The 72,089-nt window shown below is 35.9% G+C and overlaps 4 protein-coding genes and 1 pseudogene across 4 annotated transcripts in view; 1 reads left to right on the top strand and 4 right to left on the bottom strand.

The window, feature by feature from the left end:
• Positions 1-24,331, bottom strand: part of LOC100244815 (cellulose synthase-like protein H1) — a 26,306-nt gene extending 1,975 nt beyond the window's left edge. Inside the window, exons 1-7 of the mRNA XM_019223368.1 lie at positions 24,069-24,331; positions 23,646-23,970; positions 23,248-23,376; positions 22,253-22,369; positions 21,970-22,182; positions 21,717-21,859; positions 21,445-21,658 (exon numbers count right to left, since the gene is read on the bottom strand). Coding sequence (XP_019078913.1) covers positions 21,445-21,658; positions 21,717-21,859; positions 21,970-22,182; positions 22,253-22,369; positions 23,248-23,376; positions 23,646-23,970; positions 24,069-24,331 — 1,404 coding nt within the window. The remainder of the gene's footprint in view (positions 1-21,444; positions 21,659-21,716; positions 21,860-21,969; positions 22,183-22,252; positions 22,370-23,247; positions 23,377-23,645; positions 23,971-24,068) is intronic.
• A 6,137-nt stretch (positions 24,332-30,468) lies between these two features.
• LOC100249951 (putative pentatricopeptide repeat-containing protein At1g10330) lies at positions 30,469-33,501 on the bottom strand (annotated as a pseudogene).
• Positions 33,502-37,880: 4,379 nt separating this feature from the next.
• Positions 37,881-53,870, bottom strand: LOC100255096 (cellulose synthase-like protein H1). The gene is made up of 11 exons (XM_059741292.1): positions 53,608-53,870; positions 53,185-53,509; positions 52,783-52,911; positions 51,783-51,899; positions 51,500-51,712; positions 51,268-51,391; positions 50,977-51,164; positions 39,239-39,313; positions 38,671-39,021; positions 38,085-38,575; positions 37,881-37,920 (listed from the first exon to the last, which is right to left on the bottom strand). Exons 1-11 carry the CDS (start codon positions 53,868-53,870, stop codon positions 37,881-37,883), a joined length of 2,316 nt encoding a protein of 771 aa, XP_059597275.1.
• A 4,670-nt stretch (positions 53,871-58,540) lies between these two features.
• LOC100260189 (putative pentatricopeptide repeat-containing protein At1g10330) lies at positions 58,541-61,632 on the bottom strand. The gene is made up of 2 exons (XM_010658911.3): positions 59,762-61,632; positions 58,541-59,670 (listed from the first exon to the last, which is right to left on the bottom strand). Exon 1 carries the CDS (start codon positions 61,630-61,632, stop codon positions 60,190-60,192), a length of 1,443 nt encoding a protein of 480 aa, XP_010657213.1. The 3' UTR covers positions 58,541-59,670; positions 59,762-60,189.
• LOC100265397 (uncharacterized) lies at positions 61,116-68,744 on the top strand. The gene is made up of 5 exons (XM_059741366.1): positions 61,116-62,220; positions 63,319-63,461; positions 63,590-63,719; positions 67,410-67,601; positions 68,333-68,744. Exons 1-5 carry the CDS (start codon positions 62,047-62,049, stop codon positions 68,540-68,542), a joined length of 849 nt encoding a protein of 282 aa, XP_059597349.1. The 5' UTR covers positions 61,116-62,046; the 3' UTR covers positions 68,543-68,744.
• Positions 68,745-72,089: the final 3,345 nt, after the last annotated feature.

The following is a 72,089-nucleotide window of genomic DNA, read 5'->3' as shown; positions in this document are numbered from 1 at the left end:
TTTTTTTTTTTTTTTTCCACGTGGAGGTTGACCTGGCAGAAAGAGGAGGGCATATTGGGTATTAAAAAATAGTTTTCGATCTCATATTAAAAAATGAAAAGTTGGGTTTTCAATCTCATAATATTGTGATATTACCAGCCCTAAACACAAGTTTCCCTTCACAAAATCACCTCACTCCAAACCAAGGACCTGAAAGAAAGACAACCCACCTAAGACTTGCAGGTCGACTTAACTAATCGATCTACCCCTAAAAAGTCGAGCTCAATCACTCTTGTCCCATGCACCTTAAAGTCAATAAAGCATAACCAAAAGCCTAAAGCATTGACAAAGGGAGAGGCCATATAAAGCCTACACCATGAAGCAAGAAGGAACCATATTTAGCAATCTTTTAAACTTATATAGCTAAATTAATACTAATAATAATAATAATAAAAAGGATAGTGCTAATCATTGCAACTTCAATGACCTTGTTTGTGGAAAAGATGTTGAGAATAGCATCTCAGCATGAGCAAAGAAGCCATGAATGGAGAATTTGCAAATGAGGAAGGAAATCCAAGCACAACCTAGACAAGTTAGATGTTATGCAGAACCAACTATCACAAATCCTTCACGAGCTGGAATGACAACAGTAAGAACACCAACAGCAAATAGAAAATATTCTAATTCGACAAGACGGCCTAATATGCCAATTGCGTTGAAATTTAAACAATGTGTACCTATCAACCTAGAATTGTTGGTGTCGAGCCAACTGGATTCAAGTTTGTCCAACTTCACTAGAGTTAGGTGAACTTCTTCCCTTGTTCGTACTTGTTGAAGAGTTCGTCCAACTTTACTGGAGTCAGACGGACTTTTTCCCTACACAGAAGGATGTCTGAACTAATGGTCCAAGCACACCCCTCCGAAGCTTAAGTTAGATGGGGATAGCTCTAACTATTTTTGTGGGAGAGAATGAGTGTGTGTACTTTATTCATGCTTCTTGAGGGATTTATATAGAGTTGATGCCATCGCCCTTATCTTGTAATGATAATTGTGTGGACTGTCAACGTCGTCATTACTGCGTGGACTGGGCAATAACATCAAGTAAGGGCTTTTGATTGGTGCCATTTGCTGACTGTTGTACCAAAATCTTGGACCGTGTAGCTAACTGTTCATTTAGCTTGCCAATGTTTGGGATTATGTGTTACAATTAATTGACATTGACTTTTGGGTGTAAATGGCGTCTAGTCCAACGCTCAGACATCAACCGGCTAGGTCGGTGCTCAGATATCAAGCATGGTTAACCACACATGTCAAAAATCCTAAGAACTTGACTAGATTGATTTACCCGTCTGAAAAGTCCAACCAACTTGGTCTATCCATTTCATCCGGCATTGCGAACTTGTTTGAAAGGTCAACCAGTTTGGTTTGTCCATTCTGTTTGGCATTATGGAAGAAGGAAAACTTCTTACTTCTAATGCTAGACGGAGCTTAACTTGGTCCAGACAGGTTACACGTTTGCCCTGGTCGACCAAAGGGTCTTGAGTCTGGAAAGGACACGTGGAGGGGAACCCCCCACAAGAATGACCAGGTTTTAGAGAGAAGTGTGATCAGCCGCACGTAGGGCACCTTGACAACCTAGACAACCATTCTTAAGGTTTGACCTATCCAAAAACCAGAGGATCTTGAACGAAAATACAAGAAGTTGGCAACAGAAGTACAAAAAATCAAATTGCAAGCTAATTCACCTGTCAAGGCCACTCGAAGCTAAAGAAATAAACTTAAATCCTTGCATTACATTTGTTCCAAGAAGAATTGTACCCACTACGTCCCACCAAAATTCAACCTCTATGATGGAACCAGTGACACATATATCATTTCCAGTAACTAATGGCCCTTGTGGATGTTCGAGAGGGACTACTCTAACGAGTCTTTCCGACCAGCTTGCATGGGTCATCCCTAACGTGGTTCCATTAGCTTCCACTGCATTCCATAAACAGCTTCACGCAATCGTGTGACCAGTTTATGACCTAATATGCCTACAACGAAAGGAAGTGTAGATTATCTATTCAACCTGAAGCAAGCAACAGCGAAATCATTGCAAAAATTCACCCATTAGTTCATCACTGAAATGGTCCAAGTGGAAAGCAATGACTAGCGGGCGGTAATTGTTGCTTTCAGAAAGACTTTATAGCCTAGAAGCCCTCTACTGTAGTCACTAGCGAAAAGTGGGTTGACTACCATGGAGGAACTCTTAGTGAAAGCAAACCACTACGCCAACAAGGAAGAAGAGCTAAGGGTCGTAGATAAAAAAAGGAAGATCACACTAGTCAAACATACTTTAGATTGAGGAGTTGGACCTAAGAAAAAAAAAAGGTTCAATAAAAATCCTCCCGTTAAGTTCACCTCATCCGTGACCTGAGTAGAATTCACGACCTCACCTCAAGAATTGTTGGCTAAACTAAAAGATGACCCGAACTTCTGATGGCCTCCAACGCCCATCTAGCCTTCTGAATAGCAAGATAGATCCAAGTATTTCCATTATTATCACATTCATGGACATCAAACAAATCATTGTAAGGCCCTACATTGATATCTCGAGAATGTAGTGTGGTGTAAAGGATTACAACAATACGTAAAGAAATATGCACCACGACGACCAACCTCGGTTGAGGCAAAGGAACAAGATGAACTACCATCCCTCAAAATAGATGACAACCTGGGACTAGCTATACATATTATCGACACCTACAATAACAAGACCCAAAATCGATTTGTTATGCATGTTGGCCAAAGAGTCGTCCAACAACAACACCATATTCAACCTACCACATTAATGTGCTCGAGTATTATAGAGTTCAACAGGATATGGGATCCAATGATAGAATTCATTGCACAAAACCTTAGACATGTGTCTCTCCCCCACAGTGACTGACTCATGCCCAATTGGTGTCTCAGCTGATTTGTGTTCAGCTGGTGCTCCTTGATTGAGGAAGTGATCAACAAAATTTATACCTATAACACCATACACTAGGGTAGCAAATACAAAGCTACTATAGTATAGTGGCTCTAAGGATCGTTCACTGGGAATGATTTGCAAGCAATCAAGGATACCAATTCCAAGTGAATTGGTCTTGTTTCATTTCACGGTTAGCTTAAGAAGTAAAACACAAAGTTTGATTGGTAAAGGTTTAGACTTAAACTAACTAACTTAACAGAAGTTTGGAATAATTTAGGAAGAAAAAGCATTCCTTGGAGATTTAGGTTCACTGGGGTGGTTCCTCATGCAAAAGACATAGCTCCGGTCAGATGGTTCATTTCCTCGCATTAGAGATTCAACTTAAAGTCAATTCTCTAATCGGTGATGTACAGAGACTCCTTCAATTAGATTTCACTTTAATTCTCTCACTGATACAACTTGCAATGGTTCATGCCTCTCACGAGCACTTACCATTCAAGGTGATCTTTAACCTTGGACTTCCCTTCACAAACTCGCAAGAGATAACTAATGGATGTCTCCTAGGAGTCCAAAAGCTTACCAAGTGTTGGTAATTCCAGAAAATCCTACCTTGAAGTCACCTACCAGAGGCTCGCAAGGGGTAAACTAGTGCATTTCCATGGTTGGAAATCACTTGCCTTACCAAGTGTTGGCCCAGGTGACTCTAAGGTGTTTTAAGTTAACTAAAAACATTGAAATCACTAAAGGATTTCACTTCCTCTTCATTACTAGCTAAAACCACAGAGTTTTGCATTTTTGCACTTGGAACCTTCCCCGGCAACCTTAGCTCCAAGGAATTGGAGGTTTAGTTACTCATTCTCTGGGGAAAACTCCTCAGAGAATTCATAACTTAGAAATAAAATGAAAATACAAAGTGAGAAGGTAAGGTAGTAGAAAGAAAAAAAACTTTTACTTCCTTACCAAATGGTTACAGAAGGAACTCCTCCTTGAGAACAGGCTCCCGAGAGGTATTTATATCAAAGCAATATAAAACTAATTGTTACAAAGATATTTGGTCTTTTTACTAACTTAAAAACTAAGGAATCATGTAATTGGTGGTTTACAAGGAGTATTTTGGAATTTAGACAACAAAAATCTAATGGAAAATATCTCCCAATGTCGGTAGCAAGCTTCGGGAGGCTTCCGGAGCCATTTCGCAGGAGAAAAGTGGTGTCTGCGAAATTTCGCAGACACCCAAGAGGGCTGCGAAATTATTCCGCAACACCGAGCTATCTTCACCAGGCTGCAAAGTTGGCTTCCATCTTGAAGTTTCCAGCTCCCTTCTCGCGGCATGGTTCGTGCATCGTCAGAAGGAGAAACACCTTACTATACAAAAGTGTTGCGAAATTCTCGCAACAAAAGGCTGATTCCGCAACACTTTAGAGTGACTGGCTTGTAATGGCTGCAACTTCTTCGTTTCAACTCCAAATTGCACACCGTTTGAAGCATTGGATTGTTGACTTCCTGAGCTTTGAAATGGTATATAGCTTGCATCATTTGGACTTCAGAAAGTGCTCCAAAAGTGGCTGCTACGACTGTCATCAAGAATATGCTCCATGACTGATCCTCTTTGCTTTTTCTCCTTGCAATCCGGATTCACTCTTGGCAATTGAATTCTAAGCTTTGCCCATGATTCCTCATAGCTCTCCTCATTCTTGACTTGCTTTGGTGATCAAAATACTAACAAAAACACCAAAACTTACACAAAGTGATCAAAATTGCTTTAAAGGATCCTTAACATGCCAATTGAGTTAAAAGGCCTAAACTACTACTCAAAAGTGTTAAAAAAGATTAATTAAAGGCTATCAAATAGCACTTTTTGAGTAGTAATCACTCCCCCCAACCGACATATTGCTAGTCCCTTAGCAATATAGGAGAGAAAAATGAAAATAAATAGCTAATTATACTAAAATTTACAACATCATGCTAAAGGAAAATAATTCTCAAGTGGCATGATGATCTATTTCTCACATGAATCATTAAAGAAATACAAACCCAAACCTCAACAAGAGTCATAACACTTATGCTAAACACTGTCAATCAAGGGAGTGCATTATGCAAACTGAAGTTTTAAAATCATTTCACTTTCTAAGAACTAAACTTCAATCTTCCACAAAAATCTATGTGTATTGGTTCCTTAGGTTCCGAGAATAATATGCTAATCTCACCCCCCAACCTATCTCTTTTCAACACTTTAGCAAACTGACCAAAATCAATAAGAAAAGAACACACTTTCATCTTTCTTTTTTTTTTTTTTTTTTTTTTTTTTTTTTTTTCAAGGTAGCTTTATGGGGTACTCTTTCTGACTTGTCCATGTAATGGGGGTCCATCGATGACTCCCAACCAATTAAGGTTTAGGGCACCAAGTTTTAAGGATCTTTCAACCACTAACTCCTCGGATTTTTCCCCGGACTTTTAAGAATGAATTTCTAATACCCAAGCATCTACCATATGCTAACTCTACCTATTCACCCTTGTAACGAGCATTGAGGTCGGTGACTCCCAACCAATTAAGGCTTAGGGCACCAGGCTTTAAAGATTTTCACCATATACCCCTCAGACCTTGCTCGGGTTTCAAGGCAAGCAAACAAATTTCTTTATTTCAAAGGCTCATTGGCCTTTTGCAGGGTGTTTCAATTTTTATCAAATGAGGTCAAATATACCAAGTCTCAAAATTATTTTAAGTCAAGAGGGAAATAGTTTTTCATCTTATAATCGGAAACTAATGTGCACAGTGTGTGGATAGCTTAAAGTAGAAGAACTCAATTCAATTTCAGTAGAAGTTTCAACAATTGAACCACTTTAGTAAGCATAATCCATACTCTAAGTCAAGTGAAAAACAACAGTTCAATTTCTCTTGGTTTAATTTGAAAATTTTTCCTCGAAATTCATGGAGAATAGAGTAACAAGAGTAAAAAGTAAAAACTACAACTAATTAACCAATAATTGCAATACCAAAAAGATTTAGCATACTTCCTTCCTCATACCCCCCAACCGAACTGAGCATTGTCCTCAATGTGATTTGAGTGACTGTAATCAAAGGGAGGAAGTGGTATCTCCTTGCTGATATCAAATTCGAATATTGATTGGGGAAAACCACATGTTTCAAAAAGAATAGAATATGTGAGAAAAGGAAATAATAATAACTTAATGTTAACTTTTAACAAGAAATAGTCAACTTGTATTACTTTGAGTTCATTTGATTACAATACTAAAGACAAGTAACACAAGGAATCCCATATATAGTACCAAAATACTGGGATTTCATTTCAACTAAAAAAAAAAAAACAAACAAGCATGCATAAAAACATAAATAGCAAATATATATAATGTCTGATGAGTGGGGTGATGGTGCTAAGCAGAAGGATCTGCTTCCTCAGTAGGTGGATCAGCTGGGGCTTCGGGCTCTGGAGCTTGAGACTCTGAAGGCTGAGAGTGTGGCTCTGGTAGAAATCAGTGACTACCCGAGGATAGAAAAAATCCCTTGGAGCTAACAGATGCTCCATATGATATCTCCTCAGCAGTTGGAAGGATTGGGCAAGCTCTGGCCTCACTCTGAATGCTGCTAAGTCGAAGCACAATTCAGAATGGAATGCCCGAGTTCGACAATCCAAGTTTCCTTCGATTGGGGGCTGAGGCAGCATTGGCCTTCGGATCACTTCTTCCAGAGGTGCTTCAGCTGCAATTTGGGGCTCTGGAATTGGCGCTTGAGGCTCCTGAGCTTTTTCTTGGGGTGCCGGAGATAGTACCGGCGATGGAATTGGAGTTGCTTCTGGTGAGGGAATTGGCGAGGGAACCGGTGACGGCACTGGAATTTGTACCGGTGAAGGATTTGGTGATTTCTCAGGGGATTGCTCAGTCAAATCAATTGGTTCAGAGCTCTCAACCCTGGTTTTCTTCTTCAATGGCTGACCACCTGACCTGGTTAAATATCGCCTTGCCGGTGGCTTTGGTGGCGCCGGCTTCACTGGAGGAGGGTTTGGTCTCGACGGCGAAGGCTTTGGAGTAGGTTCTGGAACAGAACCTGGGCTTGGCTCCTTTCGCAGACTCCTTTTGCGGTTCGAAGGAGATGAAGATTTTGCTCCTCGCGTTCGTGCCATTTTGGAGATATCGATCTTTGGCCGGCGCTGCTAAACGGAGAAGACGACCGGAGGTTCGGACGGCGTGGCTTGGCGAAGAAGATGAAGGGGCTGCGAGAATGGCTCTCTGATTTTTGAAACCCTTTTCGCAGCATTTTTGACCGGTATAAATAGGAAAAACGGAAGCCCAGGGGTCAGTTTAAGTTCCGCAACAAAACGCCAATTTCGCAGCAACTTGCCATTTTCGCAGCAACTTCGCAGTGAGTTTCGCAGCTGCGAAATTGATGTCACTGTGCTGCGAAGTGGCACTCGTGTGCCAAAACCACTTTCGCAATTGCGAAATACTCTGCGGAATAGGACTTTTGGTGCGAAATCACGCTTTTTCATTTCGCAACGCGTTTCGCAGCTGCCAAATTGATGCTACTGTTCTGCGAAGTGGCACTCGTGTGCCAAATCCACTTTCGCAATTGCGAAATACACTCGCAGAGGCTTCTACAGTGCTGCGGAGTGGTTTGGCAACAAAAATCACATTTCGCAGAGGTTTCCTTCACCCTGCGAAATTTCGCAGAGCTCTGTTTTTTCCCCTGTTTTTGCTCTGTTTCGGCTCCAATTTCGGCCCGATTTTTTTTTTTTCAATCCCCTTGAAATTTCTTCCACCTGGGATCATATAAAACGATTAAAACACACCTAAAAACATAATTTAAGATCAAAAACTAAGATCAAAAGCATAGAAACAACTTGAAAATTTACAAAATTTACAAAAATTTTGGACTGTGGTAAAACCACGCCCAGCAAACCCATTTCACTTAGGCTTTTTGAGGTTCAAGGAGGTTGATTGCCTCCTTTTCTGATTTGAATGACTCCATGAACGGCTTAAGACGATATCCATTGACTCTAAAGCTGTCCTTGCCATTGGAATTCAATAAGTCCACCACTCCATTGGAATATACTCGGTGAATAACAAATGGACCAATCCACCTTGACTTGAGCTTCCCAGGAAAGATATGGAGTCTTGTGTCATACATCAAAACTTTTTGCCCTTCCTGATTTAGTTTGCCTGGATCCCATTTGAAGCTTGCATCCTTCACTTGAGACTTGGTTTGAGATGAAGATATTACGACAGGACATTGATTATTTTCTTCAAGATATGTATATTTCAGCTCCACAGGTAAAGGCTTCAGATTGAGTTTTGGAATTTCTTTTTCAACAGCTGCCTCCTCTTCCTCATTGAACAAAGGTAGAATTCCTTCTATCTTTCTCCAACTTTGTAGAGTAGCAAGCCCAATAGGAGATTCAGAAAAACCTTCCTCAATATCCACAAAACTTTCATTCAACTTGTCTTGCATATGCTGATTGCAGTGCTCCTCCACCAAAGTATCAATAATACATAGCTCTTCTGGACCTTCTTCTTCCTCAGGAGTGATTTGCTTTTTAGACATGTAGAAAATATTTAGATCCAGTGTCATATTACCAAAAGTGAGTTGCATAAGCCCATTTCTACAGTTGATGATTGCATTTGAAGTAGCAAGAAATGGCCTTCCAAGGATGATAGGAACTAAATTAGCTTCCTTTACAGTAGGATCAGTATCAAGAACAACAAAATCTACAGGATAGTAGAAATTATCTACTTGAACCAATACATCCTCAATTATTCCTCTTGGAATTTTCACTGATCTATCTGCCAAAGATAAAGTGATTGATGTTGGCTTCAACTCTCCAAGTCCCAGTTGCTTGTAGACAGAGTATGGAAGCAAATTCACACTTGCTCCCAAGTCTAGCAAGGCTTTCTCCACTACCTTTCCTCCAATCATGACTGAAATGGTAGGACTTCCAGGGTCTTTGTACTTCAAAGGAGACTTACACTGTAAGATTGCACTTACTTGCTCAGTCAAGAAGGCTTTCTTGTTTACAGTCAACCCTCTCTTGATAGTACACAAGTCCTTTAGGAATTTTGCATACGTTGGAACTTGTTTGATCATATCCAGCAGTGGAATATTAACTTTCACTTGCCTCAATACTTCTAGGATTTCAGCTGCATTTCTAACCCCCTTTTTCCCCTGTAATGCTTGAGGAAAAGGTGGAAAAGTTGATTTCTTCAGCATTTCTTCCTTCAGAAGCTCTTTCTCTGGAATTGCTTTCATTGTTGCATCAGAGACCTTCTTTTCTTCACTGATCTCACTGCCTTTATCTTCCATTTCCTTCCCTTTCTTTATCTCTTCTTCTTTCTCAACATGTGGCTTGGGTGTTGGCTGCTCAATTTTTTTACCACTCCTTAGAGTGATCAAAGCTTTCACATCTTTCACCTGTGATGATTCTCCCTCAAGGCTTTCCACTTCATGGACACCTTTGGGATTTTGGTTAGGTTGAGAAGGAAATCTTCCTTTTTCTTGCAGTGTATTCAAATTTGTAAGCCTTGAAATTGAATATTGGATGTTATCAAATTTTTGATTCATATCATTTTGCATTCCATCCATTCTTTTGTTCAACATACTCTCCATTCTGTCCATTCTTTGATCCACTCTGTCCATTCTTTGATCCACTCGAGCATTGGTGGCTTCTTGCTTTCCCACTAAATCTGCCACTACCTTGCTGAGATTAGCTATTATTTGTTCAATACTTGAAGATTGCTGAGATGGTGGATCCGGCTGTTGGTATTGAGTTGCTCTGGCCTTCCATGAGAAATTTGGATGATTCCTCCAACTTGAATTGTAGGTATTTCCATAAGGAGCATTGTTATTGGGCCTGAATTGTCCAACAACATTTGCTTGATCTCTATACATTTCCCTTTCAACTGAAATTGCAGGGCACTTCTCCACCAAATGTTCAAACGATTGACAATTGGGACACAGCTTCACTTGCACTGGTGCTTCAGCAACAGCTTGCACTTCATGCATTCTTTTCAGCTCCAGCTCCTCCAATCTTCTTGTCATAGCTGCCAACTTTGCTTTCATGTCATCATCTTCTTTTAAATTATACATCCCAGCTTTTGCATTGTAAGCATTCAACTGAGACTTCATCTTTCCCACTTCTCCTTTAGTTGGTTCATCCCATCCCCTTGAAACATCAGCTACATAGTTCAAAAAATCCATAGCTTCCTCTGGATTTTTGCTCATGAAATCTCCTCCACACATTGTCTCAAGGAGTTGCTTCATTGAGGAGGACATACCATCATAAAAATAGCTCACCAATAGCCAAGTATCAAAGCCATGGTGAGGACAAGCATTTATAGCTTCCATGTATCTTTCCCAACACTCATAGAATTTCTCATTCTCTTTAGCTGAGAAGTTTGAAATTTGCCTTTTCAAGCCATTTGTTCTATGAGTAGGAAAAAATTTCTTGAGGAATTCAGCTTGTAAATCAGTCCAAGAGCGGATACTCCTTGGCCTTAAAGAATTAAGCCAAATTTTGGCCTTATCCTTTAAAGTAAAAGGAAATAACTTAAGCCTCATCAAGTCAATTGAAGCTCCTCCCTCTTGGAATGTATTACAAACATCTTCAAATTCCTTGATGTGTGCATACGGATTCTCACTTTCCATCCCATGGAAAGTTGGTAGAAGTGGAACAAGATATGGTCTGATCACTAGCTGCTCTGTAGGGGGCACTATACATGATGGTGCACTCATACGAGGTGGATGCATACGGTCCCTCATTGATCTGAATTCATTGAGATTGTCTTGACGACCTTGGTGACTATGCTGATCTTCAGGTGCAGCCTCCATGATATTCAAGATTACTTCAAATTCTCCTTTCTGAGGTGTATCACACTTAACAAGCCTACCTCCAATGTCTTGTATCCACTTTGGCATACACAACTAGTATTTAGCTGCAACTAAAAAATGAAAACAGAGGACAACAAGAACAGAGGACTACAATAGCAAAATTAAACTAGACTAAATTTTAAAAAGATAAACTTAGATTGTAAATAAACAAAGAGAGAATGAAAATTAGTAAAGTGAAAGAAACTTTACCAACTTGTGATGAAAATCACAAGTGCTCAAAAATGGTATCACAATGAACTTGACACTCATTCCCCGGCAGCGGCGCCATTTGACTCATGCCCAATTGGTGTCTCAGCTGATTTGTGTTCAGCTGGTGCTCCTTGATTGAGGAAGTGATCAACAAAATTTATACCTATAACACCATACACTAGGGTAGCAAATACAAAGCTACTATAGTATAGTGGCTCTAAGGATCGTTCACTGGGAATGATTTGCAAGCAATCAAGGATACCAATTCCAAGTGAATTGGTCTTGTTTCATTTCACGGTTAGCTTAAGAAGTAAAACACAAAGTTTGATTGGTAAAGGTTTAGACTTAAACTAACTAACTTAACAGAAGTTTGGAATAATTTAGGAAGAAAAAGCATTCCTTGGAGATTTAGGTTCACTGGGGTGGTTCCTCATGCAAAAGACATAGCTCCGGTCAGATGGTTCATTTCCTCGCATTAGAGATTCAACTTAAAGTCAATTCTCTAATCGGTGATGTACAGAGACTCCTTCAATTAGATTTCACTTTAATTCTCTCACTGATACAACTTGCAATGGTTCATGCCTCTCACGAGCACTTACCATTCAAGGTGATCTTTAACCTTGGACTTCCCTTCACAAACTCGCAAGAGATAACTAATGGATGTCTCCTAGGAGTCCAAAAGCTTACCAAGTGTTGGTAATTCCAGAAAATCCTACCTTGAAGTCACCTACCAGAGGCTCGCAAGGGGTAAACTAGTGCATTTCCATGGTTGGAAATCACTTGCCTTACCAAGTGTTGGCCCAGGTGACTCTAAGGTGTTTTAAGTTAACTAAAAACATTGAAATCACTAAAGGATTTCACTTCCTCTTCATTACTAGCTAAAACCACAGAGTTTTGCATTTTTGCACTTGGAACCTTCCCCGGCAACCTTAGCTCCAAGGAATTGGAGGTTTAGTTACTCATTCTCTGGGGAAAACTCCTCAGAGAATTCATAACTTAGAAATAAAATGAAAATACAAAGTGAGAAGGTAAGGCAGTAGAAAGAAAAAAAACTTTTACTTCCTTACCAAATGGTTACAGAAGGAACTCCTCCTTGAGAACAGGCTCCCGAGAGGTATTTATATCAAAGCAATATAAAACTAATTGTTACAAAGATATTTGGTCTTTTTACTAACTTAAAAACTAAGGAATCATGTAATTGGTGGTTTACAAGGAGTATTTTGGAATTTAGACAACAAAAATCTAATGGAAAATATCTCCCAATGTCGGTAGCAAGCTTCGGGAGGCTTCCGGAGCCATTTCGCAGGAGAAAAGTGGTGTCTGCGAAATTTCGCAGACACCCAAGAGGGCTGCGAAATTATTCCGCAACACCGAGCTATCTTCACCAGGCTGCAAAGTTGGCTTCCATCTTGAAGTTTCCAGCTCCCTTCTCGCGGCATGGTTCGTGCATCGTCAGAAGGAGAAACACCTTACTATACAAAAGTGTTGCGAAATTCTCGCAACAAAAGGCTGATTCCGCAACACTTTAGAGTGACTGGCTTGTAATGGCTGCAACTTCTTCGTTTCAACTCCAAATTGCACACCGTTTGAAGCATTGGATTGTTGACTTCCTGAGCTTTGAAATGGTATATAGCTTGCATCATTTGGACTTCAGAAAGTGCTCCAAAAGTGGCTGCTACGACTGTCATCAAGAATATGCTCCATGACTGATCCTCTTTGCTTTTTCTCCTTGCAATCCGGATTCACTCTTGGCAATTGAATTCTAAGCTTTGCCCATGATTCCTCATAGCTCTCCTCATTCTTGACTTGCTTTGGTGATCAAAATACTAACAAAAACACCAAAACTTACACAAAGTGATCAAAATTGCTTTAAAGGATCCTTAACATGCCAATTGAGTTAAAAGGCCTAAACTACTACTCAAAAGTGTTAAAAAAGATTAATTAAAGGCTATCAAATAGCACTTTTTGAGTAGTAATCAGTGACCCATTGGTAGTCACCCTACAGATTAGGTCATACCAAGTCCAAAGGATTCTAGTTGACACTAGGAGTTCCACATCTTTTTCTATGGTTGTTCCCAATTAATGGACCAAGAGCATCAAAAAGTGGAACCAAGTTAGACCATTTTGGTTGGGTTCAATAGAAAAACCACCCAAGCATAGGATAACTAACCTTGGAGGTGGTGATCAAATCAACCAAAAACCCCAACCCACTTCCAAATCGAAATATCTACTTCCTTGTACAACACCATTCTGGGTCGACCTTGGATACATGCCACCCATGCAGTGACCTTGACCTAGCATCAAAAGATTAAGATGCAAACTCCAAAGGGAATACAGAAAGTATTAGGAAACCAGCTCACTGCTTGGCATTTCCATCTAGCTATAATGTATGCAATACTTACAACTGTAAGACCACTACCCTTCGTAACTCCTGACAAATAGCAATTAAAGAAATTCCTCCTCCCCGGCCAAGCCAAAAGAAGATCAAAAGCGGTAGAAGGTAGCAAAGCCCACTTGGGAAATCGTGATATGAAAGCAAAGCAACAATGAAAAGTAATAGATAATGTTTTGCAAGAAAGCCTAGAAGAGTGTTTACGAGCCTATGTGCACGTGTTTTCTTGGCAACCACAGGATATGCTAAGGGTAAATCCACAAGTCTATAGTCACTAACTCAATGTCGAACCCCATTTCCCACCGATATAGCAAAAACAAAGTTGTTTTGCACCATTTAAAAATCAAATCATATGAAAAAAGTTAAAAAAACTACTTGCCATCAAATTCATACGAGAGGTCAAATACCCAACCTAGCTGGGCAATGTTGTGATCGTACCAAAGAAGAACAAGAAATGGGTGATGTGTGTAGATTACACTAACCTCAACAAGGCTTGTCCAAAAGACATTTACTCACTACCTTGTATAGATAAGCTAGTGGATTTCGTCGTTGGGCACAAGGTATTGACCTTCTTAGATTCATACAATGGATGCAACCAAATTCCCATGCACCTTAACAACGTGGAAAAAACTGTCTTCATTATGGAGCAAGGAACATATTGTTACAAGGTAATGCCTTTCAACGTAAAATGGTGTGAGTATTCTAGTAACAAATAGGAAGGGAGGTCAAGGTCTACATGGACGACTTGATGGTAAAAAGTAAAAGAGCCAATGATCATCCCCAACACCTAGCCGAAGTATTGGCCGCTATATTCAAGCATGAGATATGGCTTAATCCAATTAAATGCATCTTTGAAGTTACCAGTGGAAAATATTTAGGGCATTTGGAAACAAGGCAGGGCATTAAGGCAAACCTAGACCAAATCCATGCGATACACAACATGAAGATCCCAACTACACAAAAGGAGGTACAAGAAGCCGAAAAAATAGTAGCCTTATCTCATTTCATATCCTAATTAACTGACAAGTGTAAACCCATTTTTGTTTTGCTAAAAAAAAAAAAATTACGGTAGGACATGAAATGCACTGAAGCCTTCAAACTACTAAAAAAGCACCTATCACACCCGTCAATCCTCTCAATACCCCAACCTCATGAGAAATTATACATCTACCTAAAAATCTCAAGGCAGGTTGTAAGTGTTATCTTGTTTCAAAACCAAAAAAGTAAAAAAAGACCAATCTACTATGTAAGCAAAGCATTGTTGAATACTGAGCTCAGTTATACCCAATTGGAATAGTTAACCCTGGCCTTATTGATTGCTACTCGAAAGCTTCGATCATACTTTCAAGCATTGTTGAACACTAAGATCAGTTATACCCAATTGGAATAGTTAACCCTGGCCTTATTGGTTGCTACTCAAAAGCTTCAATCATGCTTTCAAGTGCATACCATCATCGTATTAACTTCTTACCAATCAGAAACGTCCTCAGCAAACTTAACCCATTTGGAAAGATGCTACAATGATTTGTGGAGTCAAGTGAGTATAACATGAGCTATAAACCACATACTACAATTAAAAGAGCAAGTGTTAGTAGACTTTGTGGTTGAGTTCACAAAAGAAGTTAAACCAGAGACAAACCAAGGCCATAAGAGGTTTACGTTCTCTATGTAGATCGGGCTTCAAACCAACATGGTGTAAGGATTGGAATCCACATGGAAACCCCATTCGTAAGTATAGACAAAAGCATTGTACTTGGATTCGAAGCATCCAAAAATGAATCAAACTATGAAGCCTTACTTCGTGGATTAGAAGTATCTCGACTTTTAGGAGCCCAAAAAATTCAAGTATACTCGGAACTCCAAACTTATGGTATGTCAGGTCCTATCTCAATATGAGGCCAAAGATGATCGAATGGGAGCCTATCTGTCTAGAGTCAATGAAATCAAACAAACCTTCAACAAATTCAATATTGAACAAATTCCGCGGGAGAAAAATGTGATCGCTGACCTATTGGCTAACCTAGCAATACATCTTAGGGTGGACAAGCAACAAAGTGTTAGCTTGGAATATCAAAAGCAACCAAGCATATACAGATGCGAATTGAGTGTAAACTGCAGTAACTCTATCAATGAAGAAGACTGGAGGACACCATTCCTAAAATATCTTAAAAATGAAACGTTGTCAAAGGATAAAAAAAAAATGCACATAAACTCTAAGTTTAGGCCTTGCAATATACAATCATTGATAAATAGTTATATTTACATTCCACACAAGGTCCCTACCTCTAATGTTTATCACACCTTGAATCCTAGTATTTCCTAGCAAAAATACATCAAGGGCAATATGGAAATCACTATGGCAAAAGAATGTTGATGCACCAAGCCCTTAGTCTAGGATACTATTAGCCTTACGTGCAAAAATATGCTATGCAATTTGTCTAGGCTTGTGAGAGGTGTCAAAGGTATGCCCTTCAACAACACCTACCACCATAGAAATATTACCCGACTATTACAACTTGGCTTTTTGTTCATTAAGGGTTAGACTTGATTGGGTCATTACCTATATCAACAGCTCAACAACACTACCTCCTAGTTGCCACTAACAATTTCATAAAATGGATTGAAGCAGAACCATTATCTCAAATAAGAGAGAAGAACATCCACACTTTCCTCTGGAAGAACATCATTTGTTGGTTCAGCATTCCACAAGAGATCACTATCAATAATAGAATGTAGTTTAAATCCTTAGAGTTTAAGGATTTATGCCAAGAATTGGGTATCCAACATCATTTATCAACTCTAGCTTACCCTAAGGTAATGGACATGTAGAAATTAGTAACATAACAATACTTGCAGCACTCAAAAAATGTTTGGAAATATCTAAAGCCAAATGGGTTGAAGAGCTACCGGTAATCCTATGGGCATACCGGGCCACACCTCACATCATGACAACTAAGAAAACTCATACGAAGTGGAGGTTAGTACCAATTAATATAGGAATGTCAACCCTTTGTGTACAATATTATGAAGGGAAAGACAACCAAAGGACTCTAATCGAAACCACCCCTTCTTGGAGGAAAGGCATGAGAAGGTGGTCATTCAAATAGTTGCTTATACCAACAACAACTGTTAAGAGCATACAACCAAAAAGTCCAACATCAACCCATATAAATGGGAATATCTGGTACTCTAAGCTATACATAATCCAAATAGACATGCGGATGAAGGCAAGTTTGTGCCAACTTAGGAAGGTGCCTTCAGGTTATCAAAATGTCTTGAACTGAAACATGTTGGCTAGTACAACCAGATGGGGCACCCCTACCTAAACCTTGGAACTAGATACACCTTAAAAAGTACTATGCATAATTGTATTATGTATTAAATCAATTTGGTTCGCTTTAACTTAATTGTGCAATGTAAGAATGGGAAAAATTGGGTAAGCAACCTCCAAAAAAGCTTAAATACAAGCAAGCATATATGCCGCAACACCATAAATTAGCCAAAAATAAAAATAAAAATGCTTAAATGGTCATTATATAGAGCTTCGACTGTATTTTCCAACCCATGTTGATTGTACCTACCCCTAATAGGACCATACCATAGTTCAACCCTACCTCTTGGTAAAAGGTGAGGGCATTCTACCTACAACACAAACTCATCTATTTCCCAAACTTACACAACACATATAATTGCCAAAAGAAAATTTCATTCTTAGCATATCGTTCACTACAAAAGAAATATCTCATATAGTTTGAAATAGGGCAAACATTTCCAAAACAAAAACAAATGGGAAAAAAAGGGCTAGAACAAAGTGTTGTCAGGTTTCCAACAGTAAAGCAATTTCAAGTCTAAAAGAATCTTTCTCCAACAAAAACCCAGACTCCTTTGAAAAAGTATTAATGTCAATCTCCAAGGTATCACCCTTGATTTGAGAAAAGTTAGTGACTAAGGGAACAGAAAGAGTAGCATTCTTCATTGTCTCATCTTCCTTCGATCTAAAAGCCTCAATAACTACCTCATGAACAACACCCAAGCTCTTTGCAACTACCTTGCTTTTTTCTTGGCTCATTGTGATGTCCACCAACCAACCTAAGCTCCTTGAAACACCAAAATCCTTACAGTCAATAAGATTTCAAAAAACAAAAAAAAGTTCACCTCTAAATCCAATGTAGTAAGACCACCATTCGTACCTAGAAAATGATCATCCATAAGGAATTGGTTGGAAGACCCATTAGATTTACTACCAAAATCAAACTCAAGAGGGTCAAAATACTAAATTCCAAGCTTCAAATACTCCAACCAAAAACGTCCTCCTCATTTTGGTTCTGCTTATCATGGGCCAACAAGTCACTAGTAAGTTGCATGTAAACTTTGTCACAAAATTTTTATCTCTCTTTGTCTCAGTTTTCTTGCAAGTGGAATAGGTCCAATTCGCACATCACCCTGGCTCATCTAATCTCCTCCAAAAGATTGCTCAAGTCATTTTTTTCTTTAGAAAGTGACTTCAAGTGAGACTCCAAGTCCCTAAAACAAACCCTAAGAGGCACAATCTTTTGCTGGAAATTGGTCATAATATTCCACTCAACCTTCAACTTGGATTTAACATGACCAGCTCTTTTGAGATGACCTCCACTTGGGAGGACATACTCTCACTTGGTCCCTCAACCCGACCTAGTTGAGTCGAGACGAAGTAAGACGCTGACAAATAACCAAGTTGAACTATAAGGCCTACATGGATGAGGAAAACACATAAAACATAAACTATAAGCCAACTCAATGACTCACACGGAACATAAAAACATAGGGAAAAGGAAAAGAAAACTTCAATTTGCACCCAATAGGTCAGCCTAATTGATTTATCAACCACCTCACGATTAGAAAAACCCGAAATAAATTTGGCATCACTAGGAAGAGTTGACCACTTAGCTACCTCAACCACCGAAAGTAAATCCCTACCAACAGAAAGCATCTCGAAATCAGAATCTTTTCCCCCTTTAGAACTTAGGTTATGAAGGGTTCCTAATGAAGAGATTTGAGAAAACAAAATAAAATACACTGATTTTAACGTGGTTTGGAAGAATGCCTATGTCCACAAGAATAGGGAAGAAGACTTTCACTGTATCAAAATTAAGGTTACGTAAAAGGGTATTTATACTAACTCTCAGGTATTGAAATTCTAAAAATACCCTTGAAGTGTACACTCCGTTCCACTCCAGCATTTGCCCTTCTCTTTTTTTTTCTCCATATATGTTTTTCACTCAATATGAGTCATATACTACAATAGAGGACGACATGGCCAAAACCTTCCTTATGTCCCTGACATCTAAAGTGTCCTTCTCCATTGCTCCACCTATCATTCTTAGAGCTTTAGATTTAGTCGAATCTTATGCATCTTCAAAACTTACAATGAGATCGATCGAAGTAGAGGAAAATGATGTCTTACTCTTCAAAGTCCCAAAAGAATGGGTTACCCTAACACTTGAATGAGCCTTGCTCTATCCTTTGGGATTGTCAGTGACCCAATAGGCCCCTAGTGGTTGACCCAATGTTTTGAGACTTCCCATCCGAAGAAGATTGTTTCAACAAAGGTTGCTAATGCTTCCTCTTTAGACGATCAACAACTAAAGGAGGTGTGAGAAGTAGGAATTTTTTTTCCAAAGAAGTCACCCGTTCGGATTGATGAAAGAAATGTTGGAGAGAAATCAAACCCAAGGAGATGAAATTGGCATACAATTGGGTTGGCTTCAACAAAACCTTCTAGTCACGAAAACAATGTCAATTTTGAACCACCAGTGATCTCAGCTCGATAGGAATCACTAATCTCTAGAACCTCGGTATCCTCTATCACTACAAGAAAAAGTAAAGGCAAGGCACAATCTACAAAGAAGAAAAGTATGAGTGTTTAGCTAGGTTGGCAATTCTGGACAAAATTCTTATGAGTCACATCCAAGTTTTCCAAGAAAATTTTTAAATGGATTTTCTAAAAAGAAAAAGGGGTTGATTCCTTAAGCATTCATCTCTTATTGTTTGTGAGTTTGTGTAAAAACTCATTTTCTTCTTATGTGAATTCAAGAAGAGGCTGAGATCGAGCTTGGTGTGGACTCCAAGTGTGCTTCTAAAGAAGAATGTGAGAAACTAAAAGTAAAAGATACTAGTTAAATGTTTCGAGAAGGGATTGGTTGGTTTGAGTTAGGTAAAACCTTGTATTCAATTTTTATTCTTTATAGTGGATGTTTTTTTATCAGTTATAGGCCTGTGGTTTTTCATCTCTTCGAAGGTTTTCCACATTAAAATTCTGTGTCAATTATCTCTTTCTCTCATTCCACTCTTTGATTTATTTTCAGTTTTTGATATCATTGGTTACTTGGGCATATATGTTAAATGGAAGATATCTGAGCTGAAATAAGTGTGATTATCCATGAAATGTCTTTAATAATTTTTTTGTTCATTTTAGTTAATGATATCTTGTAGTAAATTGAAATGAGTTAAGAAGGTAATTGTTCTTTTGAATTAATTTTGAGGAGTGTTGAAGCATTTGCATGTTAATTGCATAAATTATTAGGAGAGTATTGGTGCATACATACTTATTTGTAGATTTTATGTTTTATTGAAAAGTTGTTGGAAGAAAAGTTTATTGATATTGAAAAATTCTAAGATTAGGTAATCTTTGTTGGGACATTTTGTTTTTATAGTTCAACAACACCTATTCAACCCCCCTCTAGGTGTAGTCCATTATTAAGATTCACCTCAGAAAGAAAAGAGGAAAGGCAAAACTCAAAACTAAAAACTAATGTGACATGTCATGTGTTATGTGAACCCTAGGAAGGTCATTGGGTTCAAAAGGTCCAAACTTTCATTTAGCCAAAATGGCAACAATACCACAATTCAGGTCTTTATTGGTCGAGGGTGCCCCGGTGATGAAGCCAGTTACACCTAAGCAAGCAAACAAGTACCATTCATGAGGAATGTGAGACTACTTCATAGTATAGACGTACATAACATCCCTCATTGAAATATTCAAACCCCTTAAGTAATCTAACACGATCATTGACATGATCGAACGAATGATGTTAATATATAGTTGGTTCGAGGCAAGTCGAAGATGACACACTAAGCTTCTAAACAATGGAAGAAGTGGAAGTCAAAACCCAGCCTCGAAGTAGCTTTTGGGCAAGAACATCTCACCTTCAACTAGACTCCCTTTGGCCAGGATTACATCCCCATCATCCATGAAGCAAAGTCCCACTAACAGTTGGATATTAAACTTAGCATGAAACTATTCAATCGACCCAGAGGCATTCATCCTTTTTTTTTTCTTCAACATGGCTGGAACAGGAAAATATATAAGAAGAAGAAGAAGAAAACCATAAATGAAGAAAGAAAATGGGAGATATAATACTTATCGACTATTGAAGGAAGAAATAATAATTAGCGTGGGATTTGAAAGAGAAAACCCTCAATTGAGGAAAGGCTAAGGATGCGGCACGTGGACAAATCTCAACCATCAAACATGAGATTAGTGGAAGAAACTGCCTCAAAACGGAGGAAACCAAAATGGGTATACCGCCATTGAAAATTGCACTAGCACTGCCTAAACATCATTAGCACACAACCCAAAAAGAAAAGGCTCTAACCTCTTCCAAGAAAGAAAAACTCAAGGCTGGGAGGGGGGAAGGGGGATATTGAAGGTGCACAAAATCACCTCACCCCAAAGCAAGGACCAAAAAGAAAGACAACCCACCTCGGACCTGTAGGTTGACCTAACTAACCAACCTGCCCCTAAAAAGTTGAGCTCAACGACTCTTTATCACCATGCGTCTTAAAGTCCATAAAGCAGAACCAAAGCCTGAAGCAGTGACAGAGGGAGAGGCTATATAAAGCCTATGCCATGAAGCAAGAGGGGATCATCTTTAGCAATCTTGTAAACTTACAGCTAAATTAATCAAGTAGCAGGGAAGTGCTAATCATTGCAACTTTAGATTTCATTTGAGGTACGTGCTATTCTTGTTGTTCTAAATATTTGCAGCTCACCTTTGTACCCCAGCTAGTTCCATACTCGTAGCTGCAAGTTGCAACTTCTTGTGCTGCCTCAACCCGATTCAAAAGATCATATGGACAATGCGAAATCCCGCTCAACCCGGATAAGATCCTTGCAGCTGTTTTGGTGAATTCCTTTGAATTTCCGAATGTTTTTTGTATTCTCTCATCAGTTAATTTTCCTACCAAGAAGTAGAAAATTGTAATGCTTAGTTTCATATAACATTTTAAGATCCCCCTAAGAAAATTAGAATGATACATAAGACAAATAAATTGACTGCATACCACTTCTTCCTTTGATCTCCATCCTGCCATCTGGCCATAACCCATAGATAACTTTTCTTCTATGAAAACATCCCGTTCCAATGTACGTAGGTCCTTGAAGCCCTGCTATCCCACTTCCCAGATACTGATTCAACAAACATATCAATTAATGAAAAAATAAAATAAAAGAGGCTTCTACTACGTGTGCTCTATAGTATGGAAGAGATCACTCTTCGCTATTGAAATTTGGCATACCTTATACAAAACTACTAGCTGATTTCCAAATGGGTCGTCCTTTAGTCCATCATAGAAGCATTGTGGAGACTGAACAAACCCGCAGTCCTGTTCATTCTTGGAACCGAGGAGCAAACACATTGCATGATGAAAAATCTGTGGATTGTTGGCGTACATATCACAGTCTACGTTCAGCATGAAAGGAGCATTTGTCATAGCTCCAGAGACTCTGGTCTGTTTATCAAGAAACAATCAGAAAAAGAAGGAGATCAGTAGTTATATTAATTCAAGGGAGCTTCCTTACCAGAACATTCATGGCACCGGCTTTGTAATGGTGTGGATGCTTGGGATCCTTCTCCCTGGATACATAGACTAGATGTGGCAGTCCATCAGAGCGGCTCTCCTTGTTCTCCAATATAACCTACAAAGTCACATCCGTGGTTATAGAAATGTTGTCAAATACTTCCTTCACCACAACTCCCTAGCTCTCTCATGTCGCAACCGAATAGTTATAGCTTAAATAAAGCTCATGGCAAGCTTGTTGAATTTAGTATCGTATTGAACTTTTAATCTAACCATACCATTGAACATAAATATAAAGAAATATATTTTAAATACAATAAAGTACAAGTACGAAGAAATAGAGTATAAATCAAAATACAAAGAAATAAAACTTTTTTAAAATTGCATGACTATTTTTTATTAATTAAAGAAAGTTTTTTTATATATAATATAGAAAAGGACAAAAACAAATAACTTTATACTATCATTCTAATCTCCTATGATTAGCTTTAAGTGGTCCTTTGTTCTATATCGATTACAATATGTTCGAGATTGTTTGTTTCTTTTTATCTTTTTATTAATTTTTTATAATATAGAAAATGACAAAAACAATTACTTTATACCATCATTCTAATCTCCTATGATTAGCTTTAAATGGTCCTTTGTTCTATATTGATTGCGACCCATTCCCCATTCGAGATTGTTTGTTTCTTTTTATCTCTACCTACAAAATAAGTTTGAAGCTAAAGTTATAATTTTTAAAAAGTAATATTGATATCATAAGGTTTGTATTAAACATAAAATAACTTTTTGTGTAAACTAAAATAAAGGTTTTATAAGAAATAAGATTTTCATGACTTTTATATTAACCTTTTTCTTAAACCATAAGTATAAAATTAATCAGAAATAAAATCTTTTATTGAACTTAAAATTTTTTTTTTTTAGAAATCAATCCAAATAGACCTAATAATGGTAACAATAAGTAAACAAATCAGCTAGTTATATCTTTAAACATACCTTGATTATAGTTGGATGGCTTCCCTTTTTTATATTTGAGAAAGCGACAAAATCTGCAGTACTAAGCTCATGTGAAATTGACTTCAGGGTTGCGTGTTCAATTCTTCGTCTAAGCTCTTCATATTCGTCCTACAGAGGGATGAAGAAAAAGAAAATTGGACACGAACTTGCTTGATAGTGGATTTTTTTTTTTTTTTTGTTTCTTTAAAGGAGATTTTATATATAAAAAGGATAAATAAAAAAAATAATGATAGTCAATAAATTAAAGGAGAAGAAAATTCTAGATTCAGGATCATCTGCATTCTAATCATTGTTATTAAATAAATAAATAATTGCACTAAGTTGAACTAAAATAATTAAGGACCACTTATGGTTCCTACTAAGAATAGTGCGCGTACCATTATCTTTCTGTATTCTTGTAGGAACTCCGTTGAATTATCATGGGATGGTAACAACTCTCTGGAGAAGTATCTAAAGGGAGCTCTAGTTTGAATACCATACTTCTTACAGAAAGGAACCCAAAGCTTAGCAAACTTGGATGCTTCAAGGAGAGCGTAGAAGGTGAGAGGGGAAGCCCCATCATCGGACACATAGCAAGAAAGCTTGTTAGCTGGATAGTCAACTGCCAGCAAGGAGAGGACAGTGTTTACAGTGATGATAGGGGGTTCCAGCATGGGGTCTGCAGTTGTCACAAACATGTCCACTGGAGGAAGCTCATCAACTCTGTTCAGAAGATCATAAGTATAGTCATATATAAAATTTGAAGGCAGAAAAAAACACCAAAGCACATGAAGAGTTTTACTAAGAGCATTATTGGATACCGATAACATTGTAGAAGACGTTCAGGGTATGTTTTGTAGGACACAGGGTTCCATTTGGTGCTGACGTTAAGAATCCAAATAAAGGTGAACCATGACTCACAGAGGAAGGCGAGGAGCCAAGTGAAGCCATTGTTTTTGAGGGAAAGGAGACGATAAGCAAGGAGAGAGAGAAGAAGGAAGAAGATGGTGAGGTCCAAGGCTCTATGGAATGTGTTTTTCTGGGGAAATTTTTCATGGAGAGGTGAGGAGATTGGTTTGGCCATTGGAAAATGGAGGAGGATACTTGTTGGACAGATGGTGTATGTAGTTTGTGGAGATGTTATTGGACTTAATAGTTGCGCTGGCCATTCCTTGCAAAGCAAACCTAACAGTAGTTTCTCCTCTTGTTTCTTGACTTTTTTCTCATTGGACATACAAGTATCGCCTACACATATATTACTGCTACAATATAAATGTTTTGTCTGATTACAAGAATTTATTCAACACGTATTCATTATTTGTGCCCCATCACGTGTATTAACCGCATGCCATTTGGAGTTTTCTGGGGACAGTCGACAAAATATGATAATTAATACTACTATTAACTTCATATATTTGAAGGTCACATGGGCTGCTATGTGTATGATATATGAAATTCAGGGCTTATTCTTTCCTTCAAACTAGCCACTTCTTGGAAGGCAACCCCATCAATCGGTTTTCCTTGATTTTTTTCATTGAATATTACTATTATTCAATGAATATTACTATTATTACTGAAAAAATATAATTGTGTCTTGTCTTATGCACATGGATTTTATTCAACATACACTGCATGGTTTGGGAGATTTCTCTCTACCACTGAAAAAATAATGTTTCTGCTAATGTTATATAGTTGAAGGTCCTGTGGTAACACAACGACTCAATAGTATTATTTGAAGTGCAAAATAACTTAAAAGTTTGTTTGGGAGTGACTCGGATAGATCAAGTAGACGTAATTTCCTTTTTAAAAATTAGTGTTTGACTAAGTTTAAAAGATTATTGGGAAACTTGTGTTTTGATGAGGCCATTTGGGAAATATATGGTTTTCGGAACCAACTTTATGAAATCTGAAAACCAGTTTTTAATATAGATAGTTATATATTTTTCATGCACTCTGAGTCGGCTGCATATATGAAATTCAGGACTTATTCTTTCCTTCAAGCGATTTTCCTTTTGATTTTTTTCATTGAACGCATATGACCCCTACACAAGAATATTACTATTATTACTACTACAATATAATTGTGTCTTGTCTTATGCACATGGATTTTATTCAACATACACTGCATGGTTTGGGAGATTTCTCTCTACCACTGAAAAAATAATATTTCTGATAATGTTATATGTTTGAAGGTCCTGTGGTAACACAACGACTCAATAGTATTATTTGAAGTGCAAAATAACTTGAAGTTTGTTTGGGAGTGACTCGTATGGATCAAGTAGACGTAATTTCCTTTCTAAAAATAAGTGTTTGACTAAGTTTAAAAGATTATTTTCAGTTAAAAATCTAGAGAAGACTTAATTGATGTTTCTTCTAAAAATCACTTTTTATTATATAAATTGCCAAATACCATTGAAGACTTTTTTTTCGTTTATTTTCAGATACTAAAGATGAATGTTTTCAAAAATAATTTTCAAAAACCATTTTTGAGAATGGTTTTCGAAACTAGGCTTTGATGTTATTTTAAACAAAAGTCTATCTAGAAACTTAGAATATTCTGATAGTGTTTTTTATGTTTCCAAATATTTTATTAAAAAAAATTATTCTTCATATTTGTATAATTCTTTTTTAAAAATAATCTCGAGAAAATAAGTTAAAACAACTTAAAATAATTAAAATATGTTTTCAAAAAACACCTTTTTTTCATAACATGTTTTCAAAAGACCATTTTTTGTCAAAAATTATCAAATGTGTTTTCAAGTTTGAAAAACAATTCTTTATTTTTAAAAACAGTTCTCAAATAGACTTTAAGTTTCCCTAATAGTATTTTTTTTTTATACAAGTTTTACTAATAAAATCACTACAAACTAAAAACCTTTTTAACACAATCACTACTGAATAGATCCTTTGAAAGTAAAAATAGTGAAAATCATCACTTCATATTTAATAAAAGTCAATATTAAATTTAGTATCCATTTGGATATACTTCTTGTTTTTTATTTTTAAAATAAAAAATAATAGTAATTTTTACATAAAATATAAGAGTTCTTTGAGACTTACATTAAAAAAAACAATGATTTTAAAAACCGTGCGAAAAAAAAAAGAAATATCTAAAAATATTTACTACCTCAAATTTTGAAAATTTTTGAAAATTTTAAGTAGATAAGGTGAATCTATACTTTTTATACAAAATATTCTAATTAATTTTAAGGAGAAAAAAGTGTTCGAAAAGTACATGTGGGTGTATATATAGGAGTGCATAAGCTAACGTGAACAATCCTATACTGAAGTAGGAGTACAGCTTTTTAAGCCTCTTGAACTTGTGGAAAAGGAAGTAGAAGCTTTGCATGTCCAAGGGGCCCAAGTCCATCCAGTAGAATCTTAGGTAGTCGAATTCGGAAAACCTTAATAAGTGTTGTCTATCCAACTTCCCGCATACATTCCCAATTCCAACTTCCTTTTACGAAGTTAAAATTAATTCTTTTTGTAAGTTTTTTACTAGGTTCTCCTCAGTTGGAGTCTCAAACCAAATCTTAAGAATGTTAAGAGTCTTGAACCAAGTCTCAAGAACATGTTAGTGGAGTGGAATGAGTAGATGAAAACGTGTTATTTAAATTAATTAATTTAAGTAAATTAGTTTTAGACATTTAGCTTTTATAGGAGTCTCATTAAAACTCTCCCTATAAAAGCCTCCAAGCCCATCCTCCCCACCCCAATCCTCAGAATCTAAGATAGAAAAAATTGTTCCATCCTCTACTCCATTGCCCACTGGTCCCATGCTTTAGACCACCCATCATTGTGTTTTACATCTGACTACATCCAAGCCACTCTACTCCTCTGTTTATTGCAGTTCATCCCATCAGCAACAGTGGCAGTTTTACAGTCTTGTTCTCCTTGTTGTAGTGTTCTATTTGAGTTTTGTTGTTGTAGCCATGCTTAGATCACTCCATTAATTCCCTATCCTTAAACCGTTAGGTTTCATGCAAATCTTCCTGCTCTCTAGATCCTAGCAACAAAAGTAAGTGGACATTTAAAACTTTTGGATCAAGAAGATTAGTGTGTTACCTTAGATTTAGATATTCTCATATTAGATCCAATAGGTGAAGAAGTGTTGAAATCATGGTAGACTTCACAAACCTAAAGATCTTCCACCACAATGTTTTTTTCTCCTTGAATCTAAGCACTAAGGGATGGAATCCTCTCAAAGGATTTATGTCTAGAGCTCTCAACTCTTTGGAGTGAATAAGAAAACAAAAAGGAAGCCCTACCACCCAAAAAGGTTTATATGAACTTCTATTAAGACTTAAGTGACTTGACTATTGGAGCTTTTTTTGCTCATATAGTCAAGTACATATTAATGTGTCACTTAAACTAACATACTTAGGTTCTAATTGATTAATTAATATTAAGCTTCAATTAATCAATTAGCTCAGTCTAAAGAGACCATTCACAAGTTATTGTGCAACATTGTGTATTTACCAAAATGCTTTTATACACACATGTGAATAAAAATTTCAACTAACCCTCATAAATTATGTCATCAAGAAATATAAGTTCAAGTAGAGACTACTGAGATCCATAAACAAATACTAGCTCCCTCAAAATCTAATTCGGAAGTTAACTCAACGTCCCACAATAGAAGGTCAACTACACTCTTGTATCTTGTGTATATTACAATATAATACAAGTGCCCAAGTCTATGACCTACTATCTATAGTCTTCTCATGAACTGGTGCATATAATCTAATAAGATGAATGTTATCAACCTTTCAAGATTACGTTTACAATCCTTAGTCTCAAGTCCTTAGACTGTATAATCAATTGACATACTCTAACTCACAAAGAGAATATGTCAAGTTTCAACCATATAACTACTACAACCATAGATTTCTTGAATGCATGTCCTTAGGATCACCTAATAGGACACATTGTTTCAATCTCATGAGATATCATGGTACCTATATTGAGAATACCTATTGTCACCAACCACCATTAATAATAACTTAATTCATAGGGAATATATGACCAACTAGAATATAACTCGTAGATCAAAGTCACTACATACTTTAAAACAAACTTAGTCTCATTTCAAGGTTGAGAGATCATATAATATAATAGCTTAATAAGATCATAATTACCTGATAGTCAATGTCATGACTTACCATTTGGACTAATTACAAATTGCTTATGTGTGGATGAAATTTATTATTATTATTATTTTAAATTTTTTTCAGCCATCAACCACCAAATTTGATGGCATATTTAAAACAGTTTTTTGTTCTTCAAAATTAAAAATAAAAATAAAAAATACATTTAATAATTAAAATTTAAAAAAAGGGCTAAAATTTCATATTCTCAAATAAATTTTTATTCTCCAAATCAATAGGGAAAATTTTTCAAAAGCTATTTTTTAGAACTATATTCCAAAAAATTATTAAACATAATCTTAAATTTTCTTCCTTTTTCTCTATTCACTAACCATAGTGAAGATTTGGTTTTAGTGTTTTCTTTTTATTTTTATTTTTTACAAATCTATTATTCTTTTGTTTTTTCTTTTAAAAGCAAAATATTTTGCAATTCCAGAATTTTAAATCAAATTTTCAAATTTCCTTCCTTTTCCCCTATTCATTAACCACACGGAATATTTGGTTTTTTTTTTTTTTTTTCATAGTTATGCTAAAAATTGTTTTTTACTCTTTCTTGGAAATGTTTTGCAGGTACCTTGGTTTCTAGACTTCGAGTTGCTTTAAAAAAAAAAAAAAAAAAAAAAAAAAAAGAAAGTGGAAAGAACCGTGGCTTATGCTTTCTTATAAGCCTTTAAGAATTATTATATCTTTTATAAAAATTACTATTTTTTATTTTGAAAAACAAAAAACAGGAGTTATATGCATGCTTACATTTGAACATGCTTTTCTTTTGTTTCCTACATTATCTCAGCTGCAAATTGGAGCATACAACTCTTAATATTTATAGCATAGGATTTGTTACATAATAACAAAAATAGGTAATAAAAAAATAGAATAAGAACATACAAATTTACGTGAAAAACTCTAAACGAGAAAACCTATGGATAAAGGAGAAGGAAATCCACCATATCAAAAGATTGATACAAGAAGGAAGAGATGCGAACAACTACAATAGAAGCATAATCATCATAACCCTAAAAAATACACTCCAAAAAATCTCATAATTATAATTCACATTGCAAGCTTTTTGGGTCGACAAACTCTAACAAGATTCAATCTCACACGTGTTTTCCTCCCATTTTCTCAGCAACCAAATGAGTCCAGTTTGTAACACAAAAAAATAAAGTTCTTACATTCTAAAACTTTCTTTTAGTCCAATGTTTTGGTATGTCCTTAGATTTGGCTCGATGAATCAGACTCTGCAATCACATAATTCAAGGTGAGAACTCCGGCGGCTATCGGCCACGGAACCTCTGACGATCAACCTAGAGAAAGGGTCCACAAATAAAACAAACATTAACCTTATAATTGTATGCTTTTAAAGCCGAGAAGAAATGTTTTTTCCCGTGAAAGTCACTGGTGACTGAAATTCAAGGTCTGAGGTCTCAAAATATTAAAGGAAAAGAAAATTCTTAGTGCAGAATCATCTGCATTTTACCAATTGGAATCAAAAGTAGAAAAGATAAAAAATTGTTCCGACTTTCAATCACTTTCATCTTTCTCTATTCTTGTAGAAACTCCACTGAATTATCACTGAATGATTGAAGCTCACCAGAATAGCGCACTAGCTCTAGTGCGAATACCATACTTCTTTCAGAAAGGAACCGAAAGCTTAGCAAAATTCATTAATGCTTCAAGGAGAGCCTAGAAGCTGAGAGGCGAACAGCCGTCATCAGATACATAGCAAACTAGCTTGTTAGCCGGATAGTCAACTGTCATATTAGGGTTTGATCACCAATTCATCATCATACCACTCTTTTCAACTAAACTAGTAAACTCTAACTATGCTGAGAAGATGCTCCCAATAGCTAAATTAAATTAATAGTTGAGACTTTAACAGGTGATGAAAATCAAATTTATAGAATATCTCTTTGGGGCAATGGAACTAACTAAATGTTGGATTGTATGCTTTCCATTTGAAAATTACTGTGATGCAAGCAAAGGGATAATCAAATTCAAATTGACTAGTGCACAACAGTGGATTGATCTTGATTATCAAAATATCAAATGATTAAGATTTTTATAACTACTAAAGTAGCTGAAATAGCAGGCTGAATGCCATCAAAGGAATGGTAATAAGGGTCACCTAATTGCCATCAATCATCAAGTGGACTAAAGTTGATGAAAGCCTGCAACTTCACTAGCACATAATAAGTCATCTTGAGCTCATCCTTCTTGCTAGCACTTCAGTTCGTTTCCCCCCTTAACAAGAATCAGACACTACACAACCATGAAATTGAAGCATCTTTGATCAAAATCTCTTTATAGTCCATCTCCGAATTTTCTCAAGCCAAATTGTTGTCTTAATGCTCTAGAACTGAGACTTAATGCTTCCTGAAATGCCCGAAGTTGGGGAAGAGACTGGCACTAAATGTTTACATCACATCAATCATACTATAGGCTGGAATTTTACTAATTCCAGCCTCTGTCATTGCTTTCCTCCAATCAGCAGCATGGCCCCATATCTCTCCCCCTGCATAAATATTTGACAATGTCACATATCGACCACAATGATGCGGCTGGAATTCCAACAGCCTTCTACCCACTTCATTTCCCAACTCAATGGCTCCATGAACCTTACAAGCACCCAAAAGAGCCCCCAGAACAGTGGCATCAGGCTCAAAAGGCATGCTTTTGATAAACTCAGTTGCCTCCTCCAATAGCCCAGCCCTGCCCAAAAGATCAACCACGCATCCATAGTGCATCATCCTTGGAACAACCCCAAAGTCGCACCTCATTGACTGGAAAAATCCCAAACCTAACACCACAAATTTGGAACGAGCACAAGCAGTAATAACAGCAACAAAGGTAACTTCATCTGGGCACAGCCCTTTCATCTTCATCTTCTCAAACAAGTCCAAGGCCTGCTTCTCTCTGCCATTACAAGCCAGCGAAGAAATCATTGCATTCCAAGTGCAGACCCCTTTAACCACCATTCCATTAAAAATTTTCATCACATTTTCCAAACACCCCGTCTTCCCATAAAGAGCTATCAATGCTGTACCCATAAACACAGTAAATTCAACCTCATTCCTAATAATATACCCATGTATTTGTTTTCCCTGATGCAAAGCTCCAACCCCATCTAAATTAGTACATGAAGACAGAACACTAACAAATGTAGCTTCATTTGGTTTTACTAAACAACTTCTCACATCCTCATGCCCCATCATCTTCACAAAAAACTGAATTGCCTCCTCAAAGCACCTATTCCTCCCAAAACCATTAATGATACTAGTCCATGAAACCACATCTCTTTCAGGCATGCTCTCAAAGAGAAAGAGCGGACCCCATATCCCCATTCTTGCCTAGGGCATCAAGCATTGCATTGGAAGACACAACACATGGTCTGGAAATTTCCTCAAACACAGGACAAGCATCAGAAACCTTGCAAAGTCGGGCATACAACACAACCAATGACGTCTGTATAAATAGATCATGCCATAACCCGCGCTTGATGACATGGGTGTGAAGGGGTGTGCCTATCATGAAAGCTAAAGAGGGTAAGCAAGAGGCAGCTTTCTTTATGATAGAAGGGAAGGTGAGGTTGTTAGGTCGAGCTTGATGGGCAAGCATGTGGGTGAAGATTAAAAGAGTCTTGTGAGGCTCCACAAAGTTGAGATAGCCTCTGATCAAGGAGTTGTAGAGATGGGCAAGCCACTGTTCCTTTACCTGTTACAATTCATCCAACCAACAATAGTACTTGTTGCCATCTATTATGTTTTAAATTTGTTTATTTTTATTTCCCTTCATGACACTTTGAGAAAATTCTTTCTCCTCTCATAATGCTCTATCTATTGTTTTATCTCTTAAACAACTTGTTTTCATTTTTGTTCAAAGTGTTCATCTGAACTACACTGCTCCAAAAACATCACCTTCCCACTTTTTGTTTTTACTTTATGCATTTCATCATTTTTTTTAATATATTTATCTTTTTAGTTTGCTTTTCTTACGAAGATAAATTTTTCATTGAGGGTGTTCAATTGAACTACAACATAATTAAGTCTACAAAAAAACCTAAATAAGGTTAGTTCTCTATTATAATGATAATCTAAATTATACTATAGTTAAGTTTCATTTAGAAAGAACTTAATTAAGGTTAAGTTTCCCTTTCATCTACAAAGAACTAATTGATTATTATAACCTAAATTGTACTACGATTAAGTTTCATTTAAAAAGAACTTAAATAACATTAATTTTCATTTTATCAATAAATCTTAATTAGAATATTCATTTATTTGATCTCATGTTCAAAACCTAATAAAAACTCAACTACAAGAAAAACCCCATAAAAAAAATTAAAAAAAACTACAAAAAAACTCCTGCCAAAATCCTAACAAAAAACAAAAACAAAATCGCCAACAAAAAATAAATGCAAAAAAACAACTATAAAAACCTCTAGCCAAAAACATCTTAGAAGTTTAAATGAAATTGTAAAAAATCACAATATATATATATATAGAAAACTCTAATAAAAAACAACACTAGAAAAACCCCAACAGAAACAACTACAAACCCTAACAAAAAAAAATAATGCAAAAAATAAAAAGCTACGAAAAAAAACCCAACTAAAAAACAAATGTAAATAAAAAAAAATTGCAATAAAAAATAACTACAAAAAACCTCAACGAAATTTTTTAAAAAAAAATGGAACATGTAACAATCTTGAAAAAGGAAAAAAAAAACATGAAAGAACTCAAATGGAGGATTTGACATTATTAAAGAAGAAAAAAAAAATGAAAGAAACTCTTGCAACTAATTTTGTCCCTTGAGAGAGCTTAAACTTAAAAAAGAAGCTAGGTATAAATTACATATAGTGAAAAAAAAGATTTGAATTAAATTAAAAAGAAAAAAACATAACATCAAGACAGTTATGAATTCTATCATGTTTCCCTTACTTGATCAAACAATCCAAAATTTAGTTAGCTATCAAAATCAATATCAATTGATTGATTTTATCTTTTTATGGTTTAGAGATGACTTCTAAACTCTTTTGGATTACCTTAATAAAGTCAGCATGGGTGGGAAAAGTTGTGGCTAAAGCAATTGTAGCAGCTCCAGCACCCATTGATTTTAATCCTTCTAACATTTAACTTATGCCCGACCTTGCTCCTTCCAAATTGAATCCCTAAAAAGTATTAATTAAAGTGAAGGGTTTTTTCAACCAATAAGGAGTTAGGTCAACTATTCAATCAAATGATATTGAGTATGTTTCTCATATCTTCTCAAAAAAAACAAGGGAAAAGTTTATGTCTCAATGAATCGCATGTAGAGATATTGATAATACGCATAGAGTTAATGTTATTTCATAACTAATTGACTAAGCAACATCTCGTATACCACAGGTACAAATATTTAAATTTGATATTTTTAGATACTTTTTTAAACCCATTGTTGATATTAACTAATAGTCCAAAATTTGCATCCATTATAACAATTATTTACTTGGGATGTTGGGATCTCTTTATTTCATACATATTTGTTTTGAAGTTTTTTGAAATATTCTTTGCCTACCAGATGTCAAGAATTAATTATACCGCATTTCTATATATAGCATGTATATTGTGAAAAATATTATTTGACTTTAACCCTTCTTTGACATCCATTTTAAATATATATCCCATTTTTGTATGGTAGGGTTATGAAAATCGATGAGAAGTGTCTGGATGTATTAATGTATGTGTCCATTGACATTTAACTGAATTTTAAGAAGGTACAATAGGCATTGCTTTGAATTTGGAATGAAATAATGTTGTTGTATTAATAGGTGATGGTTTGAGGGTAATTTGGTATAAAAATGGTTAATTATGAGGGCTTCTTTTGCCCATTTTAACCAAATATTCCTTAATAATAATATAATATAAATTAAAGAACCAAAAAACTCACCTCTGTTAAATCCAGATTTTTAAATTTTCTTTATTTTCCTTCATTCACTAACCAAATGGAATATTTCGTTTTAGTGTTTCCTATATTTTATAAATTTGTTGAAGTTGTCTCTGCAATTCCAAATTTTAAATTTTCTTCCATTTTCTCTATTCTAACCATACGGGAAGATTTGGTTTTAGTGTTTTCTTCTTCTTTATTTTTTTTTTTAAACAAATCTATTAACATTGGTCTTTTGTTTTAATTACCTTCTAGAGGCAAAATATAGTGCAATTCCAGAATTTTTAAATTTTCTTTCTTTTTTTCCTATTCTTTAACTTAACGGATTATTTGGCTTTAGTTTTTTTTTTTTTTTTTCAAAAATATGTTAAAAATTGTTTGCTTTTTAGTTGCTTAAAAACAAGAATGGAAATAACTATGTGTTTGTTGATTTTGTTCTACCAAATAGTTGTCTTAGTAATGGTTGATTAGATCATTTTATTTTCGCTTGCATGAAAATTTTGGTATTAGTTTGGATAAATTTTATATTTTATTATTTTAAAGTCCTAAAAACTTTTATATATAAAAGTAAAATATTTTGTAGGGGGTGGTAATTTGTGTTGGTGGGTCATGTTCATATCGTGTCAAAACTTAAGTATTTTAATATATAACTCAACCCAAACTCGATATAAATAATAATCATATTAAAAACATAAACTTAAATACTACCTAATAATTAAATAGGTAACAAGTTTAACAACCCATTTAACCTATTTAATAATTAGATTGAGTTAAGTTATCTATATGTCTATATGATTAATATTTCAATCAAATATATTTATGACTCAATTGATCTATTTATTTAAAATAAATCAAATATAAGCTAAATAGTTTTAAAATATTATTAAATTAATAGCAAGATTATTAAATGGAACAAATTCATATTATGCAAGTTAATCCAAAAATTACCTATTTATTAAATGGGTTTAACAAATCAATTCAAATTTGATCCAAACCAATGAAAAATCTGTTGGGTTCGTATTGTATTAATGAATCGTATCAAACTTTGTCACCTATAATATTTTGTATAAAAAATATGTATTTAATTTATATAGTTAAAAATCACTTTTAAGAATTTTTAAATTTAAGGTCATAAAAAGATTTTATATTTCAATTTTTTTTAGACTTTTTAAAATCATTGCTTTCCATAAACCTTTAAGAATTATTATATCTTTTATAAAAGTTACTATTTTAAAAAAATAAAATAAAATAGAGAAAACAGGTACCACATAGATTTGAACATGCTTTTCTTTTGTCTCCTAGATTGTCTAAACTGCCAATTGGAGCCTACAACCCTGTTAATATTGACAACATAGGATTCAAAACTGTCTTTCCTGTGTTTTCCTCCCATTTTCTCAACAATCAAACCGAGCCCGGTTTGTAACACAAATATGAAGTTATTGCATTCTAAAACTTTCTTTTAGTTCAATGTTTTGGCTTAATACTATGATTCTTTTTTTGGCTCTCTCTCTTTCCTTGGATTTGGCTCAATTAATCAGTCTTTGCAATCACACAATTCAAGGTGAGACCTCCTGCCCCCATCGACCACAAAACCTCTGATCATCAAGCTAGAGAAAGGGCAAGAGACTCCACAAATAAAACATTGGCCTTAAGAAGAAATGTTTTTGGGCACATATATTTCTAAGTTAGTATTGTTGCCTAAATTTTCTTTGTCTCCTTTTTACCATGAAAGTCACTAGTGCCTAAAATTCAAGGTCTAAGGTATCAAAATATTAATGCCATGTTTGGCTCTCACAAAAATTTGAGGAAAACTGAGAGGAAAAGAAAATAAAGAGGAAAAATAGAAGAAAAAAAAAAGTGAAAGAAAAAAATATATATATCCTAAGTCAATAAATTATTTTTATATCTTATTTCATCCATAACTTGGCACAAAAAACTTGTCAATGAAGCAATCAAATTAGGATTCTTGGGTATCTTTGAAGGTAATTCAATTTTTTTTTATCAATTATATATATTAATGACTTGGGATGATGTTAAATACATTTATTTTTCTCTCTCCCTACACTTGCTCTTTCTTTTTTATTTTTCTCAATAAAGTAGCTAGGTGTGAAGAGAGGAACAATGGATGTGTCTACTAACCCTCAACCTAAATCAAATAGGAAAATGTTTTTACATGTTTTACTCCAAGTCAATTATTATCATGCTTAGATAAAGCATTACCAAAATAGAATATCATTTCACATTTTGCAGGGTAGTGATTGTAGGGTTTCAAAGATGAACCACATGAAACAATATTCATTACACGACAATAACTATGGCAACTGCAATTGCACAAGGAGGTTGATTTCTATCTCTCTATACATACATATATATAGGATTAACTACACACCTGAGCTTTTTTATCAATTGTTAAAAATCAAGTCTGATACCACTTGATCTTAATCCTTGTCGGTGATTTTTAAAGCCAAATTTCTTTTCTAAAAGATAATATCAAAAATCCTTATAGGATTAACTACACACTTGACCTTTTTATCATAGGAGGGAACTAATTTCTTCCCACATGAGCTTGTTGATTTGTTAGATTTAGTTGGCAATTTTGTTATATTTTTTATTGATTGGATGTGACATATTTCTTTACGTCTTATAACCTTCTATTTAACTTCGGACTACTTTAAGGCTAACCTCAAACCGTTTCAAAATCAATGGTTTTCTTAGGTGTGTATGCATCTAAAGTTGATAAAAACTTATGGAATGACTAAAATATGAAATTAGGATGAAAAGAATGGAGAAAAACTTGAAATATTGCAAAAATAAAGAGATAATTAAGGGCATTAAGAATGGAGAAAAACTTGAAATATTGCAAAAAATAAAGAGATAATTAAGGGCAAGCATTCAAATGTCCTAAGAGGCAACCTTAGGTGTTACCACCATGAACCACACCCATCCCCTCCCACCCCGTTATTCATGAGCATTCAAATATCTTGTTGATGATTTTTTTTTGTCACTCACATCATTTCTAATTTTAAAAACTCACAACAGCTAAATATGAACAAATTAACAATATATAGTTTTAACCGAATAAAAAAACCTAAATATTTTGACCTTTTTTATTTAACCAAAAAATAAATACCACCTAAGTTTGACAAAAACTTATAAAGGAAATTTGTTTTACCTTTTGGCTTTTGAAATATGAGAAATTACTCTTATTTTGATAGTAATGACTAAATAATCTAATTCAAAGAAGAAAGAGAAGCAAAAGAGAAAATACGTCCAATTAAACAAGGGTATATATGTATTATTTCCACCCATACAATATTGTTAAATTACTTACTTTTTAAATTTATGAAAATGTTAAATAAGGTTCTTTAGTCATTATATTTTTTAAAATATATTAATTAAACTCATATCAAATAAAATGCATTTTAATATATTTTTTTGGTTGAAAAAGTAAAAGGTTGATCTCACTTTTTCAAATATTTTTATTCTATTTAACCTTACGCCAATTTTCAACCGTATAAACTTTTGGATAGTTTTAACTGCTTGTGATCATTTCTTCATTTCAGTTCATGGAGCTGCTGCTGCTACGGCAATGGTGAAAAGCAAACTGCCATTATAATTGCAACAAATTTGTTCGTACACTGAACCGGATGATACTTGTCATAACACACTTGATTAACAATTATGCTTAATAAACAGTACGGTTTTCAATAAAATCATTTTCTTACTGTAGTAGTGCAAGCAAGAAAAAGCAATGCCAAAGCTACTGACTTGCTTATGGAGGATGTGGGTATCCCATATTTTCCTTTCCCAAACAGGCCTTCAAGAAACGGCGAGAAGCATAGCACCACCCACACACTACATATTATCTCCCCTATTCTTGATTCGATCCCGACATGATCAAATAGTCCTAACAAGGCTGTAAAAAGTGCCATCAGGTGCACCAACAAAAGAGTAGTGGCCGGAACAAAAATCAGAGACCCATCAAAGGTGAATCGACCAGCATCATTGTCACTGCCTTCACCAGGAGTAGTAGATTGGTCCTTTTTTGTAACTTCAAAGACGGTCTCCGACAACCCCAGGAGCTTTAGAATGACACTGAAAAATCCAAATAACCATGCAGTCACTGCGGTTATTCTCCCCATCCTCAAATTGTTCCAGCATGCTCGGATTGAAAACCCAGCTCCATAGTATTCAAATAGATTGTAAAAATTGTAACTGACAAAGAGGGATATTGGTATCAACACAGCTGGCTCTTGGACCTGCGTCAATGATGATAAAACAAAGGTTGGTGAAGTACTACTACTAATGCTATGTATGCATTTAAGAGGAGAACTGAATGGTTTTAGTTTCTCACCTTGGGCAAGAAATGTGAGCCGGCCATGATGCAATATGCTGGCAAAGCAAGATAACACAGCTCGGGAATTGACCGTAAAGCCCATGAAATAAGCCACACGTATGCAAGGCATTGGCGAAATTGGAGCTTTGCAGTGAAGGAGGCAATGAATGGGCTGTTCTTGCTGAACAGGATCTCAAGGAAGCCAGTGGCCCATCTCTTCTGTTGGGTAAGTGCAGCAGGCCCGCCTGAGGGTGCGCACCCAAGAAATGCAGGAGGGTCAGGCCGGCAATCTGTGGATTTCCAACCTCTTGCATGTATCCTCATACCTGTGAGGACGTCTTCTGTTGTGGTTCCATATAACCAACCAATCTGAACATGGATAGCCACGTAATTACCAAGACATTTTAGGGTTATAGTAAGGTTAATGTAACGTTTAGTTCAGTTTCTTTTCAAAAATAAAAAATAAAAGTAAATCCTTATTTAATGAAAAAAAAATTAGAACTAAAGGGAAAAAGGAGACTTTGACTTTGAGGGTTCACAAAATCACCTCACTCCAAACCAAGGACCTGAAAGAAAGACAACCCACCTGAGACTTGCAGGTTGACTTGACTAACCGATCTATCCCTAAAAAGTCGAGCTCAACTACTCTCATCCCATGCGCCTTAAAGTCAATAAGCATAACCAAAAGCCTAAAGGAGTGACAGAGGGAGAGGCCATATAAAGCCTACACCTTGAAGCAAGAGGGGACCATCTTTAGCAATCTTTTAAACTTATATAGCTAAATTAATAATAATAATAATAATAATAATAATAATAATAATAATAATAAATAAATAAATAAAAGGATATTACTAATCGTTGCAACTTCAATGACCTTGTCTGTGGAAAAGATGTTGAGAATAGCATCTCAGAATGAGCAAAGAAGCCATGAATGGAGAATTTGCAAACGAGGAAGGAAATCCGAGCACAACCTAGACAAGTTAGATGCTATGCAGAACCAACTATCACAAATCCTTCACAAGCTGGAATGACAGCAGTAAGAACACCAACAGCAAATAGAAAATATTCTAATTCGACAAGACAGCCTAATAAGCCAATTGCATTGAAATTTAAACAATGTGTACCTATCAACCTAGAATTGTTGATGTCGAGCCAGTTGGATTCAAGTTTGTTCAGTTTTATTAGAGTTAGGCGGACTTCTTCCCTTATTCATACTTGTTGAGGAGTTCGTCCAACTTTACTGGAGTCAGACGGACTTCTTTCCTACACAGAAAGATGTCTGGACGGGTGGTCTAAGCACACCCCTTTGAATCTTAAGTCAAATGAGGATAACTTTAACTATTTTATGGGAGAGAATGAGCGTGTGTACCTTATTCGTGCTTCTTGAGGGATTTATATAGAGTTAATAACATCGTCCTTATCTTGTAATGATGATTGCGCAGACTGTCAACGTTGTCACTACTGTGTGGACTAGGCGATCACATCAAGTAAGGGTTGTTGATTAGTGCCATTTGCTGACTGTTGTGCCAAAATCTCGGACCGTGTAGCTAACTGTTCATTTAGTTTGCCAATGTCTAGGATTGTGTGTAACAATTAATTGATATTGACTTTTGGGTGTAAATAGCGTCTAGTCCGATGCTCAGACATCAAGCGACTAGGTCAATGTTCAGACATCAGGCGTGGTTAACCACACATGTCAAAAATCCTAAGGACTTGACTGGATTGATTTGTCCGTCTGAAATGTCCAACCAACTTGGTTTGTCTATTCCATTTAACATTGTGAGTCCGTTTAAAAGGTCAATCAGTTTGGTCTATCCATTATGTCTGGCATTGTGAAAGAAGGAAAATTTCTTACTTCTAGTGTTAGACGGAGCTTAACTTAGTCCAGATAGAGTGATTCCAAACGGGTTATACGTTTGTCCTGATCAACCAAAGGGTCTTGAGTTTGGGAAGGACACGTGGGGGGGAGCCCCTCATAGAAATGACTAGGTTTTAGAGGGAAGTGTGATCAGCTGCATGCAGGGCGCCTCAACAACCTGAACAGCCATTCTTAAGGTTCAACCTACCCAAAAACCAGAGGATCTTGAACGAAAATACAAGAAATTGGCAACGGAAGTACAACAAATCAAACTGCAACCTAATTCACTCGCCAAGGCCACTCAAAGCTGGGGAAATAAATTTAAATTCTCTCTTGCATTACATTTGTTCCAAGAAGAACTGTGCCCACTACGTCCCGCCAAAATTCAACCTCTATGATGGAACCAGTGACACATATATCATTTCCAGTAACTCATGGCCCTTGTGGATGTTCGAGAGGGACTGCTCTACCAAGTCTTTCCCACCAGCTTGAATGGATCATCCCTAACGTCGTTCCATTAGCTTCCACTGCATTCCATAAACAGCTTCACGCAATCGTGTGACTAGTTTATGACCTAAGATGCCTGCAACGAGACGAAGTGTAGATTATCTGTTCAACTTGAAGCAAGCAACAACGAAATCATTGCAAAAATTCACCCACTAGTTCATCACTAAAATGGTCCAAGTGGAAAGCAATGACCAGCGGACGGTAATTGTTGCCTTCAGAAAGGCTTTATAGCCTAGAAGCCCTCTACTACAATCACTGGCGAAAAGCGGGTTGACTGCCATGGAGGAACTCTTAGCGAAAGCAAACAGATACGCCAACATGGAAGAAGAGTTAGGGGTCGTAGATAACAAAAGGAAGATCACACAAGTCAAACATACCTCAAATTGAGGAGTTGGACCTAAGAAAACAAACAAGATTCAATAAAAAAATCCCCCGCTACCCGAGTAGAATTCACGACCTCACCTCAAGAATTGTTGGCTAAACTAAAAGGTGACCCGAACTTCTGATGGCCTCCATCACCCGTCTAGCCTTCCGAATAGCAAGATAAATCCAAGATTTCCATTACTATCACATTCATGGACATCAAACAAATCATTGTAAGGCCCTACATCGATATCTTGAGAATATAGTGTGGTGCAAAGGATTACAACAATACGAAAAGAAATATGATCCACGATGACCAACCTCGGTTGAGGCAAAGGAACAAGATGAACTACCATCCCTCAAAATAGATGACAACCTGGCACCATCTATACATATTATCGACACCTACAGTAACAAGACCCAAAATTGATTTGTTATGCATGTAGGCCAAAGAGTCGTCCAGCAACAACACCATATTCAACCTACCACATTAGTGTGCTCGAGTATAATAGTTCAACAGGATATGGGAACCAGTGATAGAATTCATTGCCCAAAACCTTAGACACGTCTCTCCCCCACAGTGGCCCATTGGTAGTCACCCTACATATTAGGTCATACCAAGTCCAAAGGATTCTAGTTGACACTAGGAGTTCCAACATCTTTTTCTATGGTTGCTCCCAATTAATGGACCAAGAGCATCAAAAAGTGGAACCAAGTTAGACCATTTTGGTTGGGTTCAATGGCAAAACCACCCAAGCACAGGAAAACTAACCTTGGAGGTGGTGATCAAATCAACCAAAAACCCCAACCCACTTCCTAATTGAAACCTCCACTTCCCCGTACAACGCCATTCTAGGTCGACCCTGGATACATGCCACCCATGTGGTGACCTTGACCTAGCATCAAAAGATTAAGATGCAAACTCCAAAGGGAATACAGGAAGTATTAGGAAACCAGCTCACTGCTTGGCATTACCATCTAGCTATAATGTATGCAATACCTACAACTGTGAGACCACTACCCTTGGTAACTCCTGACAAATAGCAATTAAAGAAATTCCTCCTCCCTGACCAAGCCAAAAGAAGATCAAAAACGATAGAAAGTAGCAAAGCCCACTTGGGAAATCGTGATAGGAAAGCAAAGCAACAATGAAAAGTAATAGATGACGCTTTGCAGGAAAGCCTAGAAGAGTGTTTACGAGCCTATGCGCACGTGTTTGCTTGGCAACCACAGGGTATGCCAAGGGTAAATCCGCAAGTCTATAATCACTAGCTCAATGTCGAACCCCATTTCCCACCGATATAGCAAAAACAAAGTCGTTTTGCACCATTTAAAAATCAAATCATATGAGAAAAGTTAAAAAAAGCTACTTGCCATCATACGAGAAGTCAAATACCCAACCTAGCTGGCCAATGTCGTGATCGTACCAAAGAAAAACGGGAAATGGATGATGTGTGTAGATTACACTAACCTCAACAAGGCTTGTCCAAAAGACAATTACTCAATACCTTGTATCGATCAGCTAGTGGATTCCGTCGTTGGGCACGAGGTATTGACCTTCTTAGATGCATACAGTGGATACAACCAAAATCCCATGCACCTTGACAACGTGGAAAAAACTGTCTCAATTACGGAGCAAGGAACATATTGTTACAAGGTAATGGCTTTCAGCGTAAAATGGCATGAGTATTCTAGTAACAAATAGGAAGGGAGGTCTACATGGACGACTTGATGGTAAAAAGTAAAAGGGCCAATGATCATCCCCAACACCTAGCCGAAGTATTGGCCACTATACTCAAGCACGAGATATGGCTTAATCCAATTAAATGCATCTTTGAAGTTGCCAGTGGAAAATTTTTAGGGCATTTGGAAACAGGGCAGGGCATTAAGTGAAACCTGGACCAAATCCGTGCCATACACAACATGAAGATCCCAACTACACAGAATAAGGTACAAGAAGCCGAAAAAATAGTAGCCTTATCTAGTTTCATATCCTAATCAACTGACAAGTGTAAACCCATTTTTGTTTTTCTAAAAAAAAAAAAAAAAAATTGCTGCAGGACATGAAATGTATTGAAGCCTTCAAACTACTAAAAAAACCACCTATCACACCCGTCAATCCCCTCTCAATGGCCCAACCTCATGAGAAATTATACATCTACCTAGCAATCTCTAGGCAGGTCGTAAGTGTTATCTTGTTTCAAAACGAAAAAAATAAAGAAACACCAATCTGCTATGTAAGCAAAGCACTGTTGAACACTAAGCTCAGTTATACCCAATTGGAATAGCTAATCCTGGCCTTATTGGTTGCTACTCGAAAGCTTCAATCATACTTTCAAGCATTGTTGAACACTAAGCTCAGTTATCCCCAATTGGAATAGTTAACCCTGGCCTTATTGGTTGCTACTTGAAAGCTTCAATCATACTTTCAAGTGCATACCATCATCGTATTAACTTCTTACCAATCAGAAACGTCCTCTGCGAACTTGACCCATCTGGAAAGATGCTACAATGATTTTTGGAGTTAAGCGAATACAACATGAGCTATAAACCACATACTACAATTAAAAGAGCAAGTGTTAGTAGACTTTGTGGTTGAGTTCACAAAAGGAGTTAAACCAGAGACAAACCAAGGCCATAGGAGGTTTAGGTTCTCTATGTAGATGGGGCTTCAAACCAACATGGTGCAAGGATTGGAATCCACATGGAAACCCCATTCGGAAGTACAGACAAAAGCATTGTACTTGGATTCGAAGCATCCAAAAATGAATCAAACTATGAAGCCTTACTTCGTCGATTAGTAGTATCTCAACTTTTAGGAGCCCGAAAAATCCAAGTGTACTCGGAACTCCAAACTTATCGTATGTCAGGTCCTGCCTCAATATGAGGCCAAAGATGATCGAATGGGAGCCTATCTATCTAAAGTCAATGAAATCAAACAAACATTCAACAAATTCAATATTGAACAAATTCCGCGGGAGAAAAATGTGATCGTTGACCTATTGGCTAACCTAGCAGTACATCTTAGGGTGGACAAGCAGCAAAGTGTCAGCTTGGAATATCAAGAGCAACCAAGCATATACAGATGCGAATTGCGTGTAAACTGCAGTAACTCTATCAATGAAGAAGACTGGAGGACACCATTCCTATAAATATCTTAAAAAATGGAACGTTGTCAAAGGACTAAAAAAAAAATGCACATAAACTTTGATTTTAAGCCTTGCAATATACAATTATTGATAAATAGTTATATTTACATTCCACACAAGGTCCCTACCTCCAATGTTTATCACATCCCGAATCCCAGTATTTCTTGGCAGAAATACATCAAGGGCAATGTGGAAATCACTATGGCAAAAGAATGTTGATGCACCAAGCCCTTAGTCTGGGATACTATTGGCCTTACGTGCAAAAATATGTGATGCAATTTGTCTAGGCTTGTGAGAGGTGTCAAAGGTATGCCCTTCTACGACACTTACCACCATAGAAATATGACCCGACTAGTACAACTTGGCCCTTTGTTCATTAGGGGTTAGACTTGATTGGGTCATTACCTATATCAACAGCTCAACGACACTACCTCCTAGTTGCCACTAACTATTTCACAAAGTGGATTGAAGCAGAACCATTATCTCAAATAAGAGAGAAGAACATCCACACTTTCCTCTAGAAGAACATCGTTTGTCGGTTCAGCAGTCCACAAGATCGAGATCACTATCAATAATAGAATGTAGTTTAAATCCTTAGAGTTCAAGGATTTATGCCAAGAATTGGGTATCCATCATCATTTATCAACTCTGGCTTACCCCTAAGGTAATGGACATGTAGAAATTAGTAATAGAACAATACTCGCAGCACTCAAAAAAAGTTTGGAAATATCTAAAGCCAAATGGGTCGAAAAGCTACCAGTAATCCTATGGGCATACTGGGCCACACCTCACATCATGACAACTAAGGAAACTCCTACGAAGCGGAGGTTAGTACCAATTAATATAGGAATGTCAACCATTTTTGTATAATATTATGAAGGGAAAGACAAACAAAGGACTCTGGTCGAAACCACCACCTTCCTGGAGGAAAGGCATGAGAAGGTGGTCATTCAAATAGTTGCATATACCAACAACTGTTAAGAGCATACAACCAAAAAGTCCAACATCAACCCATATAAAAGGGAAGATCTGGTACTCCGAGCTATACATGATCCAAATAGACATGCGGATGAAGGCAAGTTTGTGCCAACTTAGGAAGGTCGCTTTAGGTTATTAAAATGTATCGAACTGAAGCATGTTGGCTAGTACAACCAGATGGGACACCCATACCTAAACCTTGGAACCGGATACACCTTAAAAAGTACTATGCATAACTGATTATGTATTAAATAAATTTGGTTCGCTTTAACTTAACTATGCAATGTAAGAATGGGAAATTTTGGGTAAGCAACCTCCAGGAAAGCTTAAATACAAGCAAGCATATAAGCCGCAACACCATAACATAGCCAAAAAATTAAAAAGGCTTGAATGGTCATTATATAGAGCTTCGACTGTATTTGCCAACCCATGTTGATTGTACCTGCCCCTAGTAGGACCATACCATAGTTCAACCCTACCTCTTGGTAAGAAGTGAGAGCATTCTACCTACAACACAAAATCATCTCTTTCCCAAACTTACACAACAACACATAGAATTGCCAAAAGAAAATTTTGTTTTTAGCATATCGTTCACTACAAAGGAAATATCTCATATAGTCTAAAACAGGGCAAACATTTCCAAAACAAAAACGGAGAGGAGAAAGAGGGCTAGGACAAAGTATTGTCAGGTTTCCAATGGTAAAGCAATTTCAAGTCTAAAAGAATCTTTCTCCAACAAAAGCCAGACTCCTTTGAAGAGGTATTAATGTGGTAAAGCAATTTCAAGACTAAAAGAATCTTTCTCCAACAAAAGCCCAGACTCCTTTGAAGAAGTATTAATGTCAATCTCTAAGGTATCACCCTTGAATTAAGAAGAGTTAGTGACTAAGGAAACAGAAAGAGTAGCATTCTTCGTTGCCTCGTCTTCCTTCGATCTAAAAGCCTCAATAACTACCTCATGAACAACACCTAAGCTCTTGCAACTACCTTGTCTTTTTCTTGGCTCATCCTGATGTCCACCAGCCAACCCAAGCTCCTTGAAACACCAAAATCCTTACAGTCAATAAGATTTCAAAAAAAAAAAAAAAAAAGTTCACCTCTAAATCCAATTTTGTAAGACCACCATTCGTACCCGGAAAATGATCATTCATAAGGAACTGGTCGGAAGACCCGTCAGATTTACTACCAAAATCAAACTCAAGAGGGTCAAAAGACTCAATTCCAAGCTTCAAATACTCTAACCAAGAACGTACCCCTCATTCTGGTTCTGCTTATCACGGGCCAACAAGTCACTAGTAAGTTGCATATAAACTTCGTCACAAACTTTTTCTTTCTCTTTGTCTCAGTTTTCTTGCAAGTGGAATAGGTCCAATTCGCACATCATCTTGGCTCATCTAATCTCCTCCAAAAGATTGCTCAAGTCATCTTTTTCTTTAGAAAGTGACTTCTATCAAGACTCCAAGTCCCTAAAACAAACCCTAAGAGACACAATCTCTTGCTGGAAATTGGTCATAATGTTCCACTCAACCTCCAACTTGGATTTAACATGACCAACTCTTTTGAGATGACCTCCACTTGGGAGGACATACTCTCACTTGGTCCCTCAACCCGACCTAGTTTAGTCGAGACGAACTAAGATGTTGACAAATAACCAGGTTGAACTATAAGGCCTACATGGATGAGGAAAACACATAAAACAGAAACTATAAGCCAACTCAATGACCCACATGGAACATAAAAACATAGGGAAAAGGAAACAAAAACTTCAATTCGCACCCAATAGCTCAGCCTAATTGATTTATCTACCACCTCAGGATTAGAAAAACCCGAAATAAATTTGGCATCACTAGGAAGAGTTGACCACTTAGCTACCTCAACCACCGAAAGTAAATCCCCACCAACAAAAAGCATCTCAAACTCAGAATCTTTTCCCCCAACTTAGGTTAGGGAGGGTTCCTAATGAAGAGATTTGAGAAAACAAAAGAAAATACACTGATTTTAATGTAGTTCGGTAGAATGCCTACGTCCACAGGAACAAGGAAGAAGACTTTCACTATATCAAAATTAAGGTTACATAAAAGGGTATTTATATTAACCCTTAGGTATTGAAATTCCAAAAATACCCCCAAACCATACACTACACTCCACTCTAGCATTTGCCATTTTTTTTTCTCTCCACATATGTTTCTCACTCAATATGAGTCATATACTACAATAGAGGACAACATGGCCACAACCTTCCTTATGTCCCTGAAATCTGAAGTGTCTTTCTCCATTGCTCCACCTATCATTCTTGGAGCTTTAGATTTAGTAGAATCTTATGCATCTTCAAAACTTACAATGAGATCAATCAAAGTGGAGGAAAATAATGTCTTACTCTTCAAGGTCCCAAAAGAATGGGTTACCCTAACACTTGAACGAGCCCTGCTCTATCATTTGAGATTTTCAGTGACTCAACAAGCCCCTAGTGTTTGACCCAATGTTTTGAGACTTCCCATCCGAAGAAGATTGTTTCAACAAAGGTTGCTCACGCTTCCTCTTTATAGGATCAGCTACTAAAGGAGGTGTGAGGAGCAAGAATTTTTTTTTCCAAAGAAGTCACTCCTTCGAATTGATGAAAGAAAGGTTGGGGGTAGGAAAAATCAAACCCAAGGAGATGAAACTGGCATACAATTGGGTTGGCTTCAACAGAACCTTCTAGTCATTAAAGCAATGTCGATTTTGAATCACCAGTGATCTCAGCTCAATAGGAATCACTAATCTCTAGAACCTTGGTATCCTCTATCACTACAAGAAAAAGTAAAGGCAAGGAGAATCTACAAAGAAGGAAAGTTTGAGTGTTTAGCTAGGTTGGCAATTCCGGACAAAATTCCTAAGTGTTTCTTAACTCAGTTTTTCAATTCTTCTCAAACTACTTGACCTTTAAATATTAAGACTTTACTAAGAGGTTGAGGTATGTAGTCGCATGTGTGTTGAATGAATTTAATCAACCTTATTTTTCAATATGTTGGTTGAACTACTTGACCTTTGAAGATTAAGACTTTGATAAGAGGTCGAGGTATATAACCAAGCGTGTGTTGAATGAATTTGAATCAACACTATTTTTCAATATGTTGATTGCTTTGAATTATTTTAAAAAGTGTTAGGGAAGTTGGGAAAAATAATTTTTGATAAAAGTAGTAAGTTCCCCTGTTTCTAGATCGATCTAGGCGTAGGGGTAGATCAATCCAACTAATCTGTTTTTAAGATCAAATTTCAGCCATCAGATTAAGGGTTTCTTTTGCTTTTTAAATACAAACTTCTCTCATTTCTAGTTAAGAGAGATTTTAGCAGTCATGAAAGAGAGCTCTTCATTCCTTACCATTTTTGAGGTTGTTTGCATACTAAGAAAATCTCATCCAAGTTTTCCAAGAAAAATTTTAAATGGATTTTCTGAAAAGAAAAATGGGTTGATTCCTTAAGCATTCATCTCTCATTATTTGTGGGTTTGTGTAAAAACTCATTTTCTTCTTGTGTGGATTCAAGAAGAGGTCAAGATCGATCTTGGTGTGGACTCCAAGTGTGCTTCTGAAGAAGAAGGTGAGAAGCTGAAAGTAAAAGGTACTAGTTAAATGTTCCGAGAAGGGATTGATTGGTTTGAGTTAAGTAAAACTTTGTATTCAATTTTTATTCTTCATAGTGGATGTTTTTTTATCAATTATAGGCTCGTGGTTTTTTATCTCTTCGAAGGTTTTCTACGTTAAAATCTGGTGTCAGTTGTCTCATTCTCTCATTCTACTCTTTAATTTATTTTCAGTTTTTGATATCATTGGTCACTTGGGCATATATGTTAAATGGAAGATATCTAAGCTGAAATAAGTGTGATTATCCATGGAATATCTTCAATAATTTTTTTGTTCATTTTAGTTAATGATATCTTGTAGTAAATTGAAATGAATTAAGGAGATAATTGTTCTTTTGAATTAATTTTGAGGAGTGTTGAAGCATTTGCATGTTAATTGCATTTATAAATTATTAGGAGAGTGTTGGTGCATACATACTTGCTTATGGATTTTATGTTTTATTGAAAAGTTGTTGAAAGAAAAGTTCATTGACATTGAAAATTTCTAAAATTAGGTAATCTTTGTTGGGACATTTTTTTTTATAATTCAACCCTATTCAACCCCCCTCTAGGTGTAGTCCATTATTAAGATTCGCCTTTCAGAAAGAAAAGAGGAAAAGTAAAACTAAAAACTAATGTGACATGTCATGTGTTCTGGAACCCTAGGAAGGTCATCGGGTTCAAAAGGTCCAAACTTTCATTCAGCCAAAATGGCAACAATACCACAATTCAGGTCTTTATTGGTCAAGGGTGCCCCGGTGATGAAGCCAGTCACACCTAAGCAAGCGAACAAGTACCATTCATGAGGAATGTGAGACTACTTCATAGTATAGATGTACATAACATCCCTCATTGAAATATTCAAACCCCTTAAGTAATCTAACACGATCATTGACATGATCAAACGAACGATGTTAATACATAGTTGGTTCGAGACAAGTCGAAGATGACACACTAAGCTTCTAAACAATGGAAGAAGTGGAAGTCAAAGCCCAGCCTCGAAGTTGCTTTTGGGCAAGAACATCTCACCTTCAACTAGACTCCCTTTGGCCAGGATTACATCCCCATCATCCATGAAGCAAAGTCCCACTAACAGTAGGATATTAAACTTAGCATGAAACTATTCAATCGATCCAGAGGCATTCATCCTTTTTTATTTCTTCAACATGGTGGAACAGGAATATAAGAAGAAGAAGAAGAAAACCATAAATGAAGAAAGAAAATGGGAGATATAATACTTATCGACTATTGAAGGAAGAAATAATAATTAGCGTAGGATTTGAAAGAGAAAACTCTCAATTGAGGAAAGGCTAAGGATGCGGCACGTGGACAAATCTCAACCATCAAACATGAGATTAGTGGAAGAAACTGCCTCAAAACGGAGGAAACCAAAATGGGTATACCGCCATTGAAAATTGCACTAGCACTGCCTAAACATCATTAGCACACAACCCAAAAAGAAAAGGCTCTAACCTCTTCCAAGAAAGAAAAACTCAAAGCTGGAAGGGGGGAAGGGGGATACTGAAGGTGCACAAAAGCACCTCACCCCAAAGCAAGGACCAAAAAGAAAGACAACCCACCTCGGACCTGTAGGTTGACCTAACTAACCAACCTGCCCCTAAAGTTGAGCTCAATGACTCTTTATCACCATGCGTCTTAAAGTCCATAAAGCAGAACCAAAGCGTGAAGCAGTGACAGAGGGAGAGGCTATATAATGCCTATGCCATGAAGCAAGAGGGGATCATCTTTAGCAATCTTGTAAACTTACAGCTAAATTAATCAAATAACAGGGAAGTGCTAATCATTGCAACTTCAGATTTTATTTGAGGTACGTGCTATTCTTGTTGTTCTAAATATTTGCAGCTCACCTTTGTACCCCAGCTAGTTCCATACTCGTAGCTGCAAGTTGCAACTTCTTGTGCTGCCTCAACCCGATTCAAAAGATCATATGGACAATGCGAAATCCCGCTCAACCCGGATAAGAGCCTTGCAGCTGTTGTGGTGAATTCCTTTGAATTTCCGAATGTTTTTTGTATTCTCTCATCAGTTAATTTTCCTACCAAGAAGTAGAAAATTGTAATGCTTAGTTTCATATAACATTTTAAGATCCCCCTAAGAAAATTAGAATGATACATAAGACAAATAAATTGACTGCATACCACTTCTTCCTTTAATCTCCATCCTGCCATCTGGCCATAACCCATAGATAACTTTTCTTCTATGAAAACATCCCGTTCCAGAGTACGTAGGTCCTTGAAGCCCTGCTATCCCACTTCCCAGATACTGATTCAACAAACATATCAATTAATGAAAAATAAATAAAAGAGGCTTCTACTACGTGTGCTCTATAGTATGGAAGAGATCACTCTTTGCTATTGAAATTTGGCATACCTTATACAAAACTACTAGCTGATTTCCAAATGGGTCGTCCTTTAGTCCATCATAGAAGCATTGTGGAGACTGAACAAACCCGCAGTCCTGTTCATTCTTGGAACCGAGGAGCAAACACATTGCATGATGAAAAATCAGTGGATTGTTGGCGTACATATCACAGTCTACGTTCAGCATGAAAGGAGCATTTGTCATAGCTCCAGAGACTCTGGTCTGTTTATCAAGAAACAATCAGAAGAAGAGGGAGATCAGTAATTATATTAATTCAAGGGAGCTTCCTTACCAGAACATTCATGGCACCGGCTTTGTAATGGTGTGGATGCTTGGGATCCTTCTCTCTGGATACATAGACTAGATGTGGCAGTCCATCAGAGCGGCTCTCCTTGTTCTCCAATATAACCTACAAAGTCTCATCCGTGGTTATAGAAATGTTGTCAAATACTTCCTTCACCACAACTCCCTAGCTCTCTCATGTCGTAACCGAATAGTTATAGCTTAAATAAAGCTCATGGCAAGCTTGTTGAATTTAGTATCGTATTGAACTTTTAATCTAACCATACCATTGAACGTAAATATAAAGAAATATAATTTAAATACAATAAAGTACAAGAACAAAGAAATAGAGTATAAATCAAAATACAAATAAATAAAACTTTTTTTTAATGGCATGACTATTTTTTATTAATTAAAGAAAGTTATTTTTTTTTTATAATATAGAAAGAAAAAGACAAAAACAAATAGTTTTACACTATCATTTTAATCTCCTATGGTTAGCTTTAAGTGGTCATTTGTTCTATATCGATTGCAACCTATTTGAGATTATTTGTTTCTTTTTATTTTTTTATTAATTAAAGAAAGTTATTTTTTTTTATAATATAGAAAAAGACAAAAACAAATAGTTTTATACTATCATTCTAATCTGTTATGCTTTAAGTGGTCCTTTGTTCTATACCAATTCCGACCCGTTTGAGATTGTTTGTTTCTTTTAATCTCTACCTATAAAATAAAGTTGAAGCTAAAGTTATAATTTTTAAAAAGTAATATTGATATCATAAGATTTGTATTAAACATAAAATGACTTTTTGTGTAAGGTTTTATAAGAAATAAGATTTCCATGACTTTTATATTAAGCTTTTTCTTAAACCATAAGTATAAAATTAATCAGACATAAAATCTTTTATTGAACTTAAAAAATTTGTTTTTTAGCTTATGAGAAAGCAATCCAAATAGACCTAATAACGGTAATAATGAGTAAACAAATCTAGTTATATCTTTAAACATACCTTGATTATAGTTGGATGGCTTCCCTTTTTTATATTTGAGAAAGCGACAAAATCTGCAGTACTAAACTCATATGATATTGACTTCAGGGTTGCGTCTTCAATTCTTCGTCTAAGCTCTTCATATTCGCCCTACAGAGGGATGAAGAAAAAGAAAATTGGACACGTAACTTGGACATGAACTTGCTTGCTAGTGGATTTTTATTTTTATTTTTTTCTTTAAAGGAGATTTTATATATATAAAGGACAAAAAAAGAAAGATAGTCAATAGATTGGAGAAGAAAATTCTAGATTCAGGATCATCTGCATTCTAATCATTGTTATTAAATAAATAACTAATTGCACCAAGTTGAACTAAAATAATTAAGGACCACTTATGGTTCCTACTAGGAATAATGCGCCTACCATTATCTTTCTGTATTCTTGTAGGAACTCCGTTGAATTATCATGGGATGGTAACAACTCTCTGGAGATGTATCTAAAGGGAGCTCTAGTTTGAATACCATACTTCTTACAGAAAGGAACCCAAAGCTTAGCAAACTTGGATGCTTCAAGGAGAGCGTAGAAGGTGAGAGGGGAAGCCCCATCATCGGACACATAGCAAGAAAGCTTGTTAGCTGGATAGTCAACTGCCAGCAAGGAGAGGACAGTGTTTACAGTGATGATAGGGGGTTCCAGCATGGGGTCTGCAGTTGTCACAAACATGTCCACTGGAGGAAGCTCATCAACTCTGTTCAGAAAATCATAAGTATAGTCATATATAAAATTTGAAGGCAGAAAAAAACACCAAAGCACACGAAGAGTTTTACTAAGAGCATTATTGGATACCGATAACATTGTAGAAGACGTTCAGGGTATGTTTTGTAGGACACAGGGTTCCATTTGGTGCTGACGTTAAGAATCCAAATAAAGGTGAACCATGACTCACAGAGGAAGGCGAGGAGCCAAGTGAAGCCATTGTTTTTGAGGGAAAGGAGACGATAAGCAAGGAGAGAGAGAAGAAGGAAGAAGATGGTGAGGTCCAAGGCTCTATGGAGTGTGTTCTTCTGGGGAATTTTTTCATAGAGAGGTGAAGGGATTGGTTTGGCCATTGGAAAATGGAGGAGGATACTTGTTGGACAGATGGTGTATGTAGTTTGTGGAGATGTTATTGGACTTAATAGTTGCGCTGGCCATTCCTTGCAAAGCAAACCTAACAGTAGTTTCTCCTCTTGTTTCTTGACTTTTTTCTCATTGGACATACAAGTATCGCCTACACATATATTACTGCTACAATATAAATGTTTTATGTCTGATTACAAGAATTTATTCAACACGTATTCATTATTTGTGCCCCATCACGTATATTAACCGCATGCCATTTGGAGTTTTCTGGGGACAGTCGACAAAATATGATAATTAATATTACTATTAACTTCATATATTTGAAGGTCACATGGGCTGCTATGTGTATGATATATGAAATTCAGGGCTTATTCTTTCCTTCAAACTAGCCACTCCTTGGAAGGCAACCCCATCAATCGGTTTTCCTTGATTTTTTTCATTGAACACGTATGGCCTACACAAGAATATTACTATTATTACTGAAAAAATATAATTATGTCTTGTCTTATGCACATGGATTTTATTCAACATACACTGCATGGTTTGGGAGATTTCTCTCTACCACTGAAAAAATAATGTTTCTGATAATGTTATATATTTGAAGGTCCTGTGGTAACACAACGACTCAATAGTATTATTTGAAATGCAAAATAACTTAAAGTTTGTTTGGGAGTGACTCGGATAGATCAAGTAGACGTAATTTCCTTTTTAAAAATAAGTGTTTGACTAAGTTTAAAAGATTATTTTCAGTTAAAAATCTAGAGAAGACTTAATTGATGTTTCTTCTAAAAATCACTTTTTATTATATAAATTGCCAAAATACCATTGAAGACTTCTTTTTCATTTATTTTCAAATACTAAAGATCTTATTAGGAATGTTTTCAAAAACCATTTTTGAGATTGGTTTTCAAAACCAGGCTTTGATGTTATTTTAAACAAAAGTCTATCTAGAAACTTAGAATATTCTAATAGTGTTTTTTATGTTTCCAAATATTTTATTAAAAAAATAATTCTTCATATTTGTATGACTCTTTTTTTAAAATACTCTCGAGAAAATAAGTTAAAACAACTTAAAATAATTAAAATATGTTTTCAAAAAAATCCTTTTTTTCATAACAAGTTTTCAAAAGATTATTTTTTGTCAAAAAATTATCAAATGTGTTTTCAAGTTTGAAAAATAATTTTTTATTTTTAAAAATAGTTCTCAAATAGACTAAGTTTCCCTAATAGTAATTTTTTTATACAAGTTTTACTAATAAAATCACTACAAACTAAAAACCTTTTTAACACGGTCACTATTGAATAGATCCTTTGAAAGCAAAAATAGTTAAAATCATCACTTCATATTTAATAAAAGTCAGTATTAAATTTAGTATCCATTTGGATATATTTCTTGTTTTTTAGTTTTAAAATAAAAAATAATAGTAATTTTTACATAAAATATAAGAGTTCTTTGAGACTTACATTAAAAAAAAACATTGATTTTAAAACTGTATGAAAAAAAATGAAATATCTAAAAATATTTACTACCTCAAATTTTAAAATTTTTTAAAATGATTTTTAAGTAGATAAGGTGAATCTAAACTTTTTATACAAAATATTCTAATTAATTTTAAGGAGAAAAAAGTGTTCGAAAAGTACATGTGGGTGTATATATAGGAGTGCATAAGCTAACGTGAACAATCCTATATTGAAGTAGGAGTACAGCTTTTTAAGCCTCTTGAACTTGTGGAAAAGGAAGTAGGAGCTTTGCATGTCCAAGGGGCCCAAGTCCAACCAGTAGAATCTTAGGTAGTCGAGTCCGGAAAACCTTAGTAAGTGTTGTCTACCCCATGCCCGCATACATTCCCAATTCCAACTTCCTTTTACGAAGTTAAAATTAATTCTTTTAGTAAGTTTTTTACTAGGTTCTCCTCAGTTGGAGTCTCAGACCAAATCTTAAGAATGTTAAGAGTCTTGAACCAAGTCTCAAGAACATGTTAGTGGAGTGGAATGAGTAGATCAGAACGTGTTATTTAAATTAATTAATTTAAGTAAATTAGTTTTAGACATTTAGCTTTTATAGGAGTCTTATTACAACTCTCCCTATAAAAGCCTCCAAGCCCATCCTCCCCACCCCAACCCTCAGAATCTAAGATAGAAAAAATTGTTCCATCCTCTACTCCATTGCCCACTGGTCCCATGCTTTAGACCACCCATCATTGTGTTTTACATCTGACTACATCCAAGCCACTCTACTCCTCTGTTTATTGCAGTTCATCCCATCAGCAACAGTGGCAGTTTTACAGTCTTGTTCTCCTTGTTGTAGTGTTCTATTTGAGTTTTGTTGTTGTTAATTCCCTATCCTTAAACCGTTAGGTTTCATGCAAATCTTCCTGCTCTCTAGATCCTAGCAACAAAAGTAAGTAGACATTTAAAACTTTTGGATAAAGAAGATTAGTGTGCTACCTTAGATTTAGATATTCTCATATTAGATCCAATAGGTGAAGAAGTGTTGAAATCATGGTAGACCTCACAAACCTAAAGATCTTCCACCACAATGTTTTTTTCTCCTTGAATCTAAGCACTAAGGGATGGAATCCTCTCAAAGGATTTGTGTCTAGAGCTCTCAACTCTTTGGAGTGAATAAGAAAACAAAGAGGAAGCCCTACCACCCAAAAAGGTTTATATGAGCTTCCATTAGACTTAAGTGACTTGACTATTGGAGCTTTTTTTGCTCTATATAGTCAAGTACGTATTAATGTGTCACTTAAACTAACCTACTTAGGTTCTAATTGATTAATTAATATTAAGTTTCAATTAATCAATTAGCTCAGTTTAAAGAGACCATTCACAAGTTATTGTGCAACATTGTGTATTTACCAAAATGTTTTTATACACACATGTGAATAAAAACTTCAACTAACCCTCATAAATCATGTCATCAAGAAATATAAGTTCAAGTAGAGACTACTGAGATCCATAAACAAATACTAGCTCCCTCAAAATCTAATTCGGTAGTTAACTCAACGTCCCACAATAGAAGGTCAACTACACTCTTGTATCTTGTATATATTACAATATAATACAAGTGCTCAAGTCTATGACCTACTATCTATAGTCTTCTCATGAACTGGTGCATATAATCTAATAAGATGAATGTTATCCTTAGTTTCAAGTCCTTAGATTGTATAATCAATTAACATACTCTAACTCACAAAGAGAATATGTCAAGTTTTAACCATGTAACTACTACAACCATAGATTTCTTGAACGTGTATCCTTAGGATCACCCAATAAGACACATTGTTTCAATCTCATGAGATATCATGGTACTTATATTGAAAATACTTATTGTCACCAACAACCATTAATAATAACTTAATCCATAGGGAATATATGACCAACTAGAATATAACTCGTAGATCAAAGCCACTACATACTTTAAAACAAACTTAGTGTCATTTCAAGGTTGAGAGATCATATAATATAATAGCTTAATAAGATCATAATTACCTAATAGTCAATGTCATGACTTACCATTTGGACTAATTACAAATTGCTTGTGTGGATGAAATTTTTTATTATTATTATTTTAAATTTTTTTCAACCATCAACCACCAAATTTGATGGCATATTTAAAACAGTTTTTTGTTCTTCAAAATTAAAAATAAAAATAAAAAATACGTTGAATAATTAAAATTTTAAAAAATGGCTAAAGTTTCATATTCTCAAATAAATTTTTATTCTCCAAATCAATAGGGAAAATTTTTCAAAAGCTATTTTTTAGAACTATATTCCAAAAAATTATTAAACATAATCTTAAATTTTCTTCCTTTTTCTCTATTTACTAACCATAGTGAAGATTTGGTTTTAGTGTTTTCTTTTTTTTTTTACAAATCTATTATTCTTTTGTTTTTTCTTTTAAAAGCAAATATATTGCAATTCCAGATTTTTAAATCAAATTTTCAAATTTCCTTCCTTTTGCCCTATTCATTAATCACACGGAATATTTGGTTTTAATTTTTTTTTTCATAGATATGCTAAAAATTATTTTTTACTCTTTCTTGGAAATGTTTTGCAGGTACCTTGCTTTCTAGACTGAGAGAGAGAGAGGAAAAAAAAAGTGGAAAGAACTGTATGTTTGTTGATTTTGTTCTACCAAATTGTTGTATTAGTAATGGTTGATTAGATCATTTTATTTTCAAGAAAAAAAAAATGAAAATTTTAGTATTAGTTTGGATAGACTTCCCTATTTTTTTTGTTTTAAAGTAAAAAACTTTCATAAATAAAAGTATAATATCTTATGCAAAAAATATAAATTTATCTTATATATTTAAAAATTAATTTTAAACATTTTTAAATTTGAGGTAATAATTTTTTTTATATATATCTAACTGTTTTAGACAATTTTTAAAACCATTATTTATTATAAGCCTTTAAGAATTATTATATCTTTTATAAAAATTACTATTTTTTATTTTGAAAAACAAAAAACACGAGTTATATGCATGCTTATATTTGAACATGTTTTTCTTTTGTCTCCTACATTATCTCAGCTGCAAATTGGAGCATACAACTCTTAATATTTAAAACATAGGATTTGTTACATAATAACAAAAATAGGTAATAAAAAAATAGAATAAAAACACACAAATTTACGTGAAAAACTCTAAACGAGAAAAACTATGGATAAAGGAGACGGAAATCCACCATATCAAAAGATTGATACAAGAAGAAAGAGATGCGAACAACTACAATAGAAGCATAATCATCATAACCCTAAAAAATACACTCCAAAAAATCTCATAATTATAATTCACACTGTAAGCTTTTTGGGTCGACAAACTCTAACAGGATTCAATCTCACATGTGTTTTCCTCCCATTTTCTCAGCAACCAAATGAGCCCAGTTTGTAACACAAAAAAATGAAGTTCTTACATTCTAAAACTTTCTTTTAGTCCAATGTTTTGGTATGTCCTTAGATTTGGCTCGATGAATCAGACTCTGCAATCACATAATTCAAGGTGAGAACTCCGGCCGCTATCGGCCACGGAACCTCTGACGATCAACCTAGAGAAAGGGTCCACAAATAAAACAAACATTAACCTTATAATTGTATGCTTTTAAAGCCGGGAAGAAATGTTTTTTCCAGTGAAAGTCACTGGTGACTGAAATTCAAGTTCTGAGGTCTCAAAATATTAAAGGAAAAGAAAATTCTTAGTGCAGAATCATCTGCATTTTACCAATTGGAATCAAAACTAGAAAAGATAAAAAATTGTTCCAACTTTCAATCACTTTCATCTTTCTCTAATCTTGTAGAAACTCCACTGAATTATCACTGAATGATTGAAGCTCACCAGAATAGCGCACTAGCTCTAGTGCGAATACCATACTTCTTTCAGAAAGGAACCGAAAGCTTAGCAAAATTCATTAATGTTTCAAGGAAAGCCTAGAAGCTGAGAGGCGAACAGCCATCATCAGATACATAGCAAACTAGCTTGTTAGCCGGATAGTCAACTGTAAGCAAGGAGAGCAGAGTGTTTAGTGTGATCATAGCGTAACCCATCATCTACTCTAACATCCCTCCAATTTAGGAATCAGGTATGAGCCACTACTTCATTTGCATCAGAATTCATGGTTTATTCAAACAACCATACATCATGGCAGCTTCAAAGATAAGCATGTGAATTCACATGGGTCAAAGAGATCATAAACTGCCTGGAACCATACCTATAATCAATTGCTCCACATTTCACAGACCTTGGACAAGTAATACAAGAATGGGATTATTTGCAGGAAGTGGACCTGTGAGTAAAAAAACAGCAAATTTGTCAGCCTGATAACTACAAGTTACCTAGTAACTAGGAAGTGTAAACTGGTTCCGAGTACCATTTACCAGTGAGTAAAGTTCAGCAACAAGATTCTGAGGTGAAGTGCCACTTAAAGCCCACTTGTATGAAAACTCTAAAGTAGCTGAAATAGCAGGCTGAATGCCATCAAAGGAATGGTAATAAGAGTCACCTAATTGCCATCAATCATCAAGTGGACTAAAGTTGATGAAAGCCTGCAACTTCACTAGCACATAATAAGTCATCTTGAGCTCATCCTTCTTGCTAGCACTTCAGTTCATTTCCCCCCTTAACAAGAATCAGACACTACACAACCATGAAATTGAAGCATCTTTGATCAAAATCTCTTTATAGTCCATCTCCGAATTTTCTCAAGCCAAATTGTTGTCTTAATGCTCTAGAACTGAGACTTAATGCTTCCTGAAATGCCCGAAGTTGGGGAAGAGACTGGCACTAAATGTTTACATCACATCAATCATACATTCATACTATAGGCTGGAATTTTACTAATTCCAGCCTCTGTCATTGCTTTCCTCCAATCAGCAGCATGGCCCCATATCTCTCCCCCTGCATAAATATTTGACAATGTCACATATCGACCACAATGATGCGGCTGCAATTCCAACAGCCTTCTACCCACTTCATTTCCCAACTCAATGGCTCCATGAACCTTACAAGCACCCAAAAGAGCCCCCAGAACAGTGGCATCAGGCTCAAAAGGCATCCTTTTGATAAACTCAGTTGCCTCCTCCAATAGCCCAGCCCTGCCCAAAAGATCAACCACACATCCATAGTGCACCATCCTTGGAACAACCCCAAAGTCGCACCACATTGACTGGAAAAATCCCAAACCTAACACCACAAATTTGGAACGAGCACAAGCAGTAATAACAGCAACAAAGGTAACTTCATCTGGGCACAGCCCTTGCATCTTCATCTTTTCAAACAAGTCCAAGGCCTGCTTCTCTCTGCCATTACAAGCCAGCGAAGAAATCATTGCATTCCAAGTGCAGACCCCTTTAACCACCATTCCATTAAAAATTTTCATCGCATTTTCCAAACACCCCGTCTTCCCATAAAGAGCTATCAATGCTGTACCCATAAACACAGTAAATTCAACCTCATTCCTAATAATATACCCATGTATTTGTTTTCCCTGATGCAAAGCTCCAACCCCATCTAAATTAGTACATGAAGACAGAACACTAACAAATGTAGCTTCATTTGGTTTTACTAAACAACTTCTCACATCCTCATGCCCCATCATCTTCACAAAAAACTGAATTGCCTCCTCAAAGCACCTATTCCTCCCAAAACCATTAATGATACTAGTCCATGAAACCACATCTCTTTCAGGCATGCTCTCAAAGAGAAAAAGAGCGGACCCCATATCCCCATTCTTGCCTAGGGCATCAAGCATTGCATTGGAAGACACGACACATGGTCTGGAAATTTCCTCAAACACACGACAAGCATCAGAAACCTTGCAAAGTCGAGCATACAACACAACCAATGACGTCTGTATAAATAGATCATGCGATAACCCGCGCTTGATGACATGGGTGTGAAGGGGTGTGCCTATCATGAAAGCTAAAGAGGGTGAGCAAGAGGCAGCTTTCTTTATGATAGAAGGGAAGGTGAGGTTGTTAGGTGGAGCCTGATGGGCAAGCATGTGGGTGAAGATTAAGAGAGTCTTGTGAGGCTCCACAAAGTTGAGATAGCCTCTGATCAAGGAGTTGTAGAGAAGGGTTGCCATCCATTTCAGATTTGAAGCATTTGAACAGGGGAGGAGGTGACCATTGGTGATTAGGAGGGAATGGACTTGTTTGATTTGTTTGGGGTGTTTGATTAAACCTTGGAGGAGTCGTAATAGGAACTCAGGCGACTGTGAGTATGAGCGTTGAAGCCTCACAGTCATCGCATCGTTACAATTCACAGATCCTGATCATGACATGACCATGTAGAAAGCGGAGCTTCTTTCCGGCATTTTATCGAGCATCTTACAGTAAACAACGAATTTGTGGCTTCTCCGTGAATTTCTGAGGAATCTTCTGTTCAAGATTCGATAACTAAATTAAAAAAAAAAATGTAGAAAACGGAGTAACATCTAGGGTTTCCTGAAGATGATCTCCATGGCTTCGCCTTCTTTGAGGCATGGCCTTTGGAGGACGAGGACGACTATGGGCGCCAAAAAGGAAAAAATTGGATTCACCAAACAGGTAAAACGTTGTCGTTTTGAACGATCAACAAGATTACTCAAAACGGCGTCGCATTGAAATGGCCCCGTCCTGTGGAATATTGTTAAAAATACACCGAACGCCATTGACCGAGTATGCACTGTATAAGAATGCTAGCTATCATCCCATGTTCTAGAAGCCTCACCAAAACCCTCCTCAAGCCTCTTGTGCGGACGCTCTCTATCTCGCCCTCTCGCCTGCAAGTTCGTTCAATGGCGGAATCTGCTTCTTCGCCCTTCAAGAAAATTCAGATCCAGAGAGACGATACTGTGAGTTTCATACTTCTATTCCATCATTCTTTTGTTTGGTTCTCGGGAAAGTAAAGGAAAAATTAAATGTTTTGAGAATTTGAGTCGGTTTTTGAACATTTCATTTCACTTTGCTTTGAGAACCAACTGGGTCTTTTCTGATTCGATGAAGTTTGTGATGGGTTTTGTGTTGGTTGAGGCTATTTAGCGGTTTTGTTTTTTGGGGTTGTTAGGATTAATGGGTCTCTTCTGGTTCACTGGAATTTGTGTGTTGGAGTGACCGTGCATATGTTGTGTGTGTTGGTGTTGCATTGCACTTCTTGGGATTAATGGGGTTTTGTTTCCCTAATGAATGGTTGAGCCTTTGTTGTGTTGATTAATGATGAGTGAGAGGACTTAGGATTTCTATACATTAACAGAGCCCTCCATACAGAATTTCAACTAGAAATGCCATAGATTGAAGAACTAATTTATCCACTAATGGGATGCCCAGATTGAAATGGAGATTATGCGACTGTGGTCAGTTTGGTGGTGATTTTGTTTTTAGACTTTGGCCAATTCGTCAGCCTGTGGTCAGCAGCACATACTGAATTAATTAGTTTTTGGTAACGTGTTGAAGAAGCATTTACCAAGTTCTAGTCCAAGAATCAAGTGATTCTTTAGATTTTTAAAATTTTGCTAAACACCTAACTTTTGTAAGAAAAGTGTTTCCAAGTATTAGGCAGCTCTTCTAACCCTCTCATAATCACTCTCAAACATGCTCTAACTCTTTTGGGCTTTTCATGAGTCACTCAGATAATTTTGTAGTGCTTGAAGTAGAAGACCAAAAGTAGTGTGATACATGGGCTAGCGTCACACTAGCTTCATTGATAAAGAAGAACTAGTTGATGATGTTTGCATTGAAGCCACAAAAAATGTAAATTGGATGAATGCTTCAATTTAATTTTTGAACGTTCTTCTAAGTTTTCATTTTTTTCAAAGGAATCTAATTACAATGGCAAGTTGTATCCAAAGTTTGAGGCAACATCCTAATGCTTCTTGTTGGTGTCATTACTATTATGAACTAGATTGCCTGTTCTGAGTTTGTTGCGCTTATTGAGTATTCATTTGATCAACCAGACATTTGACGCATATGTGGTTGGCAAAGAAGATGCTCCTGGGATTGTTGTGGTTCAGGAGTGGTGGGGTGTGGATTATGAGGTCAAGAACCATGCTTTGAAAATTTCACAATTGGATCCTGGTTTTAAAGCACTTATCCCAGAGTAAGATATATTGGCTCTGTAAAAATATTTAAATTGTCAAACTTTAATGTTAGCATATGATTATTAAATTTGTATTCTTTTTACAACTTTTGAATGCTGAATATATTTTCTGTTTCATCTTATTTCAGTTTGTATAGAGGAAAGGTTGGGTTAGATGTTGCAGAAGCACAACATTTGATGGATGGTCTTGACTGGCAAGGTGCTGTGAAGGACATTTGTGCTTCAGTTAACTGGCTCAAGGCAAATGGCTCGCAAAAGGTGTGTTGATTGTTTCATTGTCTAAAATGAAATATTTATTTTTAAGTTATATTTTACTTGTTTGCTTGGATGGTGACTGCACCATGGATCCTTTAAGGCTGTGATATCTAGATCCTTCAATTTCACCCAATGTACCCATGTCGATGTGACATGACATGAGTGTGACCATGGGATCCTTGTCGGACACTCCTATTTTATTTTAGGTGTGGGTGTTTGATTTTTTTCATTGATATCCTTATATTCTTTCAACTTTCTTAATAATAATTACATTGGAAAAAAAGAAAAGTTAGTTGAAAAGTGAATTTTTTAAACAGTATATAGTTTTTTTGATAGACTATATACTGTTAAAAAAATTCACTTTTCAACTGACTTTTCGATAAGAAATGGAAAAAAAAGGGATTAGAGGGAAAAGATGGCTGCTTTTAAAATGGATATGTTCACTTCCAATTTATTTTTGAGTTGTGAAGGATTAGACACCTAGACACATACCCAAATCCAACACTCGTATCCAAACCCATGTAGCATAGCTTTTGGGTGCTCCAGTTAACTTGGTATATGGTTGAGTCAAAATCAGTCTTTGAGAATCTAACCTTTCAAATTTCCAACCCCTTCTAATGCATGGATCTACTCATAGATATGAGACTTAAGAAGAGTGTATCCGTGTATTTATATTTTTAACACAACACTGATGACATTGCTTATACTGTTTGCTAAATTGTTGTGTGAATTGTGATTTGGAACCTTGATTGAAATTTGAGGATGGTCCTAATGGCTTTGCGGGGACATCACACAGTTGTGCATAGTAATGTCACTTTTCCTGATTTTGGGACTTCTTGTTCAATTTAATTGACGAAAGAGGGATCATGAGCAGGACATGGGACATAATTATATTGATATTTTTCCCCATTATATTATGTTTTGCAATGTTCAGACACTAAGTTTGCCTTGTAGATTTCTTAATCTAAACACGTTGCAATGCTTCTATCCATATGTACCATGAAAATAGTTGTTAGAGGACTATGCTTGCCTTGAGGTGAGGCTGGAGTCGAATGTGATGAGGTAGGATCCTTGAGGTTTAACTCCCTGAAGGCATATGCCCTCAAAGTAACACATTCATAAAGCTTGTGGCTCACATCTTGAGATTCGGCATTACATGCAATAGTTTGACCCTAACATAATATAGAAGATTTTTATCCCAATTGGATATTAAATATACCTCTAGCTTGCTATTAATTTGGTGAGCATGTGACTTATTCAATACATTAGAGTGCTTAAATAAGTTTTTATCCCAATTGCACAATGTTTTTAAGAAAATGTAGATCCATTAGCATACATAATGATTAACTACAATTTCTCAACTACAATATTTTCATTTTTCCCCTTTTTAATTTAATAATCCGACCAATGCTGAATTACCAACTGAATTTAAATTTCTTTATTAGTTTTTATGGCTTAAAAGGCCTTAGAAATTTATATAGCTATATATTTTAGAGAAAAGTAAGTCGATCCCAATTTTGAGGGGCTGCTAATGTGGAGGAACAAGTTTTTGCTCTGGGTTGTAGGGTAGGGGAACTCCCCACTTCTTACTTGGGTCATCCTTTGGGTGCCCCTTACCAATATCTATAGTGTGGGATTCTGATCAAAAAAAAAAAATTCTATAGTATGGGATGCAGTGGAACATAGATTTCAAAAAATGCTTACTTTGTGAAGGAGATAGTACTTCTCAAAAGGAGGGAGATTCACTCTGATTAAAAGTACTTTATCTAGTTTACTAGTTTATTTCATATCATTATTGTTATTCCAGGAAGGATAGACTTGAGGTTAGAGAAGATTCAAAGAGATTTTCCTTTTGGAGGGTGGGCTTGAAAAATAACCACAAGTGGTAAATTGGTCTATTTCTTGAAATCTCTCTATTCTCAATAAGGCTCTCCTTTGCAAATGAAGTTGAAGATTCACTACCGAGAGGGAATCCCTTTAAAAGTGAGTGATTGTAGGAAAGTTTATGGAAGAAGAGGATGGTGCTCTGGGGACGTGAGGGATAGACATGTAGAGTGGCTATGGAAGGCAATTAGAAGCAGGTGGAAGGTCTTTAATAATAAAACTTACTTTATGGTGAGCAATGGAAGGAGGGTTATATTTTGGAAGGATAGGTGGTATAGAGACTTATGTTCGGTAGTCCTTTCTTGCATTGTTTACTATAGTTATTGTCAAAGATTCATGGGTAGCAAAGGTATGGGAGGAGGCTAGGGAAGAGGACATTTGGAGCCCCTATTTTTCAAGATGGCTTCGTGAATGAGAATTTGATGGGGTGGAGGCTTTTTTTTGGAGACTGCTAGAGAAGGTATTACAAAGGGATGAGGAGGATAGAATGGTTTGGATGAATTTGAAGTGTGGTAACTTCTCAATTAAATCTTTATACTCTTGCATAATTCTGGGAAGAATAGAACCTTTCCCACCACATGTAGTTTGGAACCCATGGTTTTGATGAAGGTGGGCTTCTTTTTATGGGAAGTAGTTTAAGGGAGGATTTGACTTTAAATCAGTTTAAAAGGAGAGGATTGTTGTTGAACAAATGCTGTGTGTAAAGGTGAAGAAGAATTGGTTGATGATATCCTTCTTCATTGTTCTGAAACAAGAATCTTGTGGCAGTTAGTTTACTCTTTGTTTGGGATAGTTTCGGTCGTGCACTCTTTAGTAAGAGGTACTCTCTTGAATTGACATGGGTCCTTTTTTGGGAAGAAGCAGAAGAAAACTTAGAGGGCTGCTCTTTTATGCTTATTTTGGACTATATGAAAGGATAAAAACAGGAAGTCGTTTGGAAATGGTGAACAGATGGATCAATCATTCAACTTTCTTTCATGTGTAATTTTTTGGAATGGATTAAAGTGCACATAGATGACACCTTCATGGTAGACTTGTTGATTGTTGGCCTCAAAATAAAGGGTGAGAGTTGTTTTTTGTTTCTTTCTTTTTTACTTTCCTTTTGGCAGCATTTTTGCACTGTTTATGTACTTTTGGTGCGCCTATTTGTTAGATGTTATTAATATATTTACTAATTGCCTATCCAAAAAAAAAAACTGTTGGAACTTAGTTTTTTCAATTAACTTCTGAAGGAGCACTTTGCATATGACTGGTGCTTAACCTTTTATTCAAGACTTTATGATATGCAGTGTGTTTAACTTCATTTAGAACTTTTCTAATTTTTGATGTATTTTTTTCCTTTAATTATTCCTTGGCTTTCTGATTTATTTTAGAGAGATTCAAAATTTCATGATGCTTAAAGATAAGCATCATGTCTTCTACCTTACCTCCCAGAATGAAGGAGGGGGCTGCCAGTTTTGAGGCTTTGATACTACGTTGTCAGTAGCCCATTGATATGACCCATTCTGCAGATAATCAAGACATCATAGAAATTTAGAAATTTTTAACAGAAGTAATTGACACCTAGGTTTCGATTTCTTCATGTTTTGGCCATAATGGACTTTCACCAATTTAAATGGCCATAGCTTGAATAGAAATTACAGGGGGCTTTTTGGTCATGGTATTTACTATGATGTCACATTTTGTTCCATGTTCTACTGAATTTTCCTGTGTTTTACAATAGCTAGAAGTTATGGAGCTGTGATAGGTTTCACTTGTCAAAAATTGAATTGGATTTGACTAAACATACTTGTGCTCTCTTTGAAATAGGTTGGTGTAACAGGATATTGCATGGGTGGTGCTCTCTCTATTGCTAGTTCTGTCCTGCTTCCCGAGGTTGATGCTGTTGTTGCATTCTATGGAGTTCCCTCATCAGAATTGGCAGATCCTGCCAAAGCTAAGGCTCCTGTGCAGGCCCACTTTGGGGAGCTTGATAGTTTTGTTGGCTTCTCAGATGTGACGGTATGACTGGTTCTCAGTAGCCTTTAAATTTTAGCTCCTAACATGCTTAAGTTTCATCTTGTGTGCAACATAAATCTTGTTAAACAAAATTAGATGCCAGTCAATGGACCGAAAGTGAAAAAGGTTGTGGGTGTTGGCTGGAATAAGAAAAGGTAGGGATGAAGGTGAGAAGTTAAGTGGGAACATCATTTATGGAGGGATTCAGTTAGGAAGCACTCCCTCTTCTCCTTGTCTAATTCTATCCAAGTGTTTCTGGACAAGAAAACTGAGAGCGAACTACCATAACAGAATTTCCCAAGTTAAATGCTTTGATCTCTCTCAAAACTAGTTGAGATTTTGGTTCTTTACCAAGTAGCGTTTCACAAAGATGTTTTTTCTATACCATGTGCTTCTCCCTGCCAATATGGTTACTTCCTTAAAATTAGTAGTAACTTTTTATGATGTAAACTGAGTGTAATGAATGATGCTGATAACTTCTTCAGTAAAGAAACACTTCCAAATATTTAGGTTTTGGAGCTGCAGAATTCCTCTAGCTTCATAGCACTAGATAATTACAAAATCCTTATGCAAGGACCAAATTGTTTAGATCCAAGGATAATGCCCTCATCATGCAATCTTCTGCCTGCTAGATATATTTAGATTTTAGGTTTCCTTTAATGTGAAAATGAAGTTCCTTGATAATCCGCGAGCCTCCAAGAAAATTCATTTTCTATTGAAATTTGATTTGTCAGGCTGCTAAAGCATTGGAGGAAAAGCTGAAAGCATCAGGGGTTCCATATGAGGTACACATTTATCCAGGCAATGGTCATGCTTTCATGAACAGGTCTCCTGAAGGTATACAGCGGAGGAAGGGTATGGGAATGCCAGATGAAGATGAAGATGCAGTTGGGCTCGCATGGTCTCGTTTCCGTGCATGGATGAGTTGCTACTTATCTCCTTAAGCAGCGCATTTAATTTTACATTGCCATCCATCATATACTACTTGCTTGCTGCCTTAATATAGTAGTCTGATACCATGGACATATGGATTGTGTTTGGATGCTTTTGTGACTCTTGGGTTGTGTTTGGATGCAACTTTGAAGATTGGATCTTGTTCTTGGTCTTGAGATGCCTATACTGAATAAAGTATAATTTTGAGTTCCATCCCATGTTTTCCTTAGGATATCATTGTTATTTTGGAGTCAACTATTAAATATCACTATGATTTTTACCCAAGTCATCTATTAAAGTTCTTCCTGTTTGAACAGAACCTTCATATTTAGGGATCTGTGGAACTTGTGACAGATGTGAACTTAAAAATTCCAAGTTCCTGGACTTTTAAGCAGGCCATGATGAGTTGATTTTGGACTGTCTAGGTTGTTTGAACGAGTGAGAATAGATCTGGAAGGAGGGAAAGATCCAATTAGGAACTATATGTATATATGAATAGGAAAATTCAAGGAAGATATTGTGGAATTTGAACGTAGATTGAGCCCAAGTCAACCTAGGCAGTCACATTCTCATCACAATTTCCTCCGATCATTTGAAAACAAAATAAGAAAAAAAATTAAAATTTGCTTTTTCCTAAGAAAATTAAAATTTTATACCTTTCAATTGATTTATATCTTTTTCCACACCCCCAAACCTAATTCTCCTTCAAGTTAAATCCCCATTCAGATTGTAAATATTAAGGCACGAATTGAAGTTGTGTTTCTACTCTACCGTCCATTAAAGTCTTTGGTGGTCGTTGAAGCATCTCTAGTGGGTGGCAGTGTCCTTTCGACAATGACTCGGTGACGCCTCTTTCCCAGGAAACAAACAAAACAAACAGTGTAGAATGTATAAATCCATTCGTGAATCCCCTACAGACCTCCTTTCATGTGTTGACTATATCATTTATGGCCTTTGCTTCAATGGTCCATGCTCCTTGGCACAAGAATGAACCAAAGAGAAGCATTTGGGCTCCATTTCTCTGGAATCAAAACCTCAAAATTTTTAAAAAAGTTTAAACCTGTAAAATTTGGTCTCTGAATATTCTGATTTTTTATTCTCTCTAATTGATGTCCATCAAAAGGTATTCGATAACCCCTCCCTTAATCCCATGATCTCTTGATTCTAACATCATTTGGCACGTGCATACTAGGTTACGAGTCGTGGGCAACAGTCCCATGTATGATGAAACTAGGGGAGAAGAAGAGAGTGTGAATGGTAACAGTTCGGGATGCTCAAAGTCCTTGTCACAACGTGAACCATTTAGAGGAAGGGACGGCTGAATTCACAATCACACCCATCTTCTTCACCCCTGCCTTATCCCAAATCTTGGGACTTGCCCTTATCGAATGCTTGGCTTTTGTGAGCCTGGGAGCCTTCTCACTCTCATCTTCTTTATTTTGGACCATGTTTGGTCTTTTATTTATTTATTATTATTATTATATATACCGGACCTAAAATGATGTTTGGACAAGTTTGAATAAATATTTTTATTATTTCGATTTAACTTGGATTAAGTTTTATTAATCCGAACTCATTTTCTATTGGGTTCCAACTTCCAAGGTTGGAATAACCTAAGTCTAGTTCAAACCAAATTTAATATTTTTATAATATTTATAATGATTATTATTCATTTTGTTTTATTTTAAAGAAAAAATATCAAATTATAATTATATGATATACTTTTTTATTTTTTTAAAATATATATAAGTTTATTTTATTTTATTTTTATATTATACATTTTTCATTTTTTTAAAGATGTATAATTTTATTTTCATTGTTTATTATTACCTTGAAATTTTTAAATTGGGTTTGAGTTGAGTATCTCGAACTAAAAATCAAGTTAATTGAACTTGAATTAGTTATTTCTCCATTCAAATTAAACTCAAATTAATTATTAACCCGATCAACTCACCCTCACTTCAGTGAAAATATTTTTATTCCGAACTTTGGTTTTGAACCAACTTTTTAATCAAATGGGTGGCTTATTGGTGTCCATGGGTCATAGGTGGTCATACATCATCATTTATTACTTAATGTAAAGGCTAGAAAAGAGGCATGTGAGCAAAATTGAAAATATGGGCAACCTTTTGGGAACCAGACTGTTCAACTAATGCCTTGGACTGCTTTTTAACTTGTAGGAGTTTCGTCCAATCTCCTTTATATATAGATTAGATAATGAACTCCCGCATGTTTCATACGACTCTCCCCTACAAAAAGGGGAATGGGGTCCCTTCAACTTGGTCGGTCGGTGTGATACTCAACATGTGAAAAAGAGAATTTGATTTGCTTGTTTCTTTCACATTCTTGATCCCATAATTTTAATAAAAATAATTTTTCAAAACCTCCTGCAATGATGGCTTAAGGAGATGGATGAGGGTGTTAAATTTGACTAAATACTAAAAATAAAAATAAAAATATAACGAGGATTAAGTTTGGTTACCCGGAGAGAAAAATCTAACAAGGGTATTATTTTAGTTCTAAGAAAATATTAAGAAAAAAAATATTAATAAAAATTTTATTTTATTTTTTTTCGTTTTTTTTTGTTCAAATTTTCAAATAACCGAATATGACCTGATAACACAGAGTCAAAGAAATTGGGTTTATAGAGTTCGACTATTTGTGGCCACTTAATCAACTTATTAGTCAAAGTCATCCTTGTTTTAAAGCTTTAAACAAACCATTTTCTTCTTATCAAGTTTTAGGAGTTTGAACTTCCAATTCACGTGGCTTGACCATCTCCATTCATGGCCCTACCTATGAACTCATCTCAAATTTCAACCACTTTTAATTTCATTCAACTTTTTGGACGGTTGGACTTTTAATAAATTTGAACACCAAAATTATTAATAAAGTATTAAAATAAGTAAAATAATATATAAAAATAATTTAATAAATTAAAAAAAAAATCTCACTAGTATAAAGATCAAGGGACAAGATTGTTTAATTGACAACTTCATTTTATGTCAATGAAGAGGTGATGGGTTATGTTAAAAATAAATAAATAATGTATGATTTTTGCTTTGATTGGATCATGTGAAGTCGGCTGACATCCAAATCTTCTTTGGAAATTGATGGTTTGCATATGGGTGACGACTTGACAGCTTGATTTCGCCTTGAGTAATTAAATGTTGTGATTATGAGTAGAAGGTTGATGTTGATATCTTGAAATATGAAGCTTATCCTATACGATATAAACTTGTGGTATGAGATTTTCCTGCCAACCAATCACCCACCATTAATTTATCATCACATTAATTTCTACACAGGATTATCACAAGTGCCCTAGCCTCCTCCCCACCTGCTCTCTAAAGAAATTTTCAAATCTCACCTAAAAGATTTTGTCTGAAGAAATTCTTTTCACATATTCTAGAAAATAATTTTGAAATCAAACCCAAGTTTTCTTTATAAGAAAAGATAAATTTCATGTAATGTATAAGAGTATGTTCGGAAGTGTTTTGAAAAATAGTTTGTTAAAACAGTTTTTGAAAATTATTTTGTGATGTTTATAAAATAAAA

The sequence above is a fragment of the Vitis vinifera genome, chromosome 12 (assembly GCF_030704535.1).
Source record: "Vitis vinifera cultivar Pinot Noir 40024 chromosome 12, ASM3070453v1".
Classification (NCBI taxonomy): Eukaryota; Viridiplantae; Streptophyta; class Magnoliopsida; order Vitales; family Vitaceae; genus Vitis; species Vitis vinifera.
Note: the sequence above shows the minus strand (reverse complement) of the source record. Positions and strands in the feature narration are given on the sequence as shown.

Excerpts from the sequence above, each read along its gene's own strand:
- LOC100255096 (XM_059741292.1), bottom strand. The coding sequence starts at position 53,870 with ATGGCCAAACCAATCCCTTCACCTCTCTATGAAAAAATTCCCCAGAAG. Across the intron at positions 38,576-38,670 it reads GCTCACATTTCTTGCCCAAG|GTCCAAGAGCCAGCTGTGTT; the intron begins GTGAGAAACTAA and ends TCATTGACGCAG. Across the intron at positions 37,921-38,084 it reads CCCACATCCTCCATAAGCAA|TTTGCTTTTCACCATTGCCG; the intron begins GTCAGTAGCTTT and ends TTATAATGGCAG.
- LOC100260189 (XM_010658911.3), bottom strand. The coding sequence starts at position 61,632 with ATGACTGTGAGGCTTCAACGCTCATACTCACAGTCGCCTGAGTTCCTA.
- LOC100265397 (XM_059741366.1), top strand. The coding sequence starts at position 62,047 with ATGCACTGTATAAGAATGCTAGCTATCATCCCATGTTCTAGAAGCCTC. Across the intron at positions 62,221-63,318 it reads AGATCCAGAGAGACGATACT|ACATTTGACGCATATGTGGT; the intron begins GTGAGTTTCATA and ends TTGATCAACCAG. Across the intron at positions 67,602-68,332 it reads TTGGCTTCTCAGATGTGACG|GCTGCTAAAGCATTGGAGGA; the intron begins GTATGACTGGTT and ends TTGATTTGTCAG.